The sequence below is a fragment of the Asparagus officinalis genome, chromosome 5, assembly GCF_001876935.1.
Source record: "Asparagus officinalis chromosome 5, Aspof.V1, whole genome shotgun sequence".
Classification (NCBI taxonomy): domain Eukaryota; kingdom Viridiplantae; phylum Streptophyta; class Magnoliopsida; order Asparagales; family Asparagaceae; genus Asparagus; species Asparagus officinalis.
Window position 1 is genome coordinate 84,680,916 of NC_033798.1, and position 65,286 is coordinate 84,746,201.

The window sequence follows — 65,286 nt, forward strand, 5'->3', positions numbered from 1 at the left end:
CTCTGGATAATGGTAAATGTACATGTTCAACAATTGTTGTTGCACCCTCAATATTTCTTCTTGCCTACTCTCAATGCTATCATTAAGATCAACCAATCTATCCTCTATGCTCTCAATCTGGTCAACTAAATAATTTAGAGTGGCCAGAATACTAGAATGGTTGGAAGCTGAAGAACGAGGAGGACGGGAATGAGTAATAGAGCTAGAGGGACGGGATGATGATTCAGCAACAGGAGCTTGAGGAACCGAAGGAGGTTCTAAGAGCCTCATCCTAGTAAGACTCGAGCTATCAAAGTATTCATGAATAGGCTGGATATTGGGTTCATTTGTGAGGTCAACACTAAAATGTCTGATAAAGTGAGAGAGAAGAGCCCCAAACTGAAGAAACTTAGTATGATTACAAGTCATGATATCAAAAATGACTTTATTCCACATGACTTAATATTTCCAAAAATAGCATACACAACAGCCATCAAGTAATGAGAAAAATGATCATAACTCCCTGTTTTGGAAATTATGTTATAAGAGATGATATAAACAATTAATTTTACAGAGGGAGTGATGGAGTTGTTTGACATTGGGTATTCTTTGCCTGGAAGATATATCATAGAGTTGATCGAAGGATCATTAAGGTCTAAAGCTTCAAGTAAGGAATCTCCAGTATGAATGTTAAGGATTTTAGTGAATTCATTAGAAGAAAAAATTATTTCATACCCCCTTAACATAGGTTCTGAGAATGGGGGTTTCATCATTAGTTTGTTGAAGTACTATATTTGTGTAAAATAGGCAGATAAGGTTCAGAGATTATATGACTTGATTAGAATGAGAAAGTAGGTCATGCAACCCCGCATTTTTAAAATAAATATGTAATTAGAAATTTGAAAGTTCAGGGAAATTAATGAATCTACCTAGAAAGATGCTTAATTTTCAAATATCACGATATTTGTCAATCATATGTGGGTTATGAAGGTAACATTCGTAATTGGAAAATAAGATGTGGAATCATCAGCTCTATTATATCTAGATCATTTAGGAATAGACAAGATTAAGGCTAAAAACTGATCCTAGACAATACTAGGTTAAAGAGCAAACTGAGAAGAGAGAGAGAGAGAGAGAGAGAGAGAGAGAGAGAGAGAGAGAGAGAGAGAGAGAGAGAGAGAGAGAGAGAGAGAGAGAGAGAGAGAGAGAGAGAGGAAAGGATTTACTGAGCAGAAACAATCGACTTCTTACAGCAGGAGGCGATTGGTTGACTAACTAGATCGCGTCGGTCGACTAGTCGAGATCGGTAGCAACAATTTGGGGCAGGTCGACTGGTTGTGTTTGTGAAGTTAGGGTTTGGGTTTTGGTCATATATATAGAGCAATATGTGTCTAGGATTTTTTTTTTAAAATAAGAAGTCAAGGGTTATGATGAAAGATGATGTAAACGGGTATGAAACGGGTCGGGTTTTGAAGACAAAAATCCAATAAGAATAAAACTCAATAAATCCAAAAACATGTTGGTCAGTCAACTGATTCTTGTGATCGATCGACTGAAGGCATCTATCAGTCGACTGATTTGAAGTATCAGTCGACTGATAACCTCAAAATTTTTGAAAAACACTTTAAACATAAATTGTAATTGACAAAACTTAAAACACAATTTTGTTGTATCCAAAAGTGAATATATATATATATATATATATATATATATATATATATATGTTGTGTATATTATGTGCTAACATTTGTTTTGAAAGTTAAGCTTATTTTGGCATTTGTTTACAACAAAAAAATAATCATCTTTTAAAAAACATAAAAATGAAAACGCTCAAAATTTATTTTGAAAGTTAAACTTATTTTGGCACCCAAACACTCTTGGTGCTGAAGAGTTAAGGGATATTGACTCCTATCAATGAAATCCAAGGCTCTTGGGTTATGACCCTATTTGGGCGTATTTTGTGCACGTGTCCAGTGTTAGGAATCTTGACCCCAAGATTAGTTTGTTTTGATAAAACAAATATTATATGTTGTGTATATTATGTACTAACATTTGTTTTACAGTATCAGAGCTATATCAACAATTATATTCAAAGAGATACTCAAGACATAGATGAGTTCAAGGCAAAATGAAGCAAAGAAAATGATATACTTTATTGTCAAAATATAATTTTATTTTTTTTTTGCTTAGAAATTTATACAAGCCTTGATCACTCACACTCATGCACACACATAGTGTTAGAACACCCTAACACATACTTAGTGTGTTGGTTAATAATAGAAATCCCCTATGTTAGCCATTAGAGTTTATAGATATTGTGTTGGTTAATAATAGAAATCCCCTATGTTAGCCATTAGAGTTTATAGATATTGAGTGAGTCTTAAAATATTTTATTTATCCCTATGTTAGCCATTAGAGTTTATAGATATTGAGTGAGTCTTAAAATATTTTATTTATACCCCTTATCAGTTCAAATCTAGAAGAAAGACTAAAATTATAGGTATCTTCAACAGCTTTCCAACAAATCTTAAATCACCTCATTTCTAGGTCGGATGAGAAAGTTACAGCTAAAATACTAAAAACAGAATTCCAGAATATGTGAGTTTACAAGTAGTCGACTACTATGCCTTGTAGTCGACTACTAAGTAATTTTTTGACTTCACAGAGTCTGTTTAGACTCAGTATAGCCGACTACTATGACTTTTAGTGTACTACGGATGTAGTTTTTCAAGATTTTAGGTTTTGAATAAGTGACTGTTTATAGTCGTTTTATGGATGTTAATGTTAGCCCTTATGTTTTGATGATGTTCTTACAACCACCATTATCGGTACTAATGGCTTATTGAGTGTAAATGTAGTAAAATCATTTGTCAAGCTCGTTAGTGCCATAAATGGAGGATGGATGGAATATATGCTACAACGAAGATATCCAAAGGAGGAGGAGGCCAAGAGATGAAGCAACGTTATTTCAAGAACGTCAAATTCGATTAAAAGCTTCATCCGATTCAAGCTATATCAAAGCTCAAGTATATTGCTTTCTATATGAGGATATTAGCTTTCTTTTGTTTTTCTCTCTAGTGCTAGAATGTAGGCAAAGAGTTACTGAGTTTACTTGAAGCTATTGGGAATCACACACACGTTTTTAAACTTGTGCTTTTAAGCGTTTTTCACAAAATACTATTTTTCACAAGTTTGAGTACCTATCTGCAAAATTCTTTTTCCAAGCAGTTTGTTTTTAGTATTAAAAACATTTTACAAAGTTTCAGAATTTTCAGAGGTAAAATGAATATTTTGAAAATATTTCAACTTGGTCAAATAACCTGATTTCAGAATATGTCAGAAATCGGTCGACCGGTCCGGTCGACCGATCCGATGACCTTTCTTCACTATGTCTCCAGAGTGTTGTCGGTCGATCGATACGGTCGACCGAATTTCTCAACCCTTAATCGGTCGACCGTGCCGGTCGACCGATGAGTCTCTGGATGTTTTGTCAAAACTCCTTAGCTGCTGGCGGTCGACCGATTTTTTCGGTCGGTCGACCGAAGGTATTTTTCGGTCGACCGATATTTTCTTCGGTCAACCGATTTTTGCCTCTGTTCAGCCGCGACTTTTTTAAAACGGTCGTTTGCCTCGAACCCTGTGCTTTCACTTGTTAGTGATTGGCACAGTCTGTGATGAGGGTCTGAAGAAGAGATTATTATCTCATTTGGGTAGATTTGTTTTTGTTTTAAAATGATTTAAACTTTCCTATAAAATCCCCAGACCTCTTCTTCTTCCTCTAAGCCCTAACGTTTGAAAACCAGAGAGCTTTTTCTGTTTCCTGAGAAAATTTTCAAAACTCTGTTTTTCTTTCTGTTTCAAGTGTGTTTCACTTCCCAGCTTCAGTACTCTTCTCTTTGCTATAGGGGCTTGTGTAAAGAGAGGTTCTTGCTTGCTTTTTCTTCTGCTGCTGTGTGGTTGAGATCTGTGGAGATCTACTGTGAGGGAGTGTGATCTGTGAGATCAAACTGTGTAGTGAGAGAGAGATCTTGTGGGATCGCTGTGTAGACGAAGTTCCGGCTTCCAAACCGGATGTGTTAGTGGATTTCTCCTCGAGAGTGGGGAGCGGGGACGTAGGTCAGCGGGCCGAACCTCGTTAACACATCGCGCGTCAAGGATAACGATTCCTAACTCTATCTCTTTCTATTTGATTGCACTTCTGTTTTGTGGTTTGCTTGTGCTGAGTTTTAAATTGCATATTAGAGCCTCTTGACCCTAATCACCCCCCCTCTAGGGTCCAACAGTTAATTGGGTTTAAAATTATGTCATTTCAGAGACTATAAATAGATTTAAACATTAAAAAACAAGCAACCAAGTTTTGCACTTGTAAGATTCACATATTGTGCAAATTAACTCTCTAAACTTTTAGGTTTTCAATCTGTTTTCCATAAAAGAGAGTTTTGTTGGGAACATGGTTGATGTTACAATATCTCTTGTATTTTGATGATAACAAATCATTGTTTATCTAACATATTTTACTGCAGATTCAAGATATACATCTCAAAGCAACAATCAAGATATTAAGGCTATTTCAAAGACAAGATTTCAAAGATCAAAAGATGAAGTTAATCAAGTCACTTCGCGCTTCAAGAAGAAAATATACTTTACAAGAGTGATGTAATTTTGTCTTTTCTTTTAGAATCTTTGTACAAGCCTTGATCACACACACAACTCACTAATCACTTAGAAAATCATAGAAAATATTCTAAGTATAATCCTAAGTATAATCAACGAATGAATGACATTTTAGACTATTGAAAATATGTATAACATAGTTTCTGGCCGACCAAAGAAATGTCTGGTCGACCAGATATAATAACCAGATACAGAGATTCAGAAATTTCTCTGTCTGGTCGACCAGATATGGACCTGGTCGACCAGAGGCTTCAGTCTCGACCACAGAATTTACAGGAAGCCTGTCTGGTCGACCAGGACTGAATTTGGTCGACCATACAAGTTCCAGGAAGTCTGTCTGGTCGACCAGGCCTCAATCTGGTCGCCCAGACAGTCTTTCTAACTGTCATTTTCTTTTAAATAACATGAACGTTTTATGAACGTTTTGGCAGTTATTTTTGAAATATTTTGAACTAAACTTGTGCCTATAAATAGGTGTTAAGTTCTGAAATTAAATGATAAGATTCATTTTCATAAACTTGAGTTTTTATTGAGTTCTTAACTCCATTTTTGAAGAGAAAAATTGAGTGTTATTTTTAGTTTTGTTCTTGATTAAAACTCCATTACTCCTGAACAAAAACCATTCCTATAGCCTATTGTAAGTCACTCACATCTACACATCAAGGCTTATAGGAAGAGAAAGAGTTGTACCATTTTGTTTTAGTTTGATAATCTCTTGAAAGAAGAGATTGTTGTGGCATTGGCAATTGAAGATTGTCAAGGTTGTACGGTTTGCTTGCGGGTTGCAAGTGCTTGCGGTTTTGCAAGTGGAAATAGTGGAGAAATCTCAAGCGAGGCTTGGGGACTGGATGTAGGTCTGGAGGACCGAACCAGTATAAATCCTTGTGTTTGCGTATGCAATTTTTTGTGATTGTCTACACATTGGTTTGATCTTTCTTACTCTTTGTGATATTATTTTATTGAAATTTAAAGTTTCCGCATTAGATTTCATAAATACTATTCAACCCCCCTTCTAGTGTTTGAGTGCCATTGCAGCGATCCTACAATTGGTATCAGAGCAGGTTAATCAAGGATAACAATGGCTACATCATCTACATCACAGTTCAAGGAAGGACATTCTACTCAAAGACCACCACTTTTCGATGGTTCCAACTACAACTACTGGAAGTGTAGGATGAAGATCTACCTTCAATCGATAGGATTCGATCTCTGGAACATAGTGGAGTCTGATTACAACAAGCCTACTACTCCATACTCTGAATGGACATTGGTGGAAAGGACAAATGCGAATCTTGACGCCAAGGCAATGAATGCATTGTTTTGCGCAATGGATAAGAATGAATTCAACCGCGTGTCTACTTCCAACACTGCACATCAAATCTGGCACACACTTGAGGTAACCCACGAAGGAACTTCTAAGGTTAAAGACTCAAAAATTTCTGTTTTAGTGCACAGGTTTGAAATGTTCAAGATGAAAGACAACGAGACAATTGGTGAAATGTTCACAAGGTTCACCGACATCATCAACTCCCTAATTGCGTTAGGAAAGGACTATACACAAGTGGAGATGGTTAGGAAAATCCTCCGGGCTCTTACTTCGGATTGGGAGAAGAAGACTACCGCGATAGAGGAAGCCAACGACCTCTCCACATTGACAGTAGAAAATTTGATAGGGAATTTGATGGCATACGAGGTGCAACTTGAAGATCGGAAAAAGGATAATGAAGATAAGAACAAGAAGGTTCTTGCTTTCCAAGCATCTACTGATGATGAGGATTCCGATGACGAAGAAGAGTTTGAAATAATCACACGCAAATTCAGAAAATTCTTGAAGAAAGGTAAGTTCTCTTCTAGTAAATTCAAAGATACTAACAAAGTCACTTGTTTTGGTTGTAATAAGCCAGGACACTACAAGAAAGATTGTCCCCTACAACAAAAGTTAAAGTCGAAGTCTTCTAACAATTTCAACGGGTTCACAAAGAACAAGAATGAACAAGTGAAGAACAAAAAGAAGAAGGCTTTGTCGATAACATGGGATGATAGTGACCAGTCATCTTCAGATGAAGAAGAGGAAAAAGAAGATCATCAAGCGAATATGTGCTTTATGGCAAATGAATCTGATGATGATCAAGTAAGTAATCATGATGAGTTACTTGACGCATTTAACGAATTATTTTTGAAATACAAGCAACTAAATTCTTCTTTTAAAATATTAAAAAATGAAAATGAAAATTTGAATAACACTTTAGTCTCTCCTTATGCTTCACAAATAGAAGATCTTAAAGAGAAGAATAAAGAGTTATTTTCTGAAAATTACAAGTTATCTAGTAACAATCAACTTCTTAAAAAAGAATGTGATTTCTTTAAAGTTCGTATTTCAAATTTGGATGATAATGTTAAAAGTCTTAAAACCAAATATGAAACTATATCAATGAATGTAGGTAAATTTAACAAAGGAAAAGAGAATCTAGATAATCTACTTTCTTATCAATTACCTGCTACGAGTAAACAGGGATTAGGATATGTTTCTAACTCCAGTAATGAGAAAATATACTCTTCTATGCAAAAGAAAAATCATGCTTATTTATATTCTAAATTTGTGAAAAGTAATTATCATGCACATAGTGATACATCTATGCATGCTAGTTCTAAGGTATTTTCACATAATGATAGAAAAATGCATATGAAGAAAGTTGCATGTAAGAATATTTTAAAATCCAACTACATTTGGGTTCCTAAAAATGCATGTTTAAGTGATAGAAAGATATACTTATCAAATTACAAAAAGGATATTTGTGATTCTAAAAACTATCTTTCATACAATGTAGGTAAACCAAATTCTTATTGGGTTTGGTTTCCTAAATGCTAATCTCATGGACCCAAAAGTTAAAGGGTACCAAAACATATTTCTTTTATTTTGCAGGTACCTAATAAAAAGGAAAAATGGATTTTAGATAGTGACTGTTCCAATCACATGACCGGGAACAAGGACTTATTCTCTTCCATACAACTTAAAGATGGAGGAACCGTTACCTTCGGTGACAACAACAAGGGTCAAGTGGTAGGAATTGGAACGGTCGGTATGAACTCTAAAACTCTTATTAATAATATGTTTGATATGTTTGCTTTTGCTAGTTATTAATGAACAAGTATGTTTGCTTTTGCTTAATGAATTTTATTTTTAGCAAATATTCTTGTTATTTATCTTGGTTAACATAAGAAAAATGTTTCATAAATTTTTGAACTCATATTTTAGTTTTTCTAACCAATTCTTAAATAACTACTTGATGGTTAGTCTCTAATAACTACTTCCATGATTATAAATAGAGAAATATTTCTTCTTAAACAACATAATACATTCAATATGACTCCCATAGAAAACTTAATTTTCATTACAAGCTTATGTCTTTCTATTTGGATGGGAGATGTAATGGACTATGTGCATAATCTTGAAGATTTATTTGAAGTTTTAGGCCATGTTGAAGAAATATTAGGTTGTATTGAAGAAATGTATTAATTATTTTATTATTTATTATTATCTCCCTTTCTATTCTTCTTTTTGTTAATGACAAAGGGGGAGATATATTAGAATATTGAAATATTGACAACTATTGCAATATTGAATATTGACATGTATGCATTGTTATACAATATTAGGATTACTAATAAGTGCTATTTTTTTGTGTGTTAAATTAACATGTATGCATTGTTGCAGGGGGAGTAAGTATGTTTAATTAAAAAATTTTAATATTATTTGTCATCATCAAAAAGGGGGAGATTGTTGGGAACATGGTTGATGTTACAATATCTCTTGTATTTTGATGATAACAAATCATTGTTTATCAAACATATTTTACTGCAGATTCAAGATATACATCTCAAAGCAACAATCAAGTTATTAAGGCTATTTCAAAGACAAGATTTCAAAGATCAAAAGATGAAGTTCAAAAGATGTAATTCTGTCAATTCTGTCTTTTCTTTTAGAATCTTTGTACAAGCCTTGATCACACACACAACTCACTAATCACTTAGAAAATCATAGAAAATATTCTAAGTATAATCCTAAGTCTAATCAACAAATGAATAATATTTTAATCTATTAAAAATATGTATAACATAGTTTCTGGCCGACCAAAGAAATATCTGGTCGACCAGATATAACAATCAGAAACAGAGATTCAGAAAAATCTCTGTCTGGTCGACCAGATACCTGGTCGACCAGAGGCTCCAGACTCGGCCTGTCTGGTCGACCAGGCCTCAATCTGGTCGACCAGACAGTCTTTCTAACTGTCATTTTCTTTCAAATAACATGAACGTTTTATGAACGTTTTGACAGTTATTTTTGAAATATTTTGAACTAAACTTGTGCCTATAAATAGGTGTTAAGTTCTGAAATTAAATGATAAGATTCCTTTTCATAAACTTGAGTTTTTCTTAAGTTCTTAACTCTATTTTTGAAGAGAAAAATTGAGTGTTATTTTTAGTTTTGTTCTTGATTAAAACTCCATTACTCTAGAACAAAAACCATTCCTATAGCCTATTGTAAGTCACTCACATCTACACATCAAGGCTTATAGGAAGAGAAAGAGTTGTACCATTTTGTTTCAGTTTGATAATCTCTTGAAAGAAGAGATTGTTGTGGCATTGGCAATTGAAGATTGTCAAGGTTGTACTGTTTGCTTGCGGGTTGCAAGTGCTTGCGGTTTTGCAAGTGGAAATAGTGGAGAAATCTCAAGCGAGGCTTGGGGACTGGATGTAGGTCTGGAGGACCGAACCAGTATAAATCCTTGTGTTTGCGTATGCAATTTTCTGTGATTATCTACACATTGGTTTGATCTTTCTTACTCTTTGTGATATTATTTTATTGAAATTTAAAGTTTCCGCATTAGATTTCATAAATACTATTCAACCCCCCTTCTAGTGTTTGAGTGCCATTGCAGCGATCCTTCAAGTTTCTGATATTGCCTTTATTCCTATCATTTTTAGAGCTTGTTTAGGCAATATTCAGAGAGTTAAAAAAGATTGATAAGCTACTGTTACATGTTCACATCTACATCAAGGCTTATAGGATTGGAATTGTACATTGCTTTAAAGAAATGTTCTCTCAGTTTATGAGAGAGGTTGATCTCTTAGTCTAGAGGTCGGTTTACAATTGACATGGTCTTGTCAATTGGGTTTGTAATTTGCATGGTCTTACAAATTAGTCAGTTTTTCTTTTGATTTTGTAAGGTTTCAAAATTATAGTGGAAACTCTCAAGCGAGATTTGCTTGGGGACTGGATGTATACTGGAGAGGCGGAACCAGTATATACATGCTTGTGTTTGTAATGTTAATTTTCTGAGATTGCCATTCTTTCTTTGCAATTTATAATCTATTTTTCAAACTCATCCTCTAGTGTTTAAGTGTAAAGCTTTCGCAGATTTATATCAGAGCGTACTCTATTCTTAAGGGTCACGATCCTACACTTGGTATTGTATATCAAATCAGATCCTACATCCGGTCATAGTAACAATTACACAAATGACCTATCCTTTTGTAATAAGTACAATGGAATGGATGCACTTGTTTATGATGACCTTTTGATTGTGCATGATAAACAATTGGTAACAAATGTGGTCTTTTTAAAGCATTTTGTAAATGTGAAACTTTTGTCAAATCAAAATAAAATTTGGCCAAATGACCAAATCTACCAAAAAAAATCACACTTATACATATTTACATGCTTATGATGAACATTGTGTGTGTGTGTGTGTGTGTGTGTGTGTGTGTGTGTGTGTGTGGTGATGAAACTTGATGGAATGCACAAGGAAGAATAATATTGGACTTAGTGAGTTTTTGTGCATCATAGCAAAATTTAGCAAGATGACCCTTACGACCTCAAAAGAGCATTTATAAATTTTTCTATACATATGTGCATAATGAGTATGTGATTTGGAAATGGTGGCACATGACTTAGTATACTTGTCCATAAGTTTCCTATGATTGTCAATGTATTTAGTTAAAGTTGAATCTAAAGATGAAATGCCGTTTTTCACATTATTCAACTCATTATGCATATTTGCATTGGCATTAGAAGTAGAATAAGCATGATTATTTTTTAAAGAATTAAATTCATTTCTAATAGTTTCTACATCTAATATGGCATCATTCTTAGCATGAGATAAGCAAGCTATTTTTGAGCTCAAATTATCATTTTTCAAATTTAATTTATCATTGTTCTCTTTAAGTATCACATTCTTCTTAGCAATGATATCAAATTTGGATGCTAGCAAATCATGATTGGATTTTAGGTTTACATGCTTGCTTTGCAAATTCACAAAATTATGATGCAATTTGTTATAGGCATGCATTAATCTTTCATAAGCACAAGCGAGTTCATCTATAGATAGTCCATTTTCAGATTCGGACTCGCATACCTCACTAGGGCTATCGCCTAGTGGCCGTGTGCATAAAGATGCTCCAACCTCACTTGAAGTGGAATCTACTGGAAAGTGTTAGATTTCCTCCAAGTTACCGTGATGTGCCTCTATATATTTTCATAATGTGTAGGCACTATCAAAAGAAATAAGTTTGTTAGAAATAGATGGTCCAAAAGCATTTAGAAAAAATTCTAATAAGAGCTTGTTCACGATAAACATATTTTTATCATCCTTGCTCCACTTGAATTTCTCCAATGTAGGCACAACATAAACATAATCAAATACTTCCCATAATTCAATATTTTTAGATCTAACAAATAGTTTAAATCTAAAAATCCATTAAGCATAAGAGAAAACATTAAATTTAGGAGCAATATCAATAGCATAGCCTAAACTAGGTGCACCATGTATATCCATGAAGATTATGCAAGCAATGAAAATCACAAAACTAGATTAGTAAAATATAGAGCAAGGATCTTTGACTTTAGACGACTAAGCCACAAATCAAGAGTACCAAGCTCTGATAACAAATGAAAGTACCCTAGAGGGGGGTTGAATAGGATAATTGCTAATCGAATCCGATTTTGATGCCAAATTAAACTTATAGTGAATTATCCTAGAAATGATGATATATACAAAAAATATAAGCAAGGATATTCAATAAAACAATAGGCAATATAAACAGATATAAGAGAAATAGTGCGCCAAAAAACACAATCGTAAATAAAAAGATATGATCACGGAGTTTGGTCTAACACTCGACCTACGTCTCCGCTCTTCACCTCGAAGAGATCTCCACTATATCACAAATACTACACAATAACAGTTTTCAACGTTCACCGATTACGTTTATAATACACACGTTGTCAATCCCACAAGCTACACTTCTCTAAGTGTTGGCCTACCCGTCTTACCTTCCTCAAGTGTTTGGATTTACGATCTCTCCCTAGACTTTACAACCAATCCACTCCTCTTAGAATTGACCCCGGTCTCTCCCAACCACTTCTCTAAGTGTCCTTGTGTATTATAATGTGTTATCACAATGAGTGCAAATAAAGGATTTGTTCTCCAATACAAATGAGAACGAAATGTAAGCTCTCTCAAGGAATCACTCTCACAACCGAAATATACTTAATGTGAAATACTAAAGCTCAAATGGGTGTGTGTGTGTGTGTAAACAATAAATAAAGAGAAATTAAACTCAAATTAATCTAGCACGTATAAATGAGAATCAAAATGAAAATAAGCTAGATAATGAGTTTAGTAAAACTTCTCTAAACAAAGAGAGATGAAGATTTGAAGTTAAACTCCTCAAAGATGAACTTAAAATCCTTCTCTTTATGAAACTTTCTTCACATAAACAAACACTTGATTTTTCTCACAATTTACAGCAAAATAGCCCAACAAACTTCTTTGCAACAAAACAATGCTTGAGAGCTATTTATAGCCTCTCAAAAAACAACTCAGCTAAAACTAGCCGTTACTGGAAAATGACCGTTGATCGGTCGACTGATAAATCATATCGGTCGACTAATAGACTATAAAACACAAGGCTAAAAAATTATTATTGGTAAGTCGACTGATAAATAACATCGGTCGACTAAAAACACTATTCTCAATCGACTGATTGATTCAAGAAACCGGTCGTCTGATAAGACTAAAAAATCAGGTGCTGTAAAAAATCTTCTGGTCGGTTGACTAGTTTGATTCATCGGTCGATCAAAAACTGATATCTTAGATACTTAATTTTTCTTAAAGAGTTGATTTTCTAAATTCAAATTAAAATAGCAAATCAACTCTAAAAATAGTAAAACTTGGGAAATGTTTATATATATGAAAATAAACATGTTGGAAAAGGAATTTCTAAAATAGCATTTCCCATTTGTGAAAACTCATCAATTTGCAAAACGTTCAAAAATACGAACTCGTTAAAACTTGATTTTGATGAATTTTTTTTCAAATAAGTTTTGAGATTCTTTCTAATGGATTGATAGACTTTAGATAAGTTGTAAAACATTATTATTTAGTCTATAATCCGAAAACCATGTTAACTCATGAAAATATGTGTGAGCAACAAACATGAAACAAATGTGTGTATATGAATTGAGCTTTAAGCATAAACACATAAAGTATACACCTAAGACTAATAAACGCTATACCAAGCTAATGATCTTCGTGAAGCTCAATCGTGGTCGATCCTCATCTTGATAGTAAGGATGAAGCAGGATCTTATATTTGACTTGAATTGCGATGGTTTCATTCTAATTTCTGATAACCTCCAAGATATCGTTGTTAAGGTGCAAATCCAACCTGGATGAATATTGGAGGAAAACACAAATACTAGAAAGCAAGATTAGGAATTGTTTGTTAATCATCAAAACAAAATTAGATAATAGGCTCATAAACATGAGACCTAAAATTGCTTAGGGGCAGATTGAGGTTGGTTAATCTCTTCGTGATCTTTATTAGAGTGTGAACTTGAATATTGATTGAACACATAATGATAGGTAGGAAGAAAACTAGCTTTCAAAAATTTCTTCATCTTCACTCATGATTAGATTTTTTGCTTCTGCTGATGGGTGCGTTCCTCACACAACAACTTCCACAAAAAGCTACTTTACCCTCAAGTTGGTAAGATACTCGCTTAACTTTCTGATCTTATGCAACTCCAAGTACTTGAAAAATCTCTTCACCTCATCAATCCAATCAAGAAATTTTTCTATATCGAGTTTTCCATTGAAAGATGGTAAATCAATCCTTATATTTTTAGTATCATAGACATTCCATCTTGAGTGGCCTCTATGACCATAATTTTAGCGCTGGGCTTCAAACTCATCGATGTTGCTCTTGAATTCTTCATGCATAGTTCGATCACGTCTTTGGTGACCATCAATGCGATCTCGAACTTGTTCCTTGTTTTGATGATCCACTGTCAACGCAAGTCAATCTACACAAATCTTAATCTGAGTTAGGGTAATAGGGTCTTCGTCACCAACCATTGGATCGGAAAAATAAGGTTCTGATATGCAGCGTAGAAGTAATAAATCTCAGAACCCACCAATGGGGTGTTCTTTGAATCTATAAAGAACAATCTCCAAATCTGTGAAGAAAATATGATAAGAGAAATTTTATTGATGAAAGCGATCTGATACTATGAGGTTTACAATTTTTCCTCTTAAATTAAAAAATAAATAAGATTCCTACTGAGACTAGAATTACAAAGAAATAAAAAGTATCAAATCTTACCTTAAAAGACTCTCTATAATATAGGGAACAAATTAGTCCATCATCAATCAAAATTGAATTTATTTCCTAATCAATAGACTCTAACTTTATTACTAGAAATAAATTAAATATTAATTATTTTAGATTTCTGCTAATAACTAGTGATACTGATGAGATTTTAGAAATCTAACAATCTGGTTGGCTTCATCTCGTTAACATAGGAGATTTACATAAATAATATGTCAGATTTCGCCTTCTAGATTGGAAGATATGATCGTTTCTTTTCGAAAATCAATAATATGTATATATGTGCATTTAGTTTGTGATTGTCTTGATCCTTTATGAAACTGTTCTGGGTGCAAATTGCGTGTCACGCCCCGGGCCCGTGGACACGTTGGCGCTTGCAAGCTGTGGGACCCACCGAGAACAATTCGATGTTGGCTAAAATTCATTTTGCCAAAATGCTAGCACTAGTTACTCTTGGGCATTAGGCTTTTTTCTATTTAAGTCACTAACATTTCTTCACACTAATCTATGTGAGACTAAAATGTGGGGGTGTCACAACCATCCCACCTTACAAAGAAGACATCATCGTCATCACGACATGACAATTGGCACATCCCAGTGTCACTGCTAGGCGATGTGGACTCTAGAGGTGGCTCCTACAGACTCTAGAGGTGGCTCCCACCTCATCCATGTTGTGTAGCACTTAGCATCAAATAACACTTAGCTCCACACTTCCGGCTAGCTAACCATTTGTCACTCCCCGGGCCCGTGGGCCCGTTGCGTGCAAACCGTAGGACCCACCGAGAGTAACTTGATGTTTGCTAAAATCCACTTGGCCAAATATGCTAGCACTAGTTACTGTTGGGCATTGGGTTTTTTCCTATTTAAGTCACTAACATTTATTCACACTAGTCTGTGTGGGACCAAAGTATGGAGGTGTCACATTGCGTGGTTGATAATGAGGAACAAGTCCTAGCTAGCAAACTAATGCGTTTATGACATTTGTGAATTTGGGTTCATGAAGACAGAGCTCATACACATACGAATTATTTGTTTGGGAAAATATAACATAAGTCAGGCATTTCAAAGTATTAAGTCGTTAATTCAAAAACGAGCTCAATTTGAATTTCATATGATATATAATAATATTGCGTGCTGTTAGCATTATGAAATTTGATCCAAATCCCAAGAGGTGCGCTAGGCTGCAACAACTTTAGTCTCGTTATTTTCGTCAAAAACAGTATAAACTTCCTTGAGATGTATTCGAGTTTTCATTGAGAACAAAAGAGACTAGCCAGCCATCATCTTCTCCTTGGCCACCCTTTTTTGATAAAAATGTTGCTCCTGAACAAAACTGACTTCCTCCAAGGTTATGATGCTCCACCTTAATGTAATTATTCGGGTTCTTCTCTAACTGTACTTGTAACATTAAAAATCATAATTTTAATGTATTTGTACAACTAATTGAGAGCAAGTTACATTAATTCTAAGGTCACGGACTGAAATTTAACACCTCGGAAATTCTATTAACTTAATTTTCAAAGTAAAACTTTGCTAGGCCTCCATATTTGGGCATAACTACAAAATGGTAGAACACATGTCATAAGTAACAATGTAACTGAAACTATTACATTGTAGACATTTCTGTAATGTGATTTCATTATTTTTGCAATAAATGGCTTGCTAAGTCCCGTTTTTCCTTTAAAAAGAAAACTATTTATAAAATCATAAAAGGAACATAAACATTGTTATATGTTTCATTACCGCAAATAGAACTCGCCGTATAGTCCACAAATGGTCATGACGATTAAGACTAAAGAAAAATTTTATACCAAATGAGAAGGTTTATTTATAGTAGAAACAGTCTACTCAAATGGAGCATATCATCTAATTGACCAAAATGGCAATAGGCTTATGACACCAAGCAATGGGAAGTCCCTCAAGAAATACTATCCCTGATATCGGCCAAATCTATCTCCTCACAGAGATCCTGGTCACGTTTAAGTTTCCACCTCTGACTAGAAATATTGATATTCTCGATCCAAAATCCCCGACAAGTCATCAAGTTAACATCACACCTCTACTTGACTCCAGATACATTATCACTATCATGTTAACATTACACCTTTGAACAGTATCAACTCCAAATATATCCTCATACACCTCTATCAATTCGCTCTTATCAAAAATCGATTAGTTAACACTCCACTTATCGATTTTCTACAAATAAGTTAACATTACACTTCCAAACGTTAATCGTCCTTTGGACCCTTTTGAACCGACCGGTTAACATTACACCTCTATCGGTCATTCCATTTGATTGGTTAACATTACACCTCTATCAATCATTCCATTTGATTGGTTAACATTACACCTCTGTCAAATATCATTATCACTGTCATGTTAACATTACACATCTGAACAGTATTAACTTGATCAAGCTACTATGTTAAAACTACACCTCTACTAGTTTGATCCCAACATTTATCCCCTGCAAAGATGTCACTATAATACATTAATATTACACCTCTATCGTACGCACATCAAGGGAGATAAACAAGTTCTTTTATTTAGCAAAGATGTCACTATGATACAGTAATATTATACCTCTATCGTACGCACATCAAGGGAGATAAACAAGTTCTTTTATTTATCGAAAGAGCTAAAACAGTTATAAAAAGATCATTACAGGGAAAGCGGATAAAAAGTGTGTATCTGCGCAATACACTCAGCCATTTGTGCATCCCTAACTTCGTGAGCACCATTCTAGGCCTGTTCCCTTAGGATTCTAGGATTGACGGTAATAGCCTGAGATCGGATGACCTAAAGCTTCTTCATCTCATCCTGAAGCTCCGCGATCTGAGAGTCCCATTTCTTGGCCAACTCAGATAGGCTAAGCTCAAGCTCCTCCTTTTGGCGTTGAGCTACCTCCAGGCGCACCTGAGCCGCGGCAAAGGCGGCCTTAGCTTCGTTGATCATTGCATCCTTTTCTTGGATAGCATCTTGAAGCTCTTCATGTTGATTGTTAGCTGACGCAATGCTATCATTCAAACGTTGGATGTTCACATTGATCCGCTCCATTTGTACACGAGCAAACTCTTTAGCTTTATGATGGGCTCCCAAGAGACAACGAAACTCAATCTTAGCAATGCTATCAAGATTAGATGTACGAAGTTCCTGCAATTCTTGAAGATAGAACTTAGCTTTGTCAATCCCAACAATAAAGAGTTCAATGCGAGCCGAACTAGTAGCTGGCAATAGAAGACCAAGTTAATCTATCGACAACTTAAGAGTGTGAATGGACAAGCCTCTTCGTAGATTCAAAGCAGCCGCAATGCTCTGATTGAGTAGTCTTACCATGTTGTCTGTCAAGATCTTTATCTCCACTTTGATCAAATCCTCAAGATCGAGAGATTAGGAGGCCTCCACATGACTTGAAGAGCTTGCTCCTGGAGACCACTATTGCATCCGTGATAGTTGAAGAGACTGTTGACAAGACTTGTATCCTTTCATTACCCGACATCAGGAATGGTGTGAGCGAGACCAAGATGTATGACACAGCAGACGACATCACAGTTGTCACAGCAATAGATGAGACTGCAGTCCTCACAACCATCGTCGTGGTCATCGGCACTATTTTCGTCAAAAGTTGATTTTGTTATGTAATTTATTATATCTTTGATCGATTACAACAAATTCGAAGGAGATAGTCTTTTTATAAGACTTCTTTTACACAACAAAATAAAAATTACAACTCTTGAGAAAATAACACAAAAATCGTTTATCGATTCTTGTTTTGTGGGACTTTGCCTGTGCCGGGAGCGCTTTGACTCGTGGACCACCAAATCACAGATCGTGAGGGGTTTGGGGATTCTTCCTTCGTTTATCGAAGTAGGAATTTGAAGTGAATATCTTATCAAAGTAAGACGATCACTCTTCTTAAGATCAAGTCAAAGATCGAATCTCAAGGAATTGCCAGAAGCTCAAGTACTCTGCTCTGTCTGCTCCAAAATGCTCAGCCCTCGTCAGTAATGATCCTAGGGGGGTATTTATAACCTCCAGGAGCAGTTCAAGTAAAAACACAAAGTTTTAGAGGAAACATGCCCGCGAGACAGCATTTGTTGTCTCGGTGGCCGAGACAGTGTTTGCTGTCTTGGCGGCCGAGACAGAGTTTACTGTCTCGGGTTCCGAGACAGTAAACACTGTCTCAGAAAACCCAACTGCCTAGCGGTTTCCACTGTAACTGCCTTCCCACGTTTCAAACTCCGTTATTTTGACAGTTATCCACGTGATTCTCGCCCACGATGTTTCCCATGTTCTTTGACAGTTAATGGACACGTATCGGCGGTTATACAAAATGGTTTCTGATCCTTCGAGAGCTATCTCGCGTGCGAGACAATAAACACTGTCTCGCACTGCGAGACAGTAAACACTGTCTCGCGTGCCGAGACAGTCTACACTGTTCCTTGTATTCTTTTGATCTTTGGATGATCTCCTCTTGAGCTGTATTTGGATATCTTTCAGTATTTTTTGACGCCTACAGATACCCCCTCTAAAGTATTCCAGACTCATTCTTTTATAGAGGAGTCTGGGATACTTTGGATAAGATAGATTTTACTTACGATCTCTTCAATACTTGGTTGAGTAGATCGTGTAGAAGGATCCGTAAATGGTTTCAACTCCTGATCTCTTCATCCCTTAGTCTATTCAGTTCCTTGTAGAATAGCTAATATTCTTTCGGTACTACGTTTATCGTTTGACCGTTGTCGAGATCTTGAATCGAAGCTAGAATTTGTACTTGTGAATTCAGCTTTTGTCATCAAATTGATACTAGATTGTTAATCACTGTATCAGTCTTCATAAGAATACAGTTTATACTTATGTATTTTTTGGAGTTTTCGAGAAATAGTTAACCTCATATACTCGTTGGGAGGTAGCCAGGTTGTTCTTAAGAATATTCTAAGTGATATTCTCCAGAAACTTCCTGTTGAGGGTAGGGAAACAGTTTAGACTCGTGTACCTATTGGAGTATTCAGGCTATTCTTAAGAATATTCTGAGTGATATTCTCCAGAAACTTCCTGTTGAGATTAGGAAAATAGTTTAGACTCGTATACCTATTGGAGTATTTTGGTCTCTTTTTTGTTGGTAGAGGTGAACCCGATGATGGAGAGGAAGAATTTATATTTTATCTCCTGGTCTCTTTTTTGTTGGTAGAGATAAACCCAAAAATCAGAGAGGAAGAATTTTATATTCTATCCCCAGGTGTAAAGAAAACTCAAAGTGGGATCTCCCCTTAGAGAATCTTGGACAGGTTTGAATAATCCTAACTGTTATAAGGTTTGATTATTCAACTTGAAAATGGACCCCTCGTTCGTGTAATGAATCGAGAAAATATTCTGGTTGTGGTCCTAACTGTAGTAAGGTTTGACCAAGTGGGGGTTTGGGACGATCCTAACTGTTTAAAGGTTTGATCGCTCGATTTGCAGACTTCTCGTTCGTGGAAGGAATCGAGAAGAGATTTTTACTTTGGTCCTAACTATAGGAAGGTTTGACCAAATGGGAGTTTTGAGACGATCCTAACTATAGGAATGTTTGATCGCTCGATTTGCGGACTTCTCGTTCGTGGAAGGAATCGAGAAGAGATTTTGGATTTGGTCCTAACTGTAGGAAGGTTTGACCAAATAGGAGTTTTGAGACGATCCTAACTATAGGAAGGTTTGATCGCTCGATTTGCAGACTTCTCGTTCATGGAAGGAATCGAGAGGGGATTTTGGTTTTGGTCCTAACTGTAGGAATGTTTGGCCAAATGGGGGTTTGAGACGATCCTAACTGTTTAAAGGTTTGATCGCTCGATTTGTAGACCTCTCGTTCATGGAAGGAATCGAGAGGGGATTTTTGGCTTTGGTCCTAACTGTTTAAAGGTTTGACCAAATGGGAGTTTTGAGACGATCCTAACTGTAGGAAGGTTTGATCGTAACTGTTTAAAGGTTTGACCAAACAAAAACAGGGAGTTGAGGTACAAATAACAGTAGGAATGTAGATTTGTACAAATCACTCAGAAGATGTTTTTGGTAACCAGTGACGAAAGGAGATTTGCCAATTGTCATGGATTGAAATTTTGGGTGTTATGTCAGAGCTCAATAGTGGGAGTGTTAAAGGCTTGGACACAGCGGGAGTTCAGGTGGATTTAACCACAAAGTATTTTGGTGGACCCACCCCAGTTAATTTGATCGGTGAGGAATTCTATGGTGGAGGACTGTGAATTATCAATTACTCCGCAATTAGACCGTAGGAGTTTCGTGAGGAAAGACTAACCCAATGAGGTCATTGAATCTCATCTCAACGATAAAGTGCTTGGAAAGTCACAGTGGGAGTTGGCAAAATTGATCCCGACGATTGAAATCAATTAAGCAGCAGATGAATGATTTCAGAGTTTTGTGAGGGAAGATCGACTTGATGAAGTCATTGAATCTCATCTCAATGAAAGAGTACTCTAAAAATCACAGTGAAAGGATTTTAATCATTTTGGACATGATTAAATAGCCACAACGGGACGTTCTTAATCATTTTTTGTCATGATTAAGGGTGGATTATTCAGATGATTGGTTTTCACCTTGAACAATCGATTAGTTTCGGGTTATCCTTAAGAATACCATATATAGTATTCTCCAGAAACTTCCCGTTAAATAGGTTACCCTGAATGTACTAGGGGTAGTACTTTTTCAGAAACTTTTCGTTTGTGAGCAACGTTGCTGTTCTTGATATAGAATCAGGTCTTGGTTCCTGTCTTCGTATTCAGCCATGATAACCTCATATCCACCCCCAGCTTTCAGGTGAACCTGAGTCTAATCACATTTGGAAGCAATTTTTAACCTCTTATATCAGTCGGAAGTTCGGGAAACAGTTTATACTCGTATACCCTTTGGAGTGTATGGAGAATCAGTTTATACTCGTATACTCTTCGGAGTTAGGGAAAACAGTTTATACTCGTGTACCCAATGGAGTAGAGGTCGTCTTTATTTAGCTTGTTTTGCCGTTATGACGCCAGAGTCAATTAAGGCTTGGATTTTGTTTTTGAGTCCAAAGCAAACCTTGGTGGGATGAAGAACCCTTCTGTGGTACGCACAGTAGTTCGGATCCGTAATCCTCTTAGCTCCCTCCTGATCTTTAATAGGTGGCAACTTGATTTTGTCATTAGCGATGAGGTATTTCAAGATGGTTGGAGTGTCATCATCTTTAAAAGAATACTATTTTTGGAACTTCGGATCGAGAGTTGCGTTCACAGCGATTGTGGATATCGTCAGTTGGCTTCTCTCAGCTTTCTTTCTTTTAAGAAAGTGTTCAGCTTATTCGCCACGAAGTTTTAATTCTTTCCAAGTGGTTGAAGGCACAACCCCCAGGACTTCCAGGACGTCGATGGAAAGATTGTTGTGGCATGTTTGCAGGATGAACTCCTCTGTGACAGGATCTCTACAATTCATCGCTTTGTTACGGAAGCGCTTGAAAAAATTGTCGACTGACTCTCCATCTCTTTGCTTCTCATCCAGAAGGGTTCCGATTGACACTTCGGTGTCATCCTCGAAGAAATTACTGAGAAATAAACTTTCCATGTTATCCCAGCAATTGATGCTCTCTGGCTTGAGACGTCGGTACCAATCGAAGGCGGGCCCACGAAGGGTGCCAACGAATGACCGGACCATTAAAGCCTCGTTTCCAGAGATCATGCCCAAATGAGACTTGAAATAAATCAAGTGTTAAATAGGCGAGCCTTTCCCATCAAACGGTGTGAAGTTAATCAGATTGAACTTTGCCGGGTACGGTATTGAATCTCATTCTCTTGGATAGGGACATGGAATACCCGTCTTCTTCACTTCTTGAGCCGTCATCAAAGCGTTGACTTTGTTTTCAAGCTCTTTCATTTTCCCATCATCGTCTATGTCTTCATTCGAAGGACGTTGAGGAGAATGAGTTAGACCACCCCATGTAAGAGGTGTCATTGAACCACCCCCAATATCGTTATTGGGAGGATCCGTTAAACTATCCCTAGCGTTATTGCTATTGGGAGGTGTATCAGCCATAATGACTTCATCCACTTCTGGATCACTGTCATCTATAACATTCTGAATGTGGCGGCTAGATTCAGGAGGTTGAGACCGTTGAGCTAGTAATTCTCTCATTTGTTGGATAGCCAACTCTATCTCTGTCTTCATCTCAGCTCTAATTTCTTCATGTTGTTTGGCTAGAGCTTCTTGAAGTATTTGAGCGAACTAATCAGAGGTGATTGTGAGTACTTCTCTGGTTTGCCCTGTGCTAGATACCGTATCATCCGAAGCGATCGCAGAGCAAGTGTCCGAGAGCTCATCCTCTGATGACATTCCTTCATGCATTATCTTGTAGTCCCTATGCCTGATGGCTCTTAACTAGAGTCGGGACATCCGTTGGGTAATTCTTGAATTGACTTTTCCTCTCGGGAAAAAGTCAGGATTTGAGTCACATGAATGCTGCTTAGACTTTCTTTTATCAACCATGTTGATAGTGACTTTAGGGACTTCATCATCTTGGACAGCCGATCTTCTCTTGTGAAAACGTCTCGGTTTGGATCTGGACATTTCAGCGGACAGTCTTTGGAATATGGAGACTCTTGGCGAAACTGATTCAGAACATCTACACTCCGACAATACCGCCTTGATGAGTCTTTCACATACACAATGAGGACTTGTTTCTTGAACAGTCCTTTTTCGTGACTTATTTCCTCCTTTAGTTTAATAGTACAGCTCATCTACATGATAATTTGAGCAACCTATCTTTTGCTTTTGAACTTTGTTATCATACTCAGGATAACTTGTTGTTGCCTTTGAGCGATCCAAGGTTATGTTAGGAGTCACATGTTTAGAACCACCCTCTTGCGAGTGCAGAGTCTTAACGGGCTCTGAATGTTGATTTTGCACAACTCTAGACTTTGGAATCCAAACTTTGCAGAGTTTTGGTGGTTCTTTGGACACCGTTTCCTTCTTCCTTTCTCGTCTTTGCTGTAAGAGAGCACGGGCATGAGCAGCATTTGCACGACGTTTTTGTATACGTTCTTTGAGGGTCGAACGAACCTTTTTGACAAGAGTCCATTCTTCCATTGTTAGTTTAGCAAAGATATGAGTGATTGCTTGTTGAGACAATTGACCCACTCGATGCCTCCTCGACTCTAGGTCCGCGTGATAACGAACCCCGTCAGTTTGTTCCAAGGCTTTAACCATTTGGCGAGCGCGACGCTGACGTTGTCTCTGACGAGCCCTCTTCGTCAGTGCCGGTGGGCTTTGATTCGATGACTCTTTAACTAGATAAGAGTCATTTGTGAGCAGAGGTGTTGCGAGTAGAATCCTCAGCAAAAATCAGGCGAGAGTCTTCATCTATAGCGTTCGACGGAGTCAAAAACTTGAAAACCTTCTTAGAAAATGAGGCAATGAAGACTTTGATGATGAGGGTGACAGATACTCCTCAAACTTTGCTTGGTCGAATTCATATTCAACCATGGACTCAACCAGTATCTTAATCGGCTACGACACGACGGTCTCGGCAGCGAGACTGTTGGCTCCCACTGTGGTCGCCAGTTTGTTTGCGTCAGGAATAGGTTCTGTTATAGAATTCATTATAATTGTTTATCGATTACAATGAATACAAAGGAGTAAGTTTCGTACTTTGTAAAACTACTCTTTACAACAAAAATCAAATTACAAACTCCTTAGAAACAAACGCAGGATCGTTATTTGGATCGCTGCTTGCGCGAGATCTTTGCCTGTGTCGGGAGTGCTTTGACTCGTGGACCACCAAATCACAGATTGTAAGGGGTTTAGAGATTCTTTCTTCGTTTATCGAAGTAGGAATTTGAAGTGAATATTTTATCAAAGTAAGACGATCACTCTTCTTAAGATCAGATCAAAGCTCGAATCTCAAGGAATCACACGAGGAACTCAATTTTTGTTGTTTTCTCTCTGCTCTCTATGCTCAGATCTGCTCCAATTTGCTCGATGCTCTTTGAATTGCTCTAAAAATGCTCTCGAATTTGATGAAGACCCTCTCTCTCTCTTGAGAAGAACGCCTTCAAATGCTCTCCTCTTTTGTAACCGCTGTCCCACTATTTAAATACCATCTTTTTATGAAGTTAGTGGGGGTATTTTCAGTTTGTAACTGTCTCCCACGTTCTTTAACAGTGAATGGCCACTGTGATCGCCAGTTTGTTTTCGTCAAAAGTTGATTTTGTTATGGAATTCATTATATCTTTGATCGATTACAACAAATTCGAATGAGATAGTCTTTTTATAAGACTTCTTTTACACAACAAAATAAAAATTACAACTCTTGAGAAAATAACACAAAAATCGTTTATCGATTCTTGTTTTGTGGGACTTTGCCTGTGCCGGGAGCGCTTTGACTCGTGGACCACCAAATCACAGATCGTGAGGGGTTTGGGGATTCTTCCTTCGTTTATCGAAGTAGGAATTTAAAGTGAATATCTTATCAAAGTAAGACGATCATTCTTCTTAAGATCAAGTCAAAGCTCGAATCTCAAGGAATTGCCAGAAGCTCAAGTACTCTGCTCTGTCTGCTCCAAAATGCTCAGCCCTCGTCAGTAATGACCCTAGGGGGGTATTTATAACCTCCAAGAGCAGTTCAAGTAAAAACACAAAGTTTTAGAGGAAACGTGCCCGCGAGACAGCATTTGCTGTCTTCCTTCGAGAGCTGTCTCGTGTGCGAGACAGTAAACACTGTCTCGCACGGCGAGATAGTAAACATTGTCTCGCATGCGAGACAGTAAATACTATCTCGCACGGCGAGACAGTAAACACTGTCTCGCGTGCCGAGACAGTCTACACTGTTCCTTGTGTTCTTTTGATCTTTGGATAATCTCCTCTTGAGCTGTATTTGGATATCTTTCAGCATTTTTTAACGCCTACAGGAACATCCACATGCATGATTTCAATTCCCTTGGATGAGACTTCTGGCTCATCAGCTGCAACCACACTATGACTTTTATCAGACATAGGCCTAGGGCTTGGTGGCGCTACCCTTTCACCCTATATGGGTACTGGAGAAATTGAAGCTCCATCATCTTCATCAGAAAAACCAGAGATGATTAATCTCCACCACACCAATGAAACAGGTGCTGGCACTGGAGCTTCAGTTGTATCAATGGCAGGTGTAGATTCCAAGGCACCGGAAGCTCCTTCAAAGTCAACTACTGATTCAAAGTGACCACCAGTAGAAAACAACGAAGGGGCTACTTCACCCATGGCTCCAAAATTAGGTTCATCATCTGTTAAGTAAATAGAACATCAGTGACCAAAGTAGAACAATCACACGAGATTACTGAAAGTATCTGGTATGTACGAAGAACCACCAATGTCACAAGCATCGCCTGCATCTTCAGGCTCAGTCAAATAGACATTAGTGTCATCATGAACGTAATCCACTTGCTCCTCATCATCGTCTAGAGGAATTGGCTCTTTACTAATACACGAAAAGAAGCGCATCAACTAAAAAGCACTTCAAGTCGAGTGGTGCTAATACATAAACAAAAATCACCTTAAGAGCCAACCCTAGGCTCTTGTACTAGGACTGCAGGAGACTCCTCTCTAATCCTCGAAGAGTCTCCAGACACAAGCTTAGGAGATGCTAAGTGTTACTTCTTCGATGGTGGCGGAGGAGGAGGAATATGTAATAGCCTCTTTCCTTTCCCCCGTCCTCTACTAGGTACGCCCGGATGAATTTGATCAAAGAAGGAGGTGACGAGTTTGTGAAGGTTTATGCTCCTTTTTTCTCATCAACCCATCATGAAAACCCTATATCTAAAAGGGCTTAGAGATAAAATCATACGATTATTAGGATTATAAATATCTTATCTCTAAGATAAGACATCATCCACTCACTCATTTGGTTTGGGTGTTTATCACATAAATAACCAACAGGTTATATGCTAGATATCATTCCTGTTTCATCTATGAATTATGAGTTTGTTTCTTCTCAAATATACAACATTCACTACATAATTAAAATTTACATCAGAAACAGGAGACCTTTAGTTTGACAAAGAAACAAGAACGAAGAACCTCAACAAATATGTGAAATAGAAACAAGCACTCCAATCAATATGTGAAATATCATGGTAATAAAGATAGGACAGGACCAGGGCTGTTCAGCTTCGCATCAATATGTGAGAATATCATGATAATGAAGCGACTATGTTGAAAGTCTCACTAAGTGATACTCACGGACTAGCTGAAATTTTCGGACTTCAAACTTTTACTGTGTTTTGTTCACGACCACTGCATGCATCAGTCTTCCAAATTACAAGTCTTGGTTTTGTACAATACTTTTCTAGATTTCGGAGAGTTCATGTCTCATTTCGTGCTCGTCTCGGGATAAAAGTTCCATGGAACCCATAGGGGACTCTCTGTGGCAGTGTTATTTTGACAACAGGGTCGCTCCCGAACCTTTTGGTGTCAATTATGTGAACCTGCAAAGGATAAACACTGTTATGAGTTATGAAATAGTGTTTTCATTTTTCGGCTCATATCTTGAAACTGGGTGTCATTATATTAACTTTTAAGAATAATGTGGTGATTAACTCGTGAAAAATGTTATTTCTTGGAAAGAAACTCCTCCAGATTGACCTTTAGTATCTTTATGTCCACATTCATCATCGACATAAATAATACGATGAGGCAAAGTGTCGAGGTAAACTATGGCCTTTATGCCATTTGTACACAATGAAGAAAACTCTGTAAATATATCATTTATGTCTTGAGAAAAAACATATAAAGCTGCCTGTCAAAAGCAAAAGTATATATTATGAAATTGTGTGCAAGTTAGTATAATGAAAATGAATCCAAACTTTGAAAGGTCCACGGAGCTGCAACAATTCTTGTCTCCAAAACTAACCTGAGATGAATTCAGGTCTTCATCATGAACAAAGACGACAATCCAACCATCATCTTCCTCTTGACTGCCCCTTTTAGATATAAATGTTCCTCCTGAACAGAACTTATTATCTCCAAGATGGTGATGCTCTACCTTAATGCCACCATCAGTGCTCTTTTCAGCTTCTACCTGTAACATTAAAAATCAAAACTTTTATCTCTAAATTAAATTATATTCTGAGGTGAACTGAAAATTTTGACACCTCGGAAATCCCATTAGATTGTTCTTCAAAGTAGAACTTTGCTAGGCCTCTGTATTTGAGCTTCGCTACAACAAAGAAGAATCAATGTCATGACTACTCATATAACTGGAAAAAAAAAACTTAAAAACATCATTATATATATATGTTTTCTTACCGCAAATAGAGCTTGCTATAGAGTCCACAACTTGTGCATATCCATACTTATTATGTTGACCACTAAAACTGTCATTCATCATAGGAAATTCCAAAGCGAATTCACATCCTGTTAAATATCTCTCCATGGCATTTCCTGTCTTCATGTTTAGCCTCCATTCATAAACACGAGAAAAGAAGAGTCCTTTGTTGAGACCCTCGGAACTAGACTCTTTGTTTTTTGAGATAGGTTTGAATCCTTCAGAGAACCACTGGAATTTATCATGGCCGTGATCTGGTCCTGGAATTATTGATTCTAGTGACCGGAATCCCCTTACAACGACCTTCATCACAAGAATTCATTGTTGAATAAATTTAATTGGATTTTTTTTTAATAGTGAATACAAGAATGCTGATAAATCACAATATGTTGCTTTATTTTTGTTGGGCATAGAGTCACGCCCTCACGCCGCGGAAGCGATATCACCTGAGAGATAGTCCTGGCTTTCGTTTTCACAAAAGCACAAGTTAACCTCTATATTCTTGTTTCTCAAAGGAAATTAGAATAGAAAGAGAAGTATTTTAACAAAGTGAAATATACACTCTTCCTCTCATCAGTTCTAGGACTGAAATATCGAGGGAACCTACAAGCAATGGCAAACTCACAGTTAAGACAATACAGACACGAGATTTACGTGGTTCGACAAACTTGTCTACGTCCACGGGAGGGGGGTTTTACTATGAAGAAAAATACCAAACTTATACAAGCTCTCATCCCCACACCTTTCCCATCTCACTACCTCTCCTATTTATAGGAGAAGAGAGATGGGGTATGCCTTGCTGGATCCGACTGGAGGAAGGGAGGAAGAGTATGGGGGAAGGCAGAGAGTATGGGCAGAGGTACAAGAGCATGGGAGAGGAACATTGGGCATGGGGAACACTCACTGTCCTGTGTTCCCCCACGTTCACAATTCTTCACCTCGTTCATCATTTGATAAACCTTAAATTTTGGACGATCACCAGAAGAACCCCACGAGCATCACCAGAGAGTTCTGTAATTATTCACCAGGCCAAACCAGCTGCGCCACTAAACCGCTGCTGCCTACGTACCCTCCACCGGGATCAAACTAACCGTAGTTCTGTAATTGTTCTCCAAGATAGTCTCCACCACACCCCCATCATTGCCTCGAAGGGCCATGCCCTCTTGGACAGATCAACACGGGCTGATATGAAGCAAGTCCAAATAATGTTAGAACTTGCTGCCTGTCACCACCTTAGTTAACATGTCTGCGAGATTCTCATTTGTGTGCACCTTCATGAGAGAAATATCATCTTCCTCTATGACATCCCGCACAAAATGATATCTGTCGTCGATATGTTTAGTACGGGCATGGTGAACTTGATTCTTCGCCAAGTGAATCGCATTTTGACTGTCACACCACAAGTTCACACTCTTCTGCTCAATCCCCAAATCGTCTAGAAGACCCCACAACCACAATGCTTCATTCACTCCTTACGCTATGGCCATGTACTCGGCCTCTGTAGTAGAAAGTATAATTGTAGCTTGCAACATCAATCGCCAACTAACTGGAGCCCCATGTATCCTGAATACATAACCAGTAGTAAATCGATGTCTATCTAGATCGTCTGCATAATCTGAGTTTACAAACCCGACGATCTGACATGTATCTCCACCAAAACAAAGACCCGTATTCACGGTACCTTTCAAGTACCTCATGACCCATTTCACTCCTTCCCAGTGCGTCTTTTCCGGATTCGCCATGAATCTGCTGACCACACTAACCGCCTGTGAAATATTAGGACGTGTACACACCATTGCGTACATCAAACTGCTAACTGCATTAGCATAGGAAACACGCTCTATGTGTACCTTATCTTCCATTGTAGTGAGAGATTGTTTATCTGAGAGCCTAAAATGTGGTGTCAATGGAGTCACCGTCGACTTTGCACTTTGCATCCCGAAACTCACGATCATCCGCTCTATGTAGCCCTTTTTGACTCAAGAACAATCGTTGATTCGCCCGCTCTCTTCTAATCTCCATACCCAGTATTTTCCTAGCAGCGCCCATGTCCTTCATCTCGAACTATTTACCAAGTTGAGATTTTAACCTATCTATCTCCACCTTACTTCTCGAAGCAATAAGCATGTCATCCACATACAAAAGAAGATAGATATAATCATCTCCACGAAGCTTTCGAATATAGACGTAACAGTCATACTCGCTTTTGGAGAACCCATGCTTTAGCATAAAGGAGTCAAATCGCTTGTACCACTACCGAGGAGATTGTTTTAATCCATAAAGTGATTTTCTCAAACGACATACATGATTCTCCTTATCCTCAACCTTATAGCCCTCAGGTTGATGTATGTAGATCTCTTCATCCAAGTCTCCATGCAAGAAGGTTGTCTTTATATCGAGTTGTTCCGGTTCAAGATCACAATGAACAATAATACTCAATAGCACCCGAATAGAAGTGTGGTTTACCACCAGAGAAAATATCTCATTGTAATCCACACTCTCTTTGTGCAAACCCCTTAGCCACTAGCCTCGCCTTGTACCTCGTATCACCAAGCTCTGAAGGATCTTCTTTTCTTTTATACAGCCACTTACACCCTATAACTTTCTTTCCTACGGGCAATGGGACCACCTCCCATGTTTGGTTCTTCCGGAGAGATGTCATCTCCTTCTCCATCGCAGCCAACCAACTCTCGCTATCTCTATCCTGAATAGCTTCCTTGAAGGAGACTGACTCATCTTCCTCCACCGAGAGTGCGTACTCAACCAAATTAACCTGCTCATAATGCTTCAGGGGTTGATCAGCGCCCAGCTTTTGTACCTGCTTGTATGCTTGCCTTGGCCTAGTGGAAGCCAAGCTATCCTCGAGCTGCTATTGTTGTAGTGTCCTCTTGCTCAAGCTCATCATCTACCTAATTTCCCACTTGAACACGACTAGAACCTGGTTGGTCTTTAGGTTCTATCTCAATAACCTGAGACTTAGAATTCCCAACAGTTTCAACACCATCATCCTTGGGCACCATAGGAATCATGGACTTCTCATCAAAGGTAACGTCCCTGCTGATCACGAACTTCGAATCTTCTGTACACCATAGGCGATAGCCTTTTACACCCTTCGTATACCCCAAGAAAATTATCTTCTTGGCCCTAGCGTCAAGCTTTCCATCGTTGACGTGATAGCAGTACACCCAAAAATTCGGAGCCTCTCATAATCTGGATGCTCCCCTGAACACACCCGATAGGATGTATCACCATCCAATGTAGAATGTGGGGATCGATTCACAATATAGCAAGCTGTAGCAATTGACTCTGCCCATCATTTTTTACCCAAACCAGCATATGATCGCATACTCACTGTTTTCTCCCGTAGTGTTCGGTTTAGTCTCTCCGCGACCCTATTTTGTTGTGGTGTAGATCTAACTGTCCAGTATCTGGCAATCCCCTCCTGATCACAAAAATCCTTGAAGGCACCATCTATATACTCTGTACCGTTGTCAAATCTCAATGTCTTTAATTTCTTTTCTGTCCTGTTCTCAACCATCGCCTTACACTTATTAAATGTCTCAAATACCTCATTCTTATGCTTTAGAAAATAAATCCAAGCATACCTCGAATGATGATCTATGAATGAAACAAAATATCTTGAACCACCCTTGGAAGTTGTCGAATCCGGACCCTAAACATCTGTGTGCACATAATCTAGTATACCTCTGCTCTTATGATTGCTTGTCAAAAATCGGACCATGTGTGCCTTTTCATACACGCAATCCTCGCAAAAATCCATGCAAGGCTTTTACAGATTCTTCAACAAATCATCCTTACTGAGCAGAGCTAGACTCTTCTCTAACATGTGCCTAAGCCGCATATGCCATAACTGTGTGTGCTCACATGGGTCTCCACCATTTCTATCAGTTCCAACAGTTACATCTCCCGTAACCGTAGTACCTAAGAGAGTATATAGGTTGCTATGACGAATGCCCTTCATCGCTACTAAGGAACCCCGAACAACCCTCTTCACTTTGTTCTCTGTTACAATCTTACAACCCCCGGAGTCTAAAGCACCAACTGAGATAAGATTCTTCCACAAGTCGGGAACGTGTCTTACATCCGTCAAGGTTCGAACCACTCCATCATGCATCTTGATCTTGATATCACCTAGCCCAACCGTTTTACAAGCATGGTTGTTCCCCATCAATACGGTTTCACCATCAATGCTCCTGTAGGTAGTAAACCACTTTCTATTTGGACACATGTGGTAAGAGCAACCAGAATCAAGTATCCACTTCCCAGAGGTATTCTCGCCACCCGTGACGACATAGCATTCTTTATCGCTCCCTTCCCATGAAACGTAGCTCGCCTCTTCCTTGCCTTCTCGTCTTTCAGTCTTGTTGTTGTTCTTCTTCCCACCTACTCTCTTGTTAGGATAATTGACTTTGAAATGCTCTAGCTCACCGTATTTGAAACACGTTCTTTCCGCAAGAGGTTTTGATTTTGATCTAGACTTTCCTCCCTTACCTTTTCCTCGCTCATTGCCCCTTCCTCTGGCAAAAATCCCCTGCGCTTGTTCTTTATTATCACCAGTGGCCATATCACTAGTTATAATTTTTCAAAGATCATCCGCTAGAAGCGCCGTTCTAGTCTCATCCAACGACAAACTGTCACCCACAAGCATCAGTGTTTGAACCAGATTCTCATAAGACTTCGGCAGAGATAGAAGTAGTAGAAGTGTCTGATCCTCGTCTTCCACTGTCACCTTAATATCATCCAACGAAAAACTTGATGTATTCCCGGATTGATGAACCCTCCTCCATATTGCAAGTATACAATTTGAATTTTAAATAGATCCGGTTTGTTAGACTCTTCGTCATGAAGGTACTCTCTAACTTTAACCACACGCCCGCAACCGTTTCCTCCCCGTCCACCAAGAAAGCTAAATCCCTTTCAAGGCAAAGGATAATCAACACACGTGCTTCCAGATCTAGCTCATCCTAATCCTCATCAGACATATCCTTGTGCTTCTTCTCTTTTCCCGCTAAAGCTTTGTGCAATTTTTGCGAAATCAATGAATTTTTCATCTGCATCCTCCAATAGGAAAAATTATTCTTACCATTGAATTTTTCTATCTCGTATTTTCTAACTTTAACTGTTTTACTTGTAGACGCCATTTTCCGCTAGTATTAATAAAACTGCTTCTCTCAGGAATTTTAACAAATACCTTGTGTTTTACCACACAATAACCAAGTACCACCTCAAATCGGAAGTTCTACCACCACCAATCTGATCAAGGGCTCTGATACCAATTATTGGACGTAGAGTCACGTCTTCACGCCACGGAAGCGATATCACCTGAGAGATAGCCCTGGCTTTCGTTTTCACAAAAGCACAAGTCAACCTCTATATTCTTATTTCTCAAAAGAAACTAGAATGGAAAGTAAAATATTTCAACAAAGTGAAATATATACTCTTCCTCTCATCAGTTCTAGGACTAAAATGTCGAGGGAACCTACAAGCAATGGCAAACTCACAGTTAAGACAATACAGACACGAGATTTACGTGGTTCGGCAAACTTACCTACGTCCACGGGAGGGGGGTTTCACTATGAAAAAAAATATCAATATAGGAGAAGAGAGATGGGGTATGCCCTGCTGGATCCGACTGGAGGAAGGGAGGAAGAGTATGGGGGAAGGCAGAGAGTATGGGCAGAGGTACAAGAGCATGGGAGAGGAACATTGGGCATGGGGAACACTCACTGTCCTGTGTCCCCCCACGTTCACAATTTTCACAATACCATTGGCATTTGCTAAAAGATGCATTAATATTGCATAATCAAGAGCACATACTCAATAGAGGTTACAAGTTGTAAATATTTCAAGTGAGAATAAAACAAAATGTAGTGAGATGAATACCTCACAATAGCTAAAAAAATATTAGGCAATAAATCATCCATATACTGTTTACTTCATGATTATTACCTCATCCCCATTCTCAAAGCAGTTGATGATGTGAAAGACACAACATCGTTCTACCTCAAACCATTTGACCGAATCTGCATCTCCATATCGAGGCATCACTCCGATTCTCCCATAACTTTCTTTATCATACTTCATCAGCCTACAAGCATAAACCAAATACGAGTAAATCTTAGACCCGCTAATAAAATGTAAAGGTTATGGATACTTACGGTCCACCTTGGATTAGCCTATTTATGTCAACAGTGATTGGGAAATCGAGAATTATATTGTACCTATAACACACAAAGGATATGTCAGAATCAGAGCTAATATAGAAATGTTCGGAAGAAGACTCAAGTGAAACTTACATGTTAGTGACTCCTATATCATGGCAAACGATGCTTCTTTCAAGCTTGAGATCAACCTTGTGCTTTAGTGTCCTTCCATCAGCTGAACTGGTTAAAAGTAGACATAATAAGAATAAAATGTAGACAGTGTAACAAACTCAAGCATTTAAATATGTAGAAGAACCTGAGAGGATTCCTAAAACCAGATAAGGTTTCACTGCATCGGCCCCAACAATGACGAGCTCACCAGATCCCGGGGCTTTCTGTGAATGACGTAATATTTATGTGATTTCAGTATGTATAAATTCAAGATGAAATTTTAAGTTTAGAAAAACAAATTGAAGACCTTTGGGTGTGCAATGAAAGGTCTACCCCATTCTCCATTGCGGTCCCAATTACCAAGTGTCTCAAGGCTAAAAATGTCAACCTCTTGTGGGATGTGATTTTCTGCAATTGAGTAAATCTTCCCAGAATGTTCAAAGACATTTGTATTGCTGATGTACTTGTTTATTTTGCCAAATCTCAGCTGCAATAATGACATTATGAAGATAATATCAAAGACAAATGAATTAACATTATAAACATCTAAAGAAAAAGATAAAAATAGTGACCTGGTTGAGGAAATATGCGGCTAAGATGGCAGCAGAATCGCCCTCGATGGCAGGGAGGAAGCAGGGCTTGTTCTTTTCCTTTTCGATCCGGAACGTATCGGACTGTATGTATCGGTTCTTGTAAGACACCTTCCATTTTCCGCTATCAGCATCTCTAGCGAAACGTATAGCATGAAGCATGCCTTCACCTTCCACCCATGTTTCGCTTGATCTCCCGAACACTGATTCTGTTGATTGCAAAGCTCCAAACAACGGGTTCGATCCTGGGTTCATTTCATGAAACAAACACAGACTTACACCAGATAGTCCAAATTTCTACGCTGGATTATGTAGCAGAAGAAATTTTTATTGTCTCGACTGCACATGAGTTGGTACACCAAGAATCCTTTATTATTAGTGCACCAACCGAATCGTATGTAGGAATCACTAAATAGTTTCTCGTGTCAGAGAAATGGCCATAGGTATTGCCAAATATTCTTTTAGCTGATACAAATATGAACACAAATATCTTGGTATAACGTCTATATTAGATGGATATAAGTACACATTAGAATATCTAATGATTACTACAAATATCCTGGTATAATGTCTATATTAGATGAATATAAGTACATATTAGAACATTTAATGATTATTGCTTGGATTATAATCTAGTTGATGAAAAAAATATAAGTTGATTAGTGCAATTAACAAAAACATGGAAATTCACCTTAGCTTCGTGGAAGTTTACATGAAAATGTTTAAACATGTTGAGAGAACAAATGGATTTGTGCGTTCCCGACCAAAATATCACATCACTGAATATTTAGATGTAGTTGAAATACGTATGCGTTAAAGACAAATTCGATATATTTATATATATAAGCAACATGCAATGAAGGATTTTCCTCTCCGGATGCTACTGAAAACCTCATAACAAACTCAAAGCTCTGACTACCATCAATCTTTCAGAGAATGGAGCTTTTATGACTGATGAGGACATCAAAGACTCCACGGATTCAAAAAAGATCCTTTTTTTATTTTTTGCGTTACTGTTCTCATTGATAAAAATTTCATAATCAACAGCATCAAGAACAACATCCTCTTTGCGTGGGGTTTGGAAGATCAGGTTGCCATCTCTGAAGCACTCCCACAGTAGGACTTGCCTATTTCAAAAGTGAAAGATGTTTTACAAACAAACCTAAGGGTCTGTTTGGCAAATCTATCCAAACTGGGCAAGCCTAGTTTTATTTTTTAACTAGGTCAAAATTGAACTAGCCGGAACTGAACCAATCCCTACGTAATTCAATTCCCGCCTAGTTGAAAGTCTCCAAAATGAACTAAAAGCAGGTGGACCAGGCCTAGCTTTTTTCCAATAATAAAAAGATTACTAAAACTAGATCAGGTTTGAACCTGGTCCGGTTTTAGTAGTTTGCCAAACAAGGCTTAAAGAGGGGACCTTGGTCCTACCGGAATGATCTCATCTTAACTTATCTAGGAGAAGAACAAGAGGGTGGAAGATTATGTTTTCAAATCCTCTCCTTTATGGATTCAATTCCATAAAATTCCACCATGCTCATCCAGCCCTACAGTTGGCCGCAAACTTAGGTCTCTCATACGAAAATCCTAGAAGATGGAGATCTGTCTCCCTCTCTACCATGGTGGAGATTCCTTCAAGTCAAAATTGAAAGCCCATATTATATATAATATATATATATATATATATAATATTATATATATATTATATATATATATATATATATAATATATATATATATATATATATATATATATATTACTAATCATCTTTAAGTATGTGGTTAAGCCCAGGCCAGGAATTATGGAAAAATAGAACTCTTAGACTTAATCATCTTTAAGTATGACGTTAAGCCCAAATACATAGAAACATCAACTGCGGAAACCCTACTTCTGTGTAGGTGATCCCTTGAAGGAAGTTCAAAGGATAGAAACAGATGTATCCATTAGAGAGCATTCATATTATACATGTGAAACATGATTTCACATCGGAGCTAGGTACTCCAAAACCTCATCCTAAGACAGAGATGCTCCATCAAGAGATTGGTTTTCACATCGGAGCTAGGTACTCCAAAACCTCATCCTAAGACAGAGATGCTCCATCAAGAGATTGGTTTGGGGTGAGTCATAGAACTCTTAATGGATACGTTAGTGTAATAGCCATTTGAGGGCTATTTTCGAGGGATAACCGTCCCCACACTATCTCCTATTTTAATGGTCACATAATCCATAATTAAGAGGGTCATTAACTCTCTCTTTTAGCCTATAAAAGGAGGGGAGATCATTCATTTTTAGCATCATAAGGATCATCGTAAGAATCAAAGGAGATCTACAGATCTAGACACACACATAGACAGATTTCATTGAGTAGAAGTGTCTAGAAAAGACTGAGCTATCTTTCACACCACTAAACTTCCATCAACAGTAAAAAAAACTCGTCATCTTAATCAGTGCGTCAACGGAGTACAAAATTTATACGTTACCGGCACACAGAAAAGAATCACAGGAAATATAATTTTTTCTTTATTCATTACATTCTTTTATTATAATTTGTGTCAATTATAATTTTAAAAGACCCAAAACAATATGACGACTCTGCTGGGGACTTCTTTCTCCTCCGACGAGAAAATTGTGTCAGACAATGACACTAAGACCCTCAGATCTTTTGCTAAATTGCTAGTCATTGAATTTGACCAAGCGAAGTTCGAAGAATTCATGTCTGCGAACCACACTTCATCCAGGACGACTGTTTGTAGTTCTTGTATGATTCGCCACAGTGTGACTCTCGGGTCTAAATCAAACCCTGCGTGTGTAAAGGCAACCTTTGTTGAAAATAATTTGATCTTAGCTAAAAGCCAAACTAACTTTGCCAAGAATGAAGAAATCTCAACCCTCGCCTCAAATGAAGCTTAATATCTTGTTTTATCTGCTGATTTGGGACATCAATCCATAACTCCTTCAGGAGTTTGATTTAAAAACATATCGCGATACTTGCTATGCTTCCTCGGTAGAAGCTAAGGATGGGGGAAATCCCTCACCAAAATTCCTACAAGGGAATAATATCATCAATGATGAATCCGCTGCACAAAAGTCTAGCCAACGTCGCCATAAGTGATGTTCGCGTTTCAAGGCCAAAAGTGGTGAAGTTGGCTCTCAACCTAGAATTAATGGTGATCTAAGAGATTTCTTATCTCTGAAGAGAGCTTGTCAATGTCAGAATTGTGCGACCCTTAGAGAAGTAGTTTCGGCAGTTCAAAACAATTGCCAATGTAAAGCTACCCCTATGAAAGAATTAATTTTCAGTGATATCAATCATGGTCCTGAACCTTCAGATGTTCGGACTAAACGACGACGATGTACTCAAAAGGATAAAATGCAAGAATTCACTGTCAACATGATGAGTGTAATTTTTGAAGATGATGACGAAAGCATAAATAGCTCGCCCGATCCAGTGTATTCTCCTAGTATTTGATCTATATTGCCGGAAGCTGATGGTGTGTATCGTCGCACTAGGCTAAGACAAAGAGCAGTGATCCCTTTCGACTACTTTTCTCCCCAAGCGTATATTTCGTAAACTTCACCTCAAGTGCACTAACCCACGACTATCGTCGCCAACTCTGCCATAGCATCTAATGCAACCTCTAGCTCAAGTCAAGAGTGATAATAGGATGTAGATATGACGAACCGAGAAGATCTTCTTGCTCAAATGGCAACTCAGAAGAAAGACTCGAATAGAAGGATTGAATGTTTGGAGAATATGGTCGAACAACTCTTATTGGTATCTCAATCTCAACTAAAATCTTCAAAGGGGGAAAAGCCGATTAGTGAATCCTCTCGAGAAGAAGATGCAGAGCACCAAGACGGTGTAGCTTCTGAACATGCGAGATTACAAACAACAATTCCTTCAAAGCCAAGCAAGGGTGCAAAGGCTCTAGAGGACATTCAAAAACAGCTCAATATTCTTTCTCAACGAATAGAGCTAAAGAAGGCTAGAATCATCCGACCTTATCTGTCGAGTAGGAATGGTTCCCTACCCGATGAAATTTAAACAGACAACGTTGCATACATTTGACAGTAAAGGTTCTCCAAACCTATATATTTACTACTTCCAACAACTAGGAATGTAGTAGGTAATGATACCATAAATGCATGTCTTTTCATCGACACTCTTCAAGGGTTAGTCTTTGATTAGTTCTAGAATCTGTCTTAAGATTCAATAAGATCATGGGCGGATTTAGAATCAAAATTCCTCTCACACTTTCACGAGGAATAATCTAATGTTACCATATCCAAGCTCCTTTTTGTGAAGCAAAATGGAAATGAGACAGTTAGAGAATACACTGAAAGATACTGCAATCTGACATTGCAATGTCGAGATATGTCTTTGTCGATGTTATTTCAGACTTGTCGGCACAATTTTGTGGTATGGATTGAAGCTCACATGGGTGTCGTCACTGCCCACACATGAAAGGATCTGATCAAACAAGCTGAGGTAGCAGAAAAATCAGCACAACATTTTAACAAATTCGAGCCTCAACACCAATTTCAAGGGCAACAAAGGCAAATAAGGGCAAACTTCACAACCGAAAGCTAAAGAAATTTTTGCCATTGAAGTTCAAAATCCCAACAATAACTAGCAAAGAGAACCAAGGAAGAACTTTTAGCGTAACTATTCAAAGATGAACATACATTTGTTATCTTCCATGTGCTCAACAAAGAGAACCGCTTACAACTTCCTAAAACTCGATGCCCTGAAGAAATTGGGAAGACCGATGACCCCAACTACTACCTTTATCATAGGATGTTGGGACACCCAATAAAGAATTGTTATATCCTTAAGGATAAGATCCAAACCTTTATTGAATCAGAGATCCTCAAGTTTAAACCTGAGCAAAAGAAAGTCACTGCGAACATGGTGACTCTTCAATTCGGTTCCATGCCGGAAATTCAAGCTCAAAGTTCCTACTGCAAGAATGGAAGTGGTGAACTATGACCGCCAAGACCGACAAAGTCAAGTTTTATTCCCTCTTACTATAACAAGAGGTAAAATGATGTGGGTATATCCCAACCTCCTCCAAGACGAGAATTGGACTATTCAGAGGTCCAAGAATAAGCGTAAAATAAAGAATTACAATACCGTCTCTGCAATTATCAAAGAAGAATCTCTACACAACATTTCACTCACTGATTCAGAGGGAGAGAAGATAGTCATTGCAGGAACAATGTCCGGTAAAGATTATTTGAGAGACTATGATCAACTAGGCCCATCCAAACAATCCGAATCGACCAAGCAAAAAGAGACTCAATTTGATAAAGCTTTGTAGCGTCCTCCAAGTGATCGCAAGGTCCCGTTCCGATACAATGTCATGGCCTAATTACTCATATAACCTTATTTAAACTATTACGTTTATCAAAGGAAACGAGTGAAGCCTTAAAAGAAGCTCTGAATGATTGTGAGGTGTTTCTCGCCTACTTGAGTAAACCTCATCAGAATGAAGAACACAAGCAATGCTATTAGTGTCAATAGTAGACGCATTGTATCACCTTCACTCCTGAAGAGATGCTCATCAAAAATCACCATCACAACCGACCACTTTACAATACTGGGTATATACGATCGGCAAAGGTCGAGAGGATTCACATCGATCTAGGCTCGACATTGAGCATAATTTCGTAGAGATTTTTGAGCTTCTTGCGTATTCCCCTTCATAAGCTCTCAAAGACTTCTACTGCCATATTCGGCTTTAATTCTAGCAGTAGTCGATCTCTCGGAAAAAATTGACTCAAATGTCAAATTTGTGATTTGAAGATGGAAGTGACTTGCTATGTCATTGACATCGAAACATCTTATGACCTTCTCCTTGGACGACCATGGATCCATTCTAACAAGCTCGTTCCATCGATGCTTCATCAATTCTTCAAATATATTGACAAGCAAGGGATCTAACAAAGGGTTGATGCTGAAAAGTATGCTTTCATGGTGGTAGAGAATTACTTTACCAACTCTCTCTTTTACAATGAAAATCATACAATCGAGATTATCCTCCCTAATAATGAAGAAAGTGATAATAAAGTAGATGTCGAGCTAGACCCCAGCAATGATCTCATATGGGAGATAGATTCACTTATAATTACCTTAGAGGACTTGTGTATCGACTAGTCTATCGAAGATCAGGGCGACTGGATCTCTAATGAATAAGAGTTTGTTTACAACTACTCTTTAGACTCTAAGTCTGAAAACTCAATGGTCGAAACTCTGATGTCTGGATTAGCTTTAGAACTTGTATTGCATATGCCGATAAGCGAATCATACTTGGCTTGTAATTAGCTAGGTAACTCAGAGGACACTACCTTCATGATTCAACCAAAGAGAGATGCTCCAAAACCAATCATCTTCTAAAAAATTGAGCCACGATATTATTTATCAAGTTTGGATGAAGAAACTAAAGGAGCGTCAGAATTCTCTCGATACAGCCAACAGTCTTAGCACATTATGGCAAAATGGGATACAGTCTCACTACTAAGCAAGAATTAAATTTCAATTGAGGATTAAGAGTTTATTTAATCTCTTTTATACAAAAGGAGGGGTTTTATTATTATAATCGAACCAAACCTGACTTAGTTATATTTCTCCTGAAGCTGAATCACAAACAAGATTAGCATTGGACGACTTCTTAAGCAGTTCTTAAGATACGTTCATGTTTGGTGGAAAATTTGAAGTAAAAAGAAATGAAGGAAAATTAATCTGTATTCCTTTAATCTCAATTACAATTGGATTTCCTGATTACAAAAGAGAGAAGAATTGATCTGGATTCTCCCCTTTGTTTAATTCTGGGTTCTTCACGGTGGCGATGAGATGCCTCCCTTAAATGCTCGCGTCGAGTTTGCTTCTCGTTGACGATCCGACATCTTATTTCACTGGAACGTGATCTTCTCCTCACGATTTGACGTTGTGGAGAACTTGTCTGGCAAGTTTTAGAACTCTGAACGAGTTTAAAACTCTATAAAAGAGTCGATTTAACCGCAATCGGTCTATAAGCCAAGGATGAAGAAAGCTCATGTTGCTGATCTCCAAAGCTCCAGCAATTCCCCTCAAAGATCTCTTTTTTGCTGCCGAAAAGAAGGATGAAAGATCCAGCCTGAACTAAGCTGATTTCTTAGTTATTTATAAGGGATTAAGGGGTGTAATCGCCCCCTTAATTCGCTCCTAAGTGGGGCTAATGAGATGTAACCGCCCCTTAAATCACTCCTGAGTAGAGTTGTGATCCCCTCAGATCGTGGAAAATAGTTTTAAAACCGTTCAGCTCGTGTTTGAAAGAGTCAAACGCAAAATTCGTGTTCTGGTGTGAATTCTGCGTTCAAACGTAGTGTCTGAAAGCTTAAACGCAGTGTCTGAAAGCTCGGACGCAGCGACTGGAAGCTCATTTAGCTATTTGTTGGAAGCTGCGTTTGGCAACGGATGAAAGCTACGTTGGCAGCTTTCGGAGGCTGCGTTTGCGGCCGAACATGAGCTGCGTTGGCAGCTGGATCTGAGCTTTGTTTGCAGCGTTTGAGCTGAATGTGAGCTGCGTTTGCAGCCAGTTTTGACCTGCGTCCGCGGTCGAATTGGTGTTGCGTCTTGATGATGGTACGTGGGGAGGACTTCCACGTCTTGGTTTGAAGAGACCGTCGATTTGTAGTCCCTTTCTGTCAGAGCGTTGCAAAGATCGTCGTTTTGTAATCTTCGCTTTAGCTTTTTGATATGTGAGAGTCGTCAGATTGTAACTCCTGATATTAATTATGAAGGTTGTTGATTAGAGCTTTCATCAGTTATTATGAAGGTCGTCAGATTGTAATATTTATCGATCTACGTGAAAGTCTTTAAATTGTAGCCTTTTGGAAGTCGTCAGATTGTAACTTCCATCATCGGTGTTTGATGGGGAATCAGCTATCTATTGTGATTTTTAGACAGCCTACAGTTCAACTAGGATTCTAACATTAACCTTAGAATTTTACTTGATAAATTCACAGCTAACATGGTTTCATATGACCTAACTATGGATCTAGATGAATCCGAAGTATTCAAAGACGCTAAAGACGATTCACGGGTGAAACAACTTGAAAAGTAGTGGGAGTCATGCTTTGAAGTCAGTATAGCACCTACCAAAGATAAAGTGGTTCAGATCAACATAAGCGACGAAGTAAATCCTAAGTCTATCTTCATCAATGAAAGTTTTTCATCAGCTGAGAAAGAAGAACCCGTACCTCTTCTTCAAGAGTATATTGATGTATTCGCCTAGAGTTACAAAAACATGTCGCGTTTGAACCCTAATATAGTCGTGCATCATCTCAACATCGATGCTAAGATCAAGCCTGTCAAACAACAATAGCGACGCTTCCATCCTAAGTTGATGGAGCAAATCAATAGAGAAATTTGCAAACTCATACAATGCGATTTTATTCGTGAGGAGCAGCATCCCGACTGGCTAGACAACATCGTGGTGGTAATGAAAAAGAATGACAAGATTCGGATCTATATTGATTTTTGAGACATTAATCTTGCTTCATGAAGGATGAATTTCCTCTCCCTATCACGGACGTCATGGTTGATAATACGTGTAGGTTTGAAAGAATGTCATTCATGGATGAGTTTTTTTGATACAACCAAATCAAAACGCATTCAGATGACCACAAGCATATAGCTTCCAGAATACCCTTAAGAGTATTCTACTATACAGTAATGCCCTTTAGTCTAAAAAATATTAGGGTAACTTATTTAGCACGCTATGAACATGATCTTTCGTGAGCATTTGTGCAGGATCGTGGAATGATGCTATTTTTAGGGATAAAATTGTCGAGCCCCCTCGTTGTTCTCACTTTGGCTGAAGTAGATACCATTCAACAATTGACAAGTATGACTTTCTCAGGAGCACTTTTCAAAAGTATTGTCACCCTACTCCTGTTAGATAAAATCAAATAAAAGTTATGCAAAATCCAAAATAAAATAAATAAGAAAGTCTGGCCTGATTGGAAGCAGTCGTGTAAACACTGTCCTAGAAGATTAAGGACTCGCATATCACCCTGACATAGATGATCCCCTCTCCCCTAGCGGTAAAAGCCCTCGGAATCGGTCGGCCTCTGTACTCGAGCGAGAGTTCAGAGCTTCTGCTCAGATGAAGAAGATTGTCGAAAATAACACCAAAATATGAATGGAAAATCGCTTTTGAAAGCAGAGGAGAGAAGAGGAAGAGACTTGTTGTGTGCTATCCGAATGTGAATAAGGGGTGTATATAGGGTAGAGAAACCCTTAACGGTCGCTGGATCCAAGCCCACGTTCCCAAATCCTACGCACACGTTACCCTAATTCACACAGTCGTTACGCACACAAAAACGTGTAAAATAAAGCCAGAGGAAAAAAAACATATGTGTGCGATGCGGCACTGGTGTGGAGTGGCGCGAGTGCCCCGCGGCGTGGCAAGGCGTGGCGTGCGCACGTTTGTATATGTGTTATGCAAAGCCCAAAACAATACAAAACCCAAAATACTACTCAAATCCCAATAAGAGGAGAACCATTATAAACCCTCTACTATTCATCTCCTTAGTCCATGTGGGACTATTCATGAAGGCAAAATTGCCTTTTTTTTCCCATAAGTATAGCCAACAGTCCCCCCCCCCCCAAAGGCAATATTTGACTGAAAACACAAAAATCAATAAATAAATTAATAAATCACAAAACAGATATAGATTGCACAACCTTTCGTATCGTGAATTTGGGGGAGGTAGCTTTCGGTTTTGAATCTTTCCTTAGTGAGTTTATCGTCACCTGAGGGACATAATGGACTAGGCATTGAATTAGGCCCCTTGAACCAGGTATTAATGAAAACACACATAATACGCCTTCATCTATTGAGTAAAACGGATTGAGCGTTAAAGGTCATGCTCACAATAAACCGACTCATGAGAATTTCTAGGGTTAGCCCAGCCTCCCCCCTCCAACCGCGGCCATCACGGTTCCTCTCATGTAGGTAAGTCCTCTAAGGGTACTACAGTCGGATATCATACCCTTCGCAATACACCCGTTGGACTTATTAAGAGTAAAACTCAACCTAACCAGGTGTATCATAAGAGCATCGTCACTATAGAGAAGGAGAAGTAGTTGATGCTACCATAAAGATATATGAATATATCTAGGTCGATGCTCCACCACGCGTGTCACTAGTCCAGTTTGTTTCTACCATATTGAACCTATATTGGGACTAAGTCTCTAAATAAATGTTGGGTTACCACTGTCAGTGACCTCACTTATGGTCTTAACCCTATCTCCCTCGATGAATCCAGAACCACACTCCTAGATAAACCCTTAGAGAAAGGGTCAACAAGATTCTTTTCAAACTTTACAAAGTCTAAGATCACAAGTTTGTCTAGCAGGCGTTGTACATATTTATATCTTATTTGAATATGTCTGTTCAGTTTTTTATTTACATGTACTTGTTTTAGAAGCTCTATGTGGATCTAGAATCAGAATAAATGGAAATTAGAGGAGAGGGTTTAGGGACCAAAGAAAGTTCATAGAGTAGATCTTTTAACCATTCTGCTTCAGTGCAAGTGGTATCAAGAGCAATCAATTCAGACTTCATGGTGCCCCTAGCAATTACTGTTTGCTTACAGAATTTTCAGGATACAGCAACACCACCAAAAAGAAATACATATCCAGATGTAGACTTTGCACTGTTTAGAATCCGTGACCTAGTTGGCGTTACTATACCCTTCTATAGTATCAGGGTACCTAGTGTAAGTCAAATAATAATCAATTGTGCCTTTCAAGTATTTAAATACTCTCTCTAAGGCAATCCAATGATCTTTGCTAGGATTGTCGGTATACCAGCTCAGCCTCCCTACAGCATAAGCTATATCGGGTCTAGTCCGGTTGGATATGTATAGAAGAGATCCAATCAATTGAGAATACTTTAGCTAGGAGACGGGTTCACCTTCATTCTTCTTCAAAGATATAGAATAGTCATAAGGTGTAGAAACAGGTCTAGAGTTATTAAAATTAAATTTGATCAGCATTTTCTCAATACTATAAGAAAGACTCAAGGATATTCCTCTAGTGTCTCTAGTGATTTTTATTCCAAGTATCATGTCGGCAAGACCTAAGTCTTTCATGTCAAAGTTCTTGAAAAGATAATCATTAACTTTTAAGATTAATTCAAGAGTTGTTCAAAAGATAATGATATCATCAACATAAAGATAGAGGATGACATAGTCATTGTTTATCACTTTAGAATAAATACACTTAGCGTGTTCATTCACAGTGAAACTATATTGTGCAATGACTCTGTTAAATTTTTTGTGTCATTATTTAGGAGCTTGTTTTAGACTATACAGAGATTTAACAAGTTTACAGACTTTGTTTTCTTGACCTTTGGCAATGAAGCCTTCAGGTTGATTCATATAGATTTCTTTATCTAGATCACCATTCAGTAAAAGTAGTATTTACATCCATCTGATGTATGATCAGCTTATGGATAGCAGCAAAGACTAATAATACTCGGATAGTTGAGATTCAGGCTATAGAAGAATATGTATCAAAGTAATCGATGCCCTTTTTCTGAGTATAGCCTTTAGCTATTAATCTAGTTTTATATTTATCAATAGAACCATCAGCTCTAAGTTTCTTCTTGAATATCCACTTACAGCCAACATATGTATAACCTGGAGGTAAGTCGGTGAATATTCAAGTATGGCTTTCCATGATAGATTTTATCTCATTATCAACGACTTTCTTCCAGAAATGAGATTCAGGTGAATCCATTACTTCCTTAAAAGAGCTTGGATCACCTTCAACAAGAAAGGTAAAGAAGTCTTCTTCAAAGTCCTTTTGAATTCTACCGCTTTTACTTCTTCAAGGTTCAATATCAAGAGGATGAGAAGAACTAGAATATGGTAGATCAAAAGAAAGAGATTATGTAGGATTTTCTGAGATTTTGGATTTGAAAGGAAAGATATTTTCAAAGTAGGTTGCATCTCTATCTTTAATGATAGTAGTGTTGGATATGTCACTGATTTCAGAGTTAATGACTAGAAATCTGTTAACATTGCTATCTATTGCATATCCAATAAAAACAGCATCAACCGTCTTAGAATTAATTTTCCTCTTCTTAGGTTCGAGAATAGCTACCTTAGCCAAGCAACCTCAAACCCGGAAGAAGTTCAACCTATGAGTTCTCCCCTTCCAATATTCATAAGGAGTTATATCAGAAGATTTGTGGGGAATCCTATTAAGAATGAAGCAGGCAGAAAGAAGAGCTTCACCCCAGAGATTTTTAGGTGCTCCTGAACTGAGTAACATATAGTTCACCATGTCCATTAGGGTTCTGTTCTTTCGTTCAGCTACCCCGTTAGACTGTGTTGTATAGAGAGCAGTTACCTCATGAATAATACTGTGTTCTTAGCAATATTCAGTCATATTATTTGAGGTATACCCCCCCATCAGATCTTAGAATCTTAATCTTTTTGTCAAGTTAGTTCTCAGATTCAGCTTTATACACCTTAAACATATCTAAAACTTCATCTTTAGTTTTGAGAAGATAGGTGTAATAATATCTGGAGTGATTGTCTATAAAAGTCACAAAATATCTCCTACCCCCTCGGGTGAGAACTCGATTTGAATCACACACATCACTATGAATTAATTCAAGGGGTTCAGAGTTTCAAGTTATAGACTTGAAGGGTTTTTTAGTGTGTTTCCCTTGAACACAAATCTCACACTTAGATGAGGAATCATGAGAAGATTTAGGAATAATGTTCAATTTAATCATTCTCTGGAAAGTTTGGAAATTAACATGTCCAAGTCGTCCATGACAAACATCACAAGACTCAATAATTTGTGCAACAGAAGACTCAGAAATTTTATTAGAACCGAAATTGATTACATTGAGCTTGAAAAGGCCATTACAAGTAAAACATTTTCCTATGAATACATTGTTCTTTGTAATCACAAATTTGTTAGATTCTTTTACAATCTTATTCCAGCTCAAAGGAGAAGAGATTCACTAATAAGGTTCCAATGGAGAGAATAAACATGATAAACGCTTTACAGATTCAGAGCTTTCCCAGAGGTCATGATGAGCTCTATGCATCCACTTTCCATTATTTGTTTAGTGGAGTCATTTTCTAAGCTTATGCTTCCTCCACGTGATTCCTGGTAAGTAGAAAACAAAGAGCGATCATTGCAAACATGAATATTAGCTCCGGAATCCAAGTACCAATCAGTGGAAGAAGTAAGAGAATTTACAAGATATGATGAAGAGGCTAACATGAAGGAAGTTGGATTTTCTTCAATCATATTTACTTTATTGGGTCCATTTTCTTTAGGAGCGGGTTTAGCCGGTTTCTTCTTCCGATAGAAACAGTTGGGAGCCAGGTGGTTGGTTCTACTACAGACATAGCAGAACTTTCCATTAGACATGTGGTTGGAAGAGTTGTGATTTGATTTGGAGGAAGATTTGTTGAAGGATTGCTGGTTTTTGTTGAATTTCTTCTCTTTGGGTTTGAAATTCCTAGATTTAGGCTTATCATCTACCAAGTTCACTTTAGCTTTCATTTCAGTCTTGGTTTTAGAATTTTGTCTATGCTGGTCTTCAATGCGAATAGCCTTGGGGGCTTCAGTTAAGGTTAGATCTCCTTATTTGTGTTAGAGATCTCTAGCAAATCTAGACCAGGAGAGAGGGAGTTTATCAATCAAACAAGAAACTTTAAAGTCATCAATAAAGGAGTTTCCCTTTGATTGGAGGTGATGAAGGAAATCTAAGAATTCATGAATTTGTTCATTTATGAGTTTGTCATCAACCATCATGAACTAAGGAAGAGGAGGTGAAACGTAGAATTCCAGCATCATTATAGCCTTATTTAGCTTCAAGAGCATTCCATAGGTCTTTAACACTTTTGAACTCATAGTATATGTCATAAAGGTTGTTTGCAAGTGCACTAAGAATTCTATGACAACAATGATAGTTTATTTCTTCTAATTTCATAGAGCTAGAAAAGGAGCTAGCACCAGAACCAAAAGTGGAAGGAGTTGGTTCAGGTTGAGGACCATACACAGGAGAGTTGGAGGGTTAAGATCCACTAGATGAAGACTCAGGAGTGTCCATGGCAGATAGGAGACCTAGGGTGGTGAGCCCATCTGATTAGCCCATCGTTTATAGTTAACACCGGTGAACTTCTCAGGTTTGATAATCTTGGAATGATCAGGATTAACCATAAGTCCGATTTAAGTTTACTAGTCTAGGTATTTTGAAATCTGATATGGGTAAAAAAAAAGTTTTCTCAATACCAATCGACTAGCTATTTGGGAGATTATGACTTTAAAGGATGAGATTGATGCAAAATGAACAGAACAATATTAACTAATAAATATGAAACAGTTTACGCAATCATTGCAAGAATATATATATATATATATATATATATATATATATATATATATATATATATATTATATGAGGAAAAGTGAATCTAAGGTGACACACTAGGCTCCCACCTAAGGACCGGCCTAAAATCACATCATTTCCTCTTTTTTTTTACGATCGCGCTCGTTGAAACTGGATCTACACGTTCTTAAACCAAACACACCAATTTTGGAGTAAACTCATCGTGTTTTGACCCTTTATCCACTCACTGTATTTTAACGGTTTCGAATGAATAGAACTTTTTACAGGCTCAACGAATGGTCAAAACACAACGGGTTCACCCAAAATTGATGTGTTTTGAGTTTAAGAACATGTAGATCAAGTTCAACGGAGCGGATCACAAAAAAAAATTTAGGAAATGATGTGATTCTAGGCCGCGTCCTTAGGTGGGAGCCGGGGTGTACCTTAGATTCACTTTTTCCTATATATATATATATATTAATATTATATATAATTATTATATATATAATATATTATATATATATATATATATTATATATAATATATATTTTTTCTCTTTGAATTAATTTCCTAACAATAACAGAAAATCAAGTAATTTATTTCGGAAAATATTTATAACAAGTAATTATTTAAGCAATAATCAGCAACAAAAAATAATTACTGCAATTAAAATTTTAGCTGAACAGTAAAAAAATTTCCCCGAGTGACAGTAACTTTTTCCTTCTTTAACGATATTATTAATTAGTAGATAATCAATTATTTTTTCTCTGCGAACAGTAAGTTTTTATGAACAATAAATATTTTAATGAACAGCATACCTTTATTTTAATGAGCTTTTTCTTTAATATTTATCCAGTTGAACGGTAATGAATAGTAACAGAAACTAAAATTTTTTGAATGAACAGTAATTTCGGATTAATTCTTAGCAACTATATTCTTAATCCGAAACAAAAGTTATGCAAAATCCGAAATAAAAGAAATAAGAAAATCTGGCCTGATCGGGAGTAGTCGCGTAAATACTACCCTAGAAGATTAAGGATCCGTCTATCGCCCTAGCTCAAATGATCCTCTCGACCCTAGCAGTAAAAAACCCCGGAATCGGCCGGCCTCTGTACTCGGACGAGAGTTCAGAGCTTCTGCTCAAATGAAGAAGGTTGCCCGAAAATAATACCAAAATTTGAATGGAAAATCGCTTTTGAAAGCAAAGGAGAGAAGATGAAGAAGAGACTTGTTGTGTGCTTTCCGAATGTAAATAAGGGGTGTGTATATATAGGGTTGAGAAATCCTTAACGGTCGCTGGATCCAAGCTCACATTCCCAAATCCTGCGCACCCGTTACCCTAATTCACGTAGCCGTTACGCACGTGCGGTGCGATGCGGCATGGCGCATGCGCGTGTGTGTTATGCAAAGCCCAAACAATACAAAACCCAAAACACTACTCAAAGCCCAATAAGAGGAGAACCATTATAAACCCTCTAGTATTCATCTCCTTAGTCCATGCAGGACTATTCACAAGGGCAAAATTGTCTTTTCTCCCACAATATAGCCAACAACTCCTAAACAGCGCCGCCCCAAAATATTGTGAAAACTAATATTGATGTTGTTGCATATCTCGATGGCTTAGCCATAGGAATTATTGCTCGTGATCTCCTTGGTTCACATATTTGCTCTTTTTATGATTTTGGCCCTCCTTCAAATGCTTTGGCTGCTGAAGCTATTGCACTTTTATCGGGTCTTAGATTGGCTATTTCTTTGGGTTGGATGGATATCGTCATCAAATCAGATTGTCTCAATTTTGTTCTTATGCTACATGGGGTTATCGCTTACCCATATTATCTTTTGGCTATTGTCAGCCATGTTTGTCTTTTTGGCAATATTCGTGCGCATAACTTAGCTCAGTTTGCTTATAGATATAAATTTACCTCGTTTTCAGATGCTAATGATAGCCCACGTTATATCTGTACTCAAATTATTCTTAATGCAATACAATAGAATCGCTTAATTCCTAAAAAAAAAGCAACATGTTGTTACTAGTACATACCGATTTTCGTGTTTTAAAAGGACGTTGAACATAAATACCTTAATTTGGAAAAGAAAAAAAAGGGAGGGAATTTAATAGCGGAGTGAAATAGAATATCTATCTGTTTGCACACCTTAAATCTCAAGTTGCAAAAGTGTTAGGCCAAGTAATTATTTTGACAATGCATCTACCACAAAATACAAACAATAAAACAGTAGTAGTTTGCTGAATGAACGAGACAAAGAGGCGCATTCTGCATACCATTCCTTATGTAGAATCCCTCGGGGAAATCGGACGGCACCTCTCCTTCGATGCGGTCAGCATCAATTCTGACCCAGCAAGGTCCGATCTCATCAACTGGCGCAAAGTTTCTCTGGCTCGCATGCATTTTACATATTAATTAGTTTTAAAATCCAACAATCATTACTTAATGCGCACACAATCATCTCTTTCTGAATACATTTTAGATGAAATAAATGAAATTAACCAAACAACACTGAAACATGGTACCCTACGTATTTAGACCATTTTTCTACTTCAGTTATAGAGTATTACTAGGCTTAATTATACTCTTAAAATTTATTACGCTTTTGAATCTCTTTAAAACGCTGCAATATGATATGAGTGCTGCTACGGGGACCCAAAATATGGGACCAATGGAGGGGACAGGTGAGGTGTCCCCTCCCTATTGCATAATGAGTTGGTCATGCCAACTCATTATGCAATAGGGAGGGGACACATCACGTGTCCCCTCCATTGGTCCCATATTTTGGGTCCTTAAATCATTTTCCATATGAGATAGGTGGAATACATCTGTGCTTTAAATGCACTTTCAATTCTCCCTGTTTTGTTTGTTTCTTGGGTAATTATTATAAAACCTCCTTTAGTTTTGACCCTCAACTAGGCAACCCCCGATTATTATCTTTCTATTACATAAACCCATCATTAAGTTATCTTGTAAAAGCATGCATCACTAGCACGCATATTTATTTTCTATAACTATGAAAAATAAATTATCATTAACTTAATTGTGTGTATAATACTATACTAGTAAAAATATTCTAACTAGAATTAGTTAAGATAATGCACATCTATGGTGGTATTTTCTCGGAAGCATTTCATCGAGTACGTATTGTGCATGACTAACAAAAGTTCATTTCCTTGAGAACTAGCTAGATCCAACAATTTCCCAAATTACAATCTATAAAAAAAAAACAAAGGAAGCATGAACGCCTAACAATTTTTTCATAAAAGTACAAAATAAAGAAACCCTAACCAACAACTACCAGTTTCTCCACAGGATGGCACACAAACTGAACGTTGCATCCAAAAGGAAACCGAAACCAAGGGGTTCTAAAAGACTACCGATTGATTTCAAAACTGCAGCAATAATTCGTCGGTCGGAATTTGAGAGAAATATTGTGCGCATGTGACTTGCACGTTCCTCTCTAAGATGGACTTATTGATTCGTATTTGTACTCATTTAGAATCCTCTAATACGAGATCGAATATACTTCTGGATCTTTTTCAACTTCCAATTTTGAGGCCAATGTTTTCTGTTATCTAATATTAAAGTATATTTATTTGATTGATAATTTATAGTTTATTAATACCAAACTTGTTTATGTTAGAAAATTAATTGTATGAGTGGACGGATATTTGAAGGAGTTTAGTGTTCCTTAATGTTCTCTGATGGTTGATTAATCAGTAGCAAACATATTCCTGCACAGGTAACACCTGTTAGACAGTCGGAGGAGATTTTCCTCGGTGTGCCCTCAGACGTTCAAATGAGTGATAGATTAAGCAAGCTTAAGAATGCAGAATCTGGTTTTTTGGATTTTATCCAGTGTACCTTGATGCAGTGAGATTATCCACTATAGAGGAATCCTGGGGAACATTGGTAATTTGATCGAGTCGGTGCAGTTGGTCGGTCAGACTACACATCACATGCGTGGGCAGTTGGCTGAATTAGCCATCTCTACATGTAATGTGACAGTGACAAATGGCGGAAGTGCTAGCATCGTTCGATGAGTCATTTTGACCCTAGCTCAAAAAGTCATAATGACTCTGGTCAAGCATTTAATGCAAATGGTTACTATGCGGTGAAGTATGGGCGTTGATTGGCCATACATTAAACGTGAATGACGTTAGTGAAGGTAATAGGCTATGTCGTCGTTCAAGACATTCCTAGTAAAGTCTGAGCAGAAGACGTCTTTTGTCTCGGACTCGGATTCCTTTAACACATCCTGTCTTGAGAACTTCTTTCTTCTCTGACTCGAACTGCTAGAGAAATTGGTGGTGCCCACACTCAGGTCCGTCTTTCAAATTATAGGACTTTGCCATATAATTATAATACGTGACCAACTCTTAAGAGCTTATTAGACTTGGTAGTTCTCAGGATACAATAATAACCCCTTTCACTCGGACTCAGGAAGTCAAGTTTGAGAGAAACTGAATCGTTTCGAATTTTGACACCTCGAGGATTCAAATTACTTTTTGGAAAATAGTTGTGATTTGATGTTTCTGACGTCAGCGAAGATCATGCATTACAAATGCTTTGGTTGACGAGGACGACGCTTTGCTTTTGAGAACCGTCAAAGGTTGTTGGGGATTCTAGTTAGGTGCTAGCACTCGACCGTGATTATAAACATCCCCTTCTCCTCTCTTCTTTGGTGCTCTTTCTTAGCCCTAAAAATTTCAAACCTGCTTGTTAGGATTTCGATCATCTTTTTTAATATCTTTGCTCTTTTAGAACTCCGATCATCTGCTCAAACTATTCTAATGGCTAATATTGCACGATTATACACACACATGCTTCTATAGCTCACAACTAGGATTGAATTTCTCTTCTCCGGCGGTACAAGTTGTATGTGCTCAAAGTTCACCATGGTTAATGGGTGAAGGCTTACGACATCCCAAGTGCATTCACGATGTCTGTTCCACTGTCCAATCGGGCTATTCACCACCATGGGGGTGATTTGGTGCCGATGTATTAGCACCATCTTAAGTTCAGTCTTTGTCTACTACTGCACCCTTTCCTTCAGCGGGTGTTCTGAGTACTTATCATATCACCAGTGCAATTGAAGTCCAACTATATGGCTTTTCTAGGTCACTTGCCATGTACCAAAGCTAACAGGGGCAAGGGAACACTTCTGCCTTCAGTTGGTCGGCAGTTCTCGGCTAGTGTGAAACATCCTCGTAACCAATAAGAAATGGAAAGAGAATTCTTCTTTCTTTTTAGCCCCAACTCTACCGGCTTACCCTACACGGTCAAAAATGAAGAAAGATGGCTTGAAGGCGGCGAAGCTCTCCGAAGTGGAGCAGCTAGGGCTAGAAAAGATCTGAGCTCGTAAGGGGCCTCGCCGACGTGAGAACCTCCTTTATAATATTTTTCTCCGAGCTACCGGCATATCCCACATGCCGATCACAGAAGAAGATCTTGCCCAGGCTGCATAACTATTTAATTAAGAAAATACTTATCTAGTTCACAAAATGCTTTTGTTAGTCTAAAGAATTTTATTTTTCAGATAGCATTTAATTATATAGTTAACAATTATTTCTACATAATTATGATCTTTAATTAAATCTAAAATTTAAATATTTAATTACAAAGCTAGAAGCCTGCCAAACTTGTATAGTACTTAAGTAAGATGTGTAATGAATCAAAACATAACATCATATCTATAATTAAACAATCTATAAGCAATAAAATTGTAATTAATATTTGACAAGCAAAAGAGTCAAATACAAATGTGGTTCAGTTCTAATCATTTATGAAACGAGTGATAAAAATTGTAATCATTTATGAAACAAATGATAAAAATTATTTATTTACTGTTAAACAAACCATCAGGTTGAATATAACCAATTAATTAGATGACTAACAATTGAGCGTGACTCGTATATGGTTGTTGAACCAGTAGGGGGTTTCCTAACATGAAGTAAAACTTGGAGGCATTTCCCGTAAGCTGTTTTTTGTGAGTTTTCAAAGAGCAATTTCCACTCTTTATATAGAGGTTTTTCCTCAACTCCTCTCCACCCCCTTAAGAACTATCCCAGATACTCTCTTCATATTCTTCTAATCATTAACCCCCCTATCTCAACCCACAAATATCTCAGTCGTTGCGACTAAGTTGGGTGATTTGGTCAAATATGGACTGAGTCAAGCTAACATTTCCCACTTGACCACGTTAACCAAGTGATATGCCTCCCACTATCTATGAGATCGTATGTTCTCCTTACTCCCACTATACGTGAGTAGTAATTCTTATTTTATTATTCATAAAATTTTACTAGGACTTATCTATTCCTAAGTTACATCAAACGTACATGTTTATTAAATGATTCTGTTCGTATTCCTTTTGTCAAAAGATCAGCAATCATATCTATAGTAGGGATGTAAATCACTTTATTTCTTCCTTTTCTATAATATCTCGAATGTAGTGATACTAGATCTCAATGTGTTTTCCTTTGGAGCTATTCGCGCCACTATTAATCAAGTCAATCGCTGCTTGATTATCACAATAAATATCAATATGTCCTTCTAATAAATTGAGAATCTAAATCAAATAAAAATCATCTTATTTAGGTAGCATGTATAGTTGTTATACTGCAAGCTATATTCAGCTTCTTATGTGTATCTAGCAACATACCCTTATTTCTTTCTACTCTAAGAAACAGCTCCTCCCCTAAAGATGAACAATTATCCCGTAGTAGACTTTTTTCATCTTTATCATCTTCAAAATCGGTATTGGAGTAACTGAGGAGATCAAGCTAGTTAGCTTGATAAACCAATCTGTGAGTCAATATACCTCTGATATACTTTGTAATTATTTTAATAGCTTCCTAATGTGTTGGTCCCAGATTACTTTGATATCGACTAACCAGACTTTCAACATAAGCTAAATCAATTTTAATTCACAATATTGCATACATCAAGTTTCCAACTGCTTGAGCATAAGGAACATTTAATGGCTTTTACCCCTCTCCAGGGCTTTGCTCTTTACACAATCTCGACTAACGGGGTTAGTGCCGGATTGAAATTCTCTATTCCAAACCTTTTAAGAACTAATCTTAAATATTTTTCCTGGTTAAACTTAATATTCAAGACTTTCTATCTCTAATTATTTAGATTCTAAGATTATATAATGCATCTCCCATGTCTTTCATCTCAAGCTTTTCTCTTAGATATACCTCGGTTTTGTTCAATATTTCTATGTCATTTTCGATGAGTAATATATCATCCATATATAAGGATGATATAATAAATTCTCCCACTTTTTAAGACATATACATAATAATCTAATTTATTTTGAATAAAATCAAGTTTGGTGACTGTATCATGAAATTTAAGATACCACTGTCTAGAAGATTGTTCTAACCATATATAGATTTTATTAATTTTTAAACTTTATGTTCCTGTCCTTTCACCTAAAAACCTTCAGGTTATTGCATGTAAACTCTCCATGGAGGAATACTATTTTAACATCCATTTGGAATAACTCCAAATCAAAATATGCAGTAATAGCCAAAATTATTATGATGGATGCAAATTTAGCTATAGGAGAATATGTCTCCTGAAAGTCTATTCATGCCTTCTGGTTATAACCCTTGGCAACTAACTCTACTTTGAATTTATTAATAGATCCATCAATACGCTATTTTAAACACTCATTTGCATCCTATGACTTTTGTTTTTTTTTCGGTAGATCACATAGCTCTCAGACCTTGTTCTTTTTTATAGAATCAAGTTCTTATCTCATAGCTTTTAGCCATAAATCTGATTCATATCATTTCATCGCATCAGAGAAGATTAAGGGATCTCTTTTTTTATATTTGTATATACCGAGAAACAAGATGGCTCACGTGAATATAAATAGTAATCACACATCCATGAAGGTTGTATTTTTAATTTTTGTTGCCTACAACTGGTTGATGAGGTACATTATTTTTTATAGGTATTTCATCATTTTTAAGGTTAGGTTCATTCATAATATTTGGATCATTAGTGGGAACAACACTACAATAATCATCATCTATTACAGTTAGAGGTTCTGTTTACTCTTAAACATGTTCCTCTTTCTCTAGATTCTCTAAAAAATTAGCATCTCTACTTTCAATGACCCCTTTTTCTTTATTGTAGAATTTATAATCATTTGACTTTTCTGAATACCCTATGAATCCACACTTTACTATTTTAAAATCCAACTCGTCTCTTAGTTAGTATGGAATGAGAACATGGGCTATAGATCCACACTTCTTGAGATGACTCAAATTAGACTTTCTCTTGTTGCATAACTCATAAGGTATAGATATAACTAACTTGGTGGAATTTCTATTCAAACTATAGTTTGCAATTAATAATGCTTCTCCCAAAATTTTTTAGAAAGACCAAAGTGAGACAACATGATCTAACTACATTTAGTAATAATCTGTTATTTCTTTCAGCAACATCATTCTGTTGTGGTGTATACGGCACTGTTGTATACCTTTTGATTCCATATTGAATACAATAACTCTCAAATTCTTTGAAGATATATTCCCCACGTCTATTAGTTCTCAAATTTTTTTTATTTTCATTCTAAGTTGGTTTTTAACTTCTTTCTTATATCTCTTAAAGCATTCAAATGCTTTTAATTTTTTAGAGATAAGATAAACATGTGCAAACTTAGAATAATTATCTATAAAAGTAATAAAATATTTTTTATTACTATGAGTTTTAACACTTAGGAGACCAAAAATATCCGAGTGTATCAACCCTAAAAATTTATTAGTTGTTTCTCTGCCAATAAAAGGTTTCCTGGCCATTTTACTAGTTAAACAATGTTTACATGGTGACAATTGAATGTTACATAGTGCAGATAGTATAAGTTCATTCTGATAACTTCTTTTATTTTTAAAATACTAACATGTCCTAGTCTAGAATACCGCAATTCAGACTCATAAATATAATAGGACAAGTAGTTCAAATTAAAAATTTTATTATCAAAATTATTATAAACTACTGGAAGAATGCATAATTCATACTCAAGTACATATTTTTTCATAGCATACATTTTATTATTTTTGCCTATAGAAATCCTATCATTGTAGAACCTAACTACCAATCCTTTCTTCAAAGTAGGAACAGAGATCAGATTGCGCCGGTTTCTAGCATGTAGAATACACCTTTGAGGATGAGAACACTGTCCCCAAGGTCCAATCTATACGAACCAATACATTCTACATCGAAATAGGTATTGTTTCCTATATAAATTATCTGTTCTCATTTCTTCAGCTAGTTGAACTATGTGACTCCATTCTTGTCATTTACGATATGCCATGTCGCACGGGAGTTGATCCACCAACTGTTGATATCCGTCATTGTAGTGTTGCATTCTGTCACATCGATGAACTCTCTTTTGCTAGTGCCCCTTATTCCAGATGCTTTAGCCTCCCTTATTCTCCTACTTTTCACCTTGTGGGCAAGCGGACCTGTAATGCCCGAACTTCTCACAATTGTAGCATGCTCCACTGGGTGCTCTCTTTCTCTTGAACTGTTACGATTTCGGTCCTCGTGGTTGTCGTTTACTAGGACCAAGTTTTTATAGCTTCTAATATTATTCCTCTGATAGACATAATAAATCTCCTGCTGCATTATGTTTAGTTCTGGTTCTTTCCTACTAGTTAACAAGTTCTATTTTATCGCTAGGTTCATAGGAAGATCAGCAACTTATTTAATGGCAGGGTACATTCTTAATGTAGTGACAGCTACAGCAAGGACAAGGGGAAGACTATCTAATATAGTTGTCTTACATTCTTTCAGGATTTCGGTCCTAGCAATGGATAATTCATTAACCATGACAATCATTTTATTAATATGCTCTATGACATTGTCTCCCTCTTGCATACGACAAGAATTATACTTATGCAAGAGGAGTTGAATGTTAATTTTAAAGGTGGTGTCGTCACTAAGTGGTGTTGACCAGAGAAGCACTTATCGAAGTCAATTCGGGCTAGATTTGGAGATGATCTGCTGCTGTCGAGTTGCAACGGATGGGATTTGCAAAGAATTGCTCGAACAACTGCAGCTAGTTGAAAAGGAAGGCTGAATTCTGTAAAGTGCTGAAGTAAATTTTTCCTTAAGCTTGTAATGGCCCTGCTGAGCTTGAAAAATAATGGAGGGGCTGAAAATAATTTTCCCTTGTAGTGGAAAGGGAGGTTTTTTTTTTAAAAAAAAACTAGTAAACAAATGAAAAGGTTCACGAGTCACGGGTAAAAAAAGAGCTTTGCTACGGGGACCCAAAATATGGGACCAATAAAAGGGACAAGTGAGATGTTCCCCTCCTATTGGATAATGAGTTGGTCATCATTAATGATGATCAACTCATTATCCAATAAGAGGGGGACATCTCACTTGTCCCCTCTATTAGTGCCATATTTTGGGTCCTTAAGGAATTTTCCGTAAAAAAAGACAGAAGATTGTTGTCTTCTCTCAGGCACGGAGCTCAAAAAAATTTTGATCTATGACAGTTTGATGGGACTTGACATGAAGGCTAGAGAAGAAACTTTCTTGCTTTGAAATATGTATCTGGAAAAAGAAAAAGACTCTTTATGGTGGCGTTTGTTTCGATGCCTAAAAGAAAAGAACACGGGCCTTCAAACTGCTCTGATACCAGTATAGTATCAAGAAACAGAGAGAAGAAGAAGGTGAAGTTTTAAGGGGGCTCCTGTGTTTTTTTTTTTTTTTTTTTTTCAGAGAGCAATTTCCACTCTTTATATAGAGGCTTTTCTTCAACTTGTCTCCACCCCTTCAAGAACTGCCCCCAGATATTCTCTTCATATTCTTCTAACCATTAACCCCGCTATCTCAATCCCACAAATATCTCAGCTGTTAGACTAAGTTGGGTGATTTGATCAAATATGGATTGAGTCAAGCTAACACAAGTGACACGTGTTAATTAGGAGAGAGATAGGGAGAAATTTATGTTAACAAAATCCTTTTTGTTTATTCTAACTTTGTACCCCTTTGTAATATTTGTAAGTAACATTTTAGTACAATTCAAGGAATTTCCCTGCTTCCTACTTTCACAGCAAAATTGGTGCAACCAAACATGTATCATGTATGCAGCTCTAAATTTGTAGCCGTAAGTAAATACCTGAGAAGGGAGCAATGGCTGAGCAGTAAATTTGAACGTAGAATCCACCAACAAATCTAGCAATCTCTGAGACGCGTTCTTGATCCCTTTAGAAATATCAAGTCTCAAAGAAACCTGCTTCAGTTCTCTCAGCAAAGGCTAACACACACACACACACACACCAAAAGAAAAAAATAACAAAATAAAAATAAAATAAATAAAAATCAGTGGCTAAGACGTCAATTCAATTCTTTTGGGGAGAAAAAAAGGCCAAATTACCTGAAACTTTGACGAAATTAGTGAAGAAGTTAACTGTTGAATACTGTGAACTCCCGGAGGCCTTGTAAAGAAACCATCAGAGCAAAGAGCTCGAGAAATGGAAGTCATGAATGTAATCTTTATTTGAAAGAGTTAAAAGGAAGCAATTTGTTTTTTTTTTTTTGTCCTGTTTATAGTACTTAGAGAAAAGCAAAGGAAACTAAGATTCCAAAAGAGGATGCTATGAGATTGTGGAAGGAAAACGACAATTTCTTGAGGTGAGATGAGTTAAGTAGGAATATTCGGTTTCGAGGCGGACGTGTGCGCGCGCGCTCAGTGGCTGTCGCGTTGGAAGCTTGCTTACGTTCTCATTATTTGGGGAAATAGAACTTGGTTCCTCCAATCTTAAATATTTTAGTTCTATTTACGTGAATAGACCTCTAGTAGATCTAGTTGTGTGAATACACACAAACAAAAAGCTATTTGGCTCGCGGTCCAACCGCGAGCCCCCCAACTCGCAGTGTGGGGAACAGGGGGTGGGCCCCACTACTGTGGGGCCCACCCCCTGTTCCCCACACTGCGAGTTGGGGGGCTCGCGGTTGGACCGCGAGCCAAATAGCAGGGCTCTACACACAAACACTCTGTGAATATCTCGGATTCTTTTATGAATAAAAAAAAATTTAGTAATTGGGAACTTATCCTCACCAATAGAAGTATGAGGGGTCTATCTACCTCTTCAAAACCTTTTTGATTATTTTAAGAGTCAAGAAAATCACTTAAGGTCTATTTGCACGGAAAAAACTGTAGTGGTCTACTCATAATTGGACAATACTATTGGAGGTCACTTTGCAATTAACCCTAATATTTTTGCAAGGGACACATGCAATGAAAGAGAGCAAATTTCACAAAACCACCCTTAACTTTGGATGATTATTAAGTAACTCCCTTAACTTTCAAAATACCAGAAACTACACGGTTAATTTTAGGGGTTATCAGAAAACCTCCTTCAACTTCAATGTTGTTCAAAAGAAATCCCTAAAAACGTGAACCATAATTTTCAATAGAAAGATATCTCCCTTTTGTAATTTTACCCACCAATATTAAAAGCCATTTGCAGGCGTGGCCTTTTCTAGTGACCCCTAATCTTAAAGCGTTTTTTGATATTTTCAATGCTATGGTGGGTTATTTGATAATTGTCTAAAGTTGTGTGTTTTCCCCTTCCTCTTCTTCTTTCTTAAATTTAGCCTCAATAACTTTCTTTATTTTTCTTTGCTATGCCTCTACTATATTAATAGTTTACCGCTCGACATACTGTATTTGGAGACCAATCAACTGTAAATAATAACCTTTTAGTTAACAATAAAGTATATATACAACCTCCCCACTCATTCCGCATCCGATTCTAACAATATCTTTAAAAAAAAATTAGGTTTTTTTATAAATTTAGGCATGACGACGCTTTCCTAAAAAAAAAAAAAAATCTTTTTCAAAAAAAAAAAGAATTGAATTCTAGAGATGACTCATTTTAAAATAATCCACAACTTCTGGCTGTATATATCAGTCAACATCACACCCAACAAGGTGCGCCCAAAAATATCCATATCTAAAGAAATATATCTGAATCTGTTAGGGTTCAAATATGGTTAATGAAATCTATAAACGACATGATATGGTTATAAATATGATTATCTATCGAAATATTCAGATCCATATCCGAAATATCTTGATCCATAATTGATATCCAAAGTATCAGAATACTTATTGATGATATCCACAGTTTTAATCCTTAGATTTACGGGTTTGAGGTTAATTTTGATGATCAAGATATCTCATCTTAGCTTTTCAAATATAATGAACATATTATGAACTCTCTTGTATCACATTGACCAATTTTTTCAATATTATCTAGTTTTCTCATATCCCTTTTGTGTTTGCATGCATATCTACTTATATACTCCATGTATATCAACATCCATATCTGATTTTAGCGGAGACAAATATAAATTTTACTTATCGAGGTATATCCATATTTGTATCTGTGATGGATAAAGTAATATGAATATGCTGAGTATCATATCTGAGCCGGATCCGGACGAAATACACCCTACACTCAACCCTACCCACACACAAACAAAACCACTTGAGTGAAATCTTCAAAAGGGAGGAAGTCACGAAAATATGATGATTCCATCACAAGGCAACAAAAATGGGAGTTCAACGTCAACTGATGCCAGTTCTTGATTACGTACCACTCTTTCTCTATAATAAATCATTATGCACCATGTTTTTCTCTGTCTAATTAATTAGCTGATGTTGTGTCTTCTTATGATTTGTTTACGTTACAATCTGTCTCTTCTCAAGCGCTGTTCACTGAACTTAGGTGTGTAACAAATGGTTAAAGCAATGATTTCATCAGCTAAATATTTAAATTATTTTATGTGGTCCTCAAAAAGAAGAAAGAGATTACGTGCGCTTGTGTTGTAAGCAACTATTTATGGAATATTAATTTCTGTACTAATTTGACTTATATTTGGCCAAATTAGTATCGCTGTTCTACTTGGTTTATATTTGGCCCGACCTTAGCTGAAACAATACATAACCATTGAGAAAACCATCCAAGCCTGAAGTAAATATGAACGCACTTTGTATAGCTGAGACAATCTTTCAGAGCCCAACTGAGTTCATTTGGTTAACTCGTCATGAGCATCTGATGAACTGAAAAAAGAACAATCATGATGAAACCAAAAGGAAAAGGAAAACACTAGAGGCACACCTTGTGCCACACCTCCCTCTCTCAGCTACAGTGCAGGGGGCCCACTTGAGATTTTTAAATAAATCTCAAGTCGACCCTCTGCACTGTAGCTGAGAGAGGGGTGTGCCCCAAGGTGTGGCACAAGGTGGCCTCTAGTGCCACCTAAAGCAAAAACATGCTTAAACCTTTCTTTTTTTTCTTTCATCTTTTTTTTCTTTTTCCTTTCTTTTTATTTTTTATTTTTTTCCCTAATGACCGGACCAGAAACACATGCTTATCCAAGCCCTCCTGCTCTCTCCAAGTAGGTGATTAATAGATATTGTATAGATAGGCAAAAGCTTGTGCACCAAAGCCTTCTGCAACTGTGAAATTATCTGCAGTGGTTTTTAATAAACAGGAATGACAGTAATAACATTATTAGATCACAACCCTTCAATGATGGTAGTTTTGCTCCCAAATATGTCACAGCACAAATGTGCTACCACAAATCATCATAGATTATGACATCTACTAGCATTTACTTGCTTTTAACAACCATGACATTTGCAGAAAAAAACAGCAAGTATAAGATACAATAGAACAACAAAGAGAAACACATTACGTCCATAAGTCACAAACTCTTCATCCTGCCTCCTTTTATACTAAACACGGCAGGCTAGGGGGGAACTTTTAAAAGCAAAAACCCAATAATCCTACCTTCCGCTTTAAAAAGATCAGCTAAAAAGCATAATCTGCTGTGATTTAATAAGATCAGCTCTTGGCCGATGCCACCGCAGTATTGTTCTCTGCATTAGATGATGAATCGCCACTTGCATGCTGAACAAACTTTTCGGGTGACATGTGTGTGCCGTGACAAGCACAAACAATCCTGATCTCGTTCTGGTTATATTTGTAAGTGACCCCGGATATTGTCTTTCCATTAGGACCGGATCCAGTTGTGGAGACCCACGGTAGATCGGGATATGAGCCAGATCCTCCAAACTTTACATCAGAGGCGATGCCTGGCCTTATAGTAGTACATCCTTCATCAGGACCGCCCACGGTAATAGATTGGCTTGTTTTTTCCTTTTGCCGTAAGAAAGCCAAGACTCCCTTGCTTTGATCATCGTTCTGAGGAACATTGTTTACATTGATTTTAGCAAACTCAAGTGACTTGTCCTCGTGTATTGTGCCTCCTGATAAACTGCGAGGGGCTTGAAGTTGAACTGCAATGAAAAAGTTAAAATGGCTCATTTGTGTGTGTGTGTGCGCGTGTATTATAATAGAGCCCAGCAAATGTGGCGTAAATTTCACAACCCACATGCCAACCACCACAAACCCCACACTCAAAAAAAAAACCCAACAAAACGGACAAAAAAAAGAAAAAACGAAGAGACGCAGCAACAATTTGGCAATGCTTTTCCATGAAACCCCCCAAGTCTTTTGTTTTTCCCATAAAAAACGAAAAAAAGTCTTCCACAATAACCCAAAAAACCTGTCATTAGCTTGGCAAATAAACTCCTCACTCTCTCGTGCCACCAAAAAGGTTTTTTTTTGGCCTGTGGGACAATTTCGTTACTAATGGGCTATATGTGGGAAAGGTATATGGTCTTCACTGGGGAAAAAAATATTGGGGGTTTCATGGGAAACACCTCAAAAAGTATTGGGGGATTTGTGACAATTTACACCCAAACTATCATTGGCTCTGCACTTAAGCTGTTATGCATGTCCAGTGTAGGGTAAAATGAGTCTGAATTTTTTAGGCATAATTCAATATGCTTTTCATGTTAATCATGAAAGGAAACTTGCTGATTCTTCGCACAAATCAAGTCAGAGTCACGGCCCAATTAGCATTTGTTGGCTCAAAGCATGAACAATCATTAGTTTTTCAAAAGCTCTAACTATCTAGCGTATATCTGAACAATCATTAGGATATGGAGGAGTAGATTTCAGTTATTCCTAGAAGTTACAGAACAAATTAGTTTTAGCCCTAGAAATAGGTTTATTTACCTGATTCAGGAATCTTAAAGTTGTAGTCTTTTTACTTCAACAAACAAACAAAAGACAGAGAGAACTAAACACGCTAAGTAGTTGCTCAACAACAACAAAAACTCTAACCTGAGTAATTAGATTCAGCTACATTAACACTTATCTGATTTCATGATGCAACTCTGTTA

General features: G+C 37.4%; 2 protein-coding genes across 2 annotated transcripts in view; both read right to left on the reverse strand.

The window, feature by feature from the left end:
• Positions 26,290-60,618, reverse strand: LOC109839960 (carotenoid 9,10(9',10')-cleavage dioxygenase-like). Its single transcript, XM_020408432.1, has 13 exons — positions 60,400-60,618; positions 60,142-60,279; positions 51,266-51,377; positions 34,556-34,818; positions 34,291-34,470; positions 34,129-34,207; positions 33,966-34,047; positions 33,828-33,890; positions 33,619-33,757; positions 27,630-27,951; positions 27,476-27,540; positions 27,235-27,402; positions 26,290-26,809 (listed from the first exon to the last, which is right to left on the reverse strand). Exons 1-13 carry the CDS (start codon positions 60,505-60,507, stop codon positions 26,687-26,689), a joined length of 1,842 nt encoding a protein of 613 aa, XP_020264021.1. The 5' UTR covers positions 60,508-60,618; the 3' UTR covers positions 26,290-26,686.
• The window catches only part of LOC109839961 (ninja-family protein Os05g0558800-like), an 8,402-nt gene continuing 6,913 nt past the window's right edge, over positions 63,798-65,286 (reverse strand). The window contains exon 3 of the mRNA XM_020408433.1: positions 63,798-64,335. Within this exon, the coding sequence (XP_020264022.1) occupies positions 63,881-64,335 (455 nt within the window). The 3' untranslated portion in view covers positions 63,798-63,880. The remainder of the gene's footprint in view (positions 64,336-65,286) is intronic.

Coding starts and splice junctions, on each gene's coding strand:
- LOC109839960 (XM_020408432.1), bottom strand. CDS start 60,507: ATGACTTCCATTTCTCGAGCTCTTTGCTCTGATGGTTTCTTTACAAGG. Junction 60,280..60,399: donor TAATTTCGTCAAAGTTTCAG/GTAATTTGGCCT, acceptor TGTGTGTGTTAG/CCTTTGCTGAGAGAACTGAA. Junction 26,810..27,234: donor AAGACCTGAATTCATCTCAG/GTTAGTTTTGGA, acceptor TATCCTTTGCAG/GTTCACATAATTGACACCAA.